The 70,647-nt window shown below is 52.4% G+C and overlaps 1 protein-coding gene across 1 annotated transcript; it reads right to left on the bottom strand.

Annotated features, from left to right (window-relative positions):
- Positions 1-18,388: 18,388 nt before the first annotated feature.
- On the bottom strand, positions 18,389-58,466 carry SLC6A1 (solute carrier family 6 member 1). Its single transcript, XM_070359305.1, has 16 exons — positions 58,288-58,466; positions 35,365-35,427; positions 34,323-34,652; positions 33,569-33,700; positions 32,943-33,043; positions 32,090-32,199; positions 31,289-31,421; positions 30,195-30,329; positions 29,649-29,752; positions 29,220-29,344; positions 28,242-28,354; positions 27,758-27,889; positions 26,179-26,281; positions 24,357-24,457; positions 23,321-23,488; positions 18,389-20,735 (listed from the first exon to the last, which is right to left on the bottom strand). Exons 3-16 carry the CDS (start codon positions 34,558-34,560, stop codon positions 20,631-20,633), a joined length of 1,800 nt encoding a protein of 599 aa, XP_070215406.1. The 5' UTR covers positions 34,561-34,652; positions 35,365-35,427; positions 58,288-58,466; the 3' UTR covers positions 18,389-20,630.
- Between the last annotated feature and the right edge of the window lie 12,181 nt (positions 58,467-70,647).

The raw sequence follows: 70,647 nt of genomic DNA, 5'->3' as shown, positions 1-70,647 counted from the left end.
TGAATTCTCAGACTCCTGCCTATAGTTTTTCCTTGAGTGCTATACCCAATAGAGACACCAGGTGGCAGCCTCGTGCCATGAAGAGGCCTTTGGCCGCTGCCTTTAGAGGCAGATGATGTCTGGAGTTCATGCACTGGAGAAGGAAATGGCAACCCACTCCAGGGCTCTTGCCTGGAGAATCCCGGGGACAGGGGAGCCTGGTGGGCTGCCGTCTATGGGGTCGCACAGAGTCGGACACGACTGAAGCGACTTAGCAGCAGCAGCAGCAGCCGGTGGGGTACTGGGGCCCAAGTCCTCCAGGGTTTGAATCTGCCCCAACAAGGAGGAGGAGGAGGGGAAGAGAAGAAGGGGCAGCATGTTGTAGGGGAAGGTGCATGGGTTGGCAACGGACACACCTGTGTCCGGCTCAAGCCCTGCCACTTCTCTGCTGTGTGGTATTGGGTGAGTCCCTTCGCCTCTCTGAGCCTCTGCTTCAGCATCTGCAAAATGTGCTGTGCTTAGTCACTCAGTCGCGTCCAACTCTCTGCGACCCTATTGACTTTAGCCCGCCAGGTTCCTCTGTCCTTGGGGATTCTCCAGGCAAGAATACTGGAGTGGGTTGCCATGCCCTCCTGCAGGGCATCTTCCTGACCCAGGGGTTGAACCTATGTCTCCTGCATTGCAGGTAGATTCTTTACCATCTGAGCCAGCAGGGGAGCCTGTCTGTAAAATAGGTCTTCTGATAGAACCTCTGCAGGGTGGTCAGGAAAAGGGAAAACACAGCAAGCGCTACTTGGTTACTGGCATTTATTGGTGTTTATTGAAATGAAGAAAGAGTCTCTGTGACCTCTGCAAAGTCAGGAGGTGAGGGGAATCTTTATTCCTCTTCTGCCATTCATGAAAGGTCACGCTGATTCCCACTTCCCAAGTTCTTACAGCCACCCTGAGCCCAGTGCCTGGGCACCCTGAGCAGTCAGCAGTTTTCCAAATCACTTTACAGCCTACTCCTCCAGAGCCCTCCTGCCTGCTTCTCGGCCAAGCTGCTTCCATGAGCTTCTTCCTTCCAAGCAGGAGCAGCCCAGCAGGGTTTTGCATATCCCTGCTTTACAGATTCCTTGCTGGTTTCAGAAACTAGGTTTTATCGCCCATAAGAATTCTGATTTAAGAAGCAGACACAAAGGCTCAGATTTGGAATGATTCCCATTTATATGAAATGTCCAGAGAAGGTCCTTCCATAGAGACAGAAAGTAGGTTAGTGGTTAGCAGGGCTTGGGAGAGGGGAGGATGAGGAGAAACCATTTAATGGGGTTTTATTGTGGAGTGATGACATAGTTTGAAGTCAGATAGAGGTGGTGGTTGTATAATATTGTGAATGGACTAAACATCACTGACTTATTCATTTTAAAAATGGCAAACTTTATGGTAATTTCATCTCAGTTCAGTTCGGTTGCTCAGTCATATTTGACTCTTTGCAACCCCATGGACTGCAGCATGCCAGGCTTCCCTGTCCGTCACCAACTCCTGGAGCTTGCTCAAACTCATGTCCATCGCATCGGTGATCCCATCCAAACTTCTCATCCTCTGTCGTCCCTTTCTCCTTCAATCTTTCCCAGCATCAGGGTCTTTTCCAAAGAGTCAGTTCTTTGTATCAGGTGGCCAAAGTATTGGAGTTTCAGCTTCAGCATCAGTCCTTCCAATGAACACCCAGGACTGATCTCCTTTAGGATGGACTGGTTGGATCTCCTTGCAGTCCAAGGGACTCTCAAGAGTCTTCTCCAACACCACAGTTCAAAAGCATCAATTCTTCAGTGCTCAGCTTTCTTTATAGTTCACCTCTCATATCCATACATGACTACTGGGAAAACCATAGCTTTGACTAGACGGACCTTTGTTGGCAAAGTAATGTCTCTACTTTTTAATATGCTGTCTAGGCTGGTCATAGTTGTTCTTCCAAGGAGCAAGTGTCTTTTAATTTCATGGCTGCAGCCACCACCTTCAATGATTTTGGAGCCCCCCAAAATAAAGTTTCTCACTGTTTCCCCATCTATTTGCCATGAAGTGATGGGACCATATGCCATGATCTTAGTTTTCTGAATGTTGAGTTTTAAGCCAGTTTTTTGGCTTTCCTCTTTCACTTTCATCAAGAGGCTCTTTAGTTCATTTTCACTTTCTGCCATAAGGGTGGTGTCATCTGCGTATCTGAGATTATTGATATTTCTTCCTGCAATCTTGATTCCAGCTCGTGCTTCTTCCGGCCCAGCGTTTCTCATGATGTACTCTGCATATAAGTTAAATAAGCAGGGTGACAGTATACAGCCTTGACGTACTCCTTTCCCAATTTGGAACCAGTCTGTTGTTCCATGTCCAGTTCTAACTTCTGTTTCTTGACCTGCATACAGATTTCTCAGGAGGCAGGTCAGATGGTCTGGTATTCCCATCTCTTTCAGAATTTTCCACAGTGTTGTGATCCACACAGTCACAGGCTTTGGTGTAGTCAATACAGCACAAGTAGATGTTTTTCTGGAACTCTCTTGCTTTTTCTATGATCCAGCGGATGTTGGCAATTTGATCTCTGGTTCCTCTGCCTTTTCTAAATCCAGCTTGATCATCTGGAAGTTCATGGTTCACGTACTGTTGAAGCCTGGCTTGGAGAATTTCACCTCAGTTACCAGAAGAAAGAAAGAAATAAAGAAATCTGATTTAAGAATACGTTATTGTTGGGATTTCCTTGGTAGTCCAGTGGCTAAGACTCTGAGCTCTCAATGCAGGGGGCCCAGGTCAGGGAATAAGATCCCACATGCTGCAACTAAGACCCGGCACAGCCAAATAAATAATACACGAAGAATATGTTACTGTCACCATTAAAGGTTGGGGAACAGGTACAGTGGCCCTCCAAACCTTGAAATTTAAGACTAGTGTTTTTCTCCCTCTGATCATCGAGGAAGGAGCAGAATGGATTCATCTATGCATCCACTCACATACTTCTCCACTATTTATGATTAACCTGTCACACTCTTATTCATCCACAAGTATATCATGCCCTCTTGCCACTCAGGTACTTGTCCATTCATCCACCTACCCATCCATCCTTCCACTCATTCACCCACTCAGCAACCCCTCTACCCACCCATCTACAGACTACCCATTCATCCATCCATCCGTCCGTCCACCCACTCATTCACCAGTCCATCTGACCTTAGCACCTTCTCAGTCCAAGGCACTGGTATTTTAATAATAAGCAACCCTGACTTGGTCCCTATCCTCAAAGAGTTCCCTAAGTCCAAATGATGAGACATATTTTTAAGCAATTACAACAGAGTGTAATGAATGCTTCAAGGAGGAAGATTAGGAAGCTGTGGAAACCCTTAGTAGGAGTCGCTGACTCAGCTTGCAGTCAGGGGAGTGCCGGGGAGGGTCTCCCCAAGGAAGGAATGTGTAAGTGCCACAGTTTGGGTGCGGTGAGGGGGAAGAGGGGCTTGGAGAGAACTGCATGGTCAAGAGTGGACAGGAGAGCACAGCAAAGCGACGTTCAGCATGGTCAGCACCGAGCAGGTAACGTGGGGGAGGGAAGTGGCCAGATAACCCGGGGGACAGGGGCTTTGTGGTCATGGCAGAGTCTGAGCTTCATACGGTGGGAGCAGGGCAGAGAGCCACGTGTGTTCGTCCTGTAGTCGTGTCTGACTCTTTGTGGCCCCACAAAGACTGTAGCCCACCAGATTCCTCTGTCCACGGAACTCTCCAGGCAGGAATACTGGGGTGGGCTGCCATGCCCTCCTCCAGGGAATCTTCCCGACCCAGGGATCTAACCCAGGTCTCCCACATTGCAGACAGATGCTCTACCATCTGAGCCACCATGGGCTGTTGGGCTCAGATTTGCATCCCGGGTAGACCCCTGGGAGCAGGACTGGAGGAAGGAGGCAGGCAGGAGCCTGCCGACGGGGTCTCAGGCTGCCCGGTGTCGGTGGGGGTGACAGGACTGCAATGGCTGGCCAGGGCGGGGGTGGTGGTGACTCTCACTCACTGCCTTGCAGCCCTCGTTGTGCTTAGCAGGCCTGCCCGCCCTCCTCTAAGCCCAGCTGGCTGGACCCCGGCTGGGATCTGATGGGGGCTGCGGAGCTCACGCTTCGTCACTTTGCTCATATTAGGTGGTGGTTGTGGGTCCAGGGGTTTGAAGGACTGAGCCTCTGCAAGGAGCAGGGAGCGGAGGGGGAGGAGGATCCCCGTCCAGGGAAGGGTCCAGGACCCACAGGGGACAGTCCTTCTCCCAGGGGCCGTCCCCTCCCCACCCCTTCACATCACCCTGCACATCACCCTGCACATCACCCTGCACATCAATCACCCAATAGGCAGGGATCCTATCTCACCGACGAGGAAATGGAGGCACAGTGAAGCCAAGTGACTTGCCCCAAGGTACACATGGAGAAAGCAGCCTCTCTGGGGCTTGAACACACCTCGCTGAGTCCCCACCCTTTCAACTTAAAAGTGTGTGTCAGTCGTTCAGTCGTGTCCGACTCTGTGTGACCCCATGGACTGTATAGCCCACCAGGCTCCTCTGTCCATGCAATTCTCCAGGCAAGAATACTGGAGTGGGTAGCCGTTCCCTTCTCTAGGGGATCTTCCCCACCCAGGGACTGAACCTGGGTCTCTGGCATTGGAGGCAGATTCTTTACCGCCTGAGCCAACGGGGAAGCCCATCTTTGATAGCACTTCCTTGATATCCATCCTCTTAAAAAAAAAACAACGCTACAAAGAACAATGCATGCCTACATTTCCGCATCTACATCCACACTGAGCAGCAGAAAAAACAGAACCAATCACACAGCCTACGAAGCCCTAGGGCCTCAGCGTGAATCCTGCTCCTCTCCTTACTAGGAAAGCTGTGTGACCTTGGGAAGGTTACCCAGCGTCTCTGTGGCTCTGTATTTCCTTCTGCCAGATGAGCTAATGAAAGTGACTACCAGGTGAGATGTTGCGATGGACCAATGGGTTGACTTGTATAAACGTAAAGTGTTTAATAACGGTAAACATTCATCGAGTGCAGGGCATGTACCAGGCACTGTCCTTACACTTTACACATATTTACTAATTTAAATCTCACAAGAGCCTTGTGAGAGGGGCCTTCACTATTGTGCCTATTTTACAGATGAGGAAACTGAGGCCCAGAGAGGTAGATCCCACTGCCCTTGGGCACACAGACAGGGAGTACAGAGGCTGAGCCCTGAAGTCATGCTCTGGTTGGTGCTCCTCCAGGGACAGTCATGTTCTGTAATTATTGGACGCAGTGGTTATAGCCACCACCGCCGTCACCCAGCATAGACTCAACCTCCAGCCTGCTGCCGGGCCCCGGGGAAGCTGGCTCAAGAGAAGGGACAAACGTGAGTCGGGAAGGTCCTTCCTCCCCTTCATCTCGTCTGAGTGGACAACCTGAGACTGAGAAGGCAGGCTGGCGGGCACGTGGGGCGAGAGGGAGCAGGAGAAGGAGCACGGACGACGGCCTGCTCCCCGGCGCGGCCCACACCACCTCCTCCTGCACCACATTCTCCCTGCACTTCTGATGCCTACCATTCACGGCAATTCCGTCTCAAGATGGGGAGAGCCCTCTCCGGGGTGTGTGGGCTCTGGGATCACCCACACTTCTTCACTGCAGTTAGAAGATGCCAGTCCCGCTGGGACCTCAGGAGACAGCTGCCTTCTGGAACTTCCTGGACACTGTGCATAAACAAATGGTTTTATTGCTTTCCCCCACTTGATTATAGAAGTGATAGATGTCCATTGTAAATAGCTCAGAAAAGAAGTTTTATTTTATTTTATTTTATTTTTTTTTTTTTTTAGAAAAGAAGTTTTTTAAACCATACAAAAAGTTTTAACCGTCTACCCATAACACCACACTGAGAGAGACTGTGTATAGAAAAGAAGGTAGAGGCCGTGGGCTCTGGAGTTGGGCAGTCTTGACCTTGATGAGAAAATTAATTTCTTCTGCCTCAGTGGTCCCATCTGCAGAATGGGAATCATAAACGTGGCCACCTCAGGGGTTGTTATGAGGAAGAATGAGATCAATGTAGGTCCTCCACTGCCCTGCTAAACAAATTTAGCCAGTATTGCTGTGTACACTGGGAACCTTTAGGGAGATTTTCTTCCAGGAAGAAAATACAGTTCAAAACAACCCAACCCAGTCCAATCCAATTCGAATGACACCAGGTACATGTAATTTTGCATCCTGTCTATTTTTACTCATCATTCAATTTTGGACACTTACAGAAAAACGACATTGACCTTTCGTTTACCACGTTGCTTGTAACGGCTGGGTCACGTTTCATGACTGGGCATGCCATCACTTGTCACACCCACCCGACTGCTGGACTTAGAGGTGAAGTCTTTTCTTTTGTTGTTATTATACATAATAATGTAGTGGGAAAACTTTAAAACAAACTCTGTCCAGAATTTCTGAGTATTTTCTAAGAGATTCCTAGAAATGGAATTGCTGAGTCAAAAGGAATAAGTATTCTGGCTATGTTAGCAAATCATGTCCAGACAGTTTTTAAAAATCAGTTTGGGTATCTGCACTGCATCTACAAATGTCTTTATTTCCCTGCATCCTTACTGGTACTGCCATTTACGATTTTTTTTTAAGTTTTGTAGATTTAATGGGTGAGGAAGAGTCCCTCCAGTTGCGTTCTTAGTTACTAGGTGAAAAGATGAGTATCTTGGTGTTTAATGTTGGGTGTTTGGTAGCTGACAGAGCAAGTGTCTCATCTCTCTTCACTCTGGTCCCTTACCTGTAAATTGGGGACAATGTCCACTTCATAGGGTTGTTGTGAAGATAAGATAAGTTAATGCATATCAACCTGCTAGAGCTCATCCTGATAAATGTCAAATCGACCTCATAAATCATCACTATCTTTGGTTGCTATTCTGTCAAATTGCACAGGCATGCTCCAGGGCCTGTCTGCTAAAGGAAAGAGCCCTGTGCAGATCCATGTGCTGTCTGTTCCTCGGTTTCTGAATCTGTCAGGTGCGGCTGAGAACACCTTGCCTTGAAGAAATCAGTGAGGGTTTCCTTCTCAGAGGCCTGGGCACATGTAAGGGTTTACTGCCTCTCTTCCAGTTTGATGAGACGTAGATTCCAAAAAGAGGTGCTAACACTCCAGGCAGTGTGCCTAGAAGGGCACCAAAGCCAACACTTGAAAGGGGAGTTAGAGTTAGCCAGTTGGACACGAGGGGGAGGGGGCCCCAGGCAGAGCAAGCAGCAGGTACAAAAGCAGAAGTTTAGAAGAGTCTCAGGGGTGGGGGGCGGAGAAGGAGATGGCGCCCCGCTCCAGTACTCTTGCCTGGAAAATCCCATGGACGGAGGAGCCTGGTGGGCTGCAGTCCATGGGGTCGCGAAGCGTTGGACACGACTGAGCGACTTCACTTTCACTTTTCACTTTCATGCATTGGAGAAGGAAATGGCAACCCACCCCAGTGTTCTTGCCTGGAGAATCCCAGGGACGGGGAGCCTGGTGGCTGCCGTCTATGGGGTCGCACAGAGTCGGACACGACTGAAGTGAGTTAGCAGCAGCAGCAGCAGGGGTGGGGACATGAAGGTGAGAGAGAGGGTGGGAGCCTGCAAGTCCTTTGTGACTAGACATTTGATCGTTTCGGACTTGGGCTGTTACAAATAGCACGTCTATAAAAGTTATTCTGTAAACACTTGGTGTCCACGAGCAAGCATTTCTACTCTACCTAGGATAAAACTGGTTGGGTCATAGAGTATGCGTAACATTCAGTTTTAGCTGATACTTAGGCTTCATTTTTTTTCAAACATTACTATGGAAAATTTCAAACATACAGAAAAGTTGAAAGAACAGTACAGTGAGCACCTTTATACCATCATGACTCTATCATTAACGTTTTATTACACTTGTTCTGGCATCACAGCCCCTCCACTAGCTGGCACACTAGGCTTGATGCACACAGGCAAAGTCACGCTCAAAATTCTCCAAGCCAGGAGCGACAGTGCGTGAACCGAGAACTGCCAGGTGTTCAAGCTGGATTTAGAAAAGGCTGAGGAACCAGAGATCAAATTGCCAACATCCGCTGGATCATAGAAAAAGCAAGAGAGTTCTAGAAAAGCAGCTACTTCTGCTTCATTGACTATGCTAAAGCCTTTGACTGCATGGATCACAACAAACTGTGGGAAATTCCTCAAGAGATGGGAACACCAGACCAACTTACCTATCTCCTGAGAAATTTGTATGCCGGTCAAGAAACAGCAGTTAGAACCAGACATGGAACAACAGACTGGTTCCAAATTGGGAAAGGAGTACGTCAAGGCTGTATATTGTCACCCTGCTTATTTAACTTATATGCAGAGTACATCATGCAAAATACCAGGCTGGAAGAAGCACAAGCTGGAATCCAGATTGCTGGGAGAAATATCAATAACCTCAGACACGCAGATGACACCATCCTTATAGCAGAAAGTGAAAAGGAATTAAAGAGCCTCTTGATGAAAGTGAAAGAGGAAAGTAAAAAAACTGGCTTAAAACTCAACATTCAAAAAACGAAGATCATTGCATCCGGTCCCATCACTTCATGGCAAATGGATGGGGAAACAATGGAAATAGTGACTGACTTTATTTTGGGGGGCTCCAAAAGCACTGCAGATGGTGACTGCAGCCATGAAATTAGAAGAATTTCATGGAAGAAATTCTTGGAAGAAAAGCTCCTTGGAAGAAAAGCTATGGCCGACCTAGACAGCATATTAAAAAGCAGAGGCATGACTTTGCTGACAAAGGTCCATCTAGTCAAAGCTATGGTTTTTCCAGTGGTCATATATGGATGTGAGAGTTGGACTATAAAAGAAACCTGAGCGCTGAAAAATTGATGCTTTTTGAACTGTGGTGTTTGAGAAGACTCTTGAGAGTCCTTGAACAGCAAGGAGATCAAACTCGTCAATTCTAAAGGAAATTTGTCTTGGATATTCATTGGAAGGACTGATGCTAAAGCTGAAACTCCAATACTTTGGCCACCTGATGCGAAGAGCTGACTCACTGGAGAAGACTCTGATGATGGGAAAGATTGAAGGCAGGAGGAGAAGGGGATGACAGAGGATGAGATAGTTGGATGGCATCACCGACGCAATGGACATGAGTTTGAGCAAGTTCCGGGAGTTGGTGATGGACAGGGAAGCCTGGTGTGCTGCAGTCCACGGGGTGGCAAAGAGCTGGACACGACTGAGCGACTTAACTGAACACTTGTTTTATCATGTCTCCATCAATCCATCCATCTCCCACCCATTCACCCATCCTTTTTTTCCCCTCTGTGTCTATTTTCAAGTACCAAAAAACTCCCCCCACCCCTCCCACTGCCCGGCTCCTCACCCCTCACTGGCCATAACTGCTTTCCCGCCCATGAGTCTCCCAATCACTTCCCAGGAGAATAGAATCACATGATTGACACAGACCAATCAACATTTCCCATCTGGAGCTGGGGCAGAGCCCCACTTCTGTATGCTGAGGCTGCCTGCTGACACCTGAGTAGGATCAGGGTTCGGTTCTGAGGAAGAACCGGGGAGATGGCTGTTGGCTCCCTATCTCCAGACGCCACCTTGGTAGACAGAAAAACAGGCTGTGTGAAGGCCGAGCATCCTCTGAGGCCAGGAGCGTCCCATAGGGACGAGAGCCAGGCGCCTCCTGTTGGCGTCTTGCCTCACGGGCTCCTGGTTGTGACCCCCTTGGGTCCTGCCGGGCCTTGGGGGCCCAGAAAGAAGGGGATAGGTCTGGGGGAAGCAGGGAGACTTGGCCTAGCTGAGCTGGTGCTGAGCACCCATCAGGGACCTCCCACCCCTAGGTTCTGTTGACTTAAAAAAAACACACAACCTGAAAGTTGAGAATTCTGTTTCATTTGCAACATTCCTAAGGACTTAGACCCAAGATACATACAGTCTCTCAGACACCTCTCAGGGACTCTTTCAAAGAGCCAAGTGAGAAGTCAGGCTTTACAGAAGTTGAAAAGCAGGTAGTTAAATATCAAAAGATTAGTGCTAATTAAAGAAAACCAGACATCTCAAGTTAATGGATTCAGTGTTTTTCTATGCCTGCCAATGCAGGAGACCTAAGAGACATAAAGGTTCGATTCCTGGATTGGAAAGATCCCCTGGAGAAGAATATGGCAACCCACTCCAGTATTCTTACCTGGAGAATCCCATGGACAGAGGAGCCTGCCGGGCTACAGTCCATAGGGTTGCACAGAATCGGACACGACTGAAGCGACTGAGCTCGCACGCGTGCATGCGTGGGAGAATGCACTTCCGGGCTTACTGGGATTTGATGTGCGCCTTAACTACCTAGACCCAGCATCCTGTTTTCTCAACCCTGAATCTCAGGGTGCAACATCAGGGGGCTGCAGTGGCTCAAAGTCTGATGGCGGCAGCACCCTCTGTTTATTGAAATGGCAGGCTGACATTCCTTGTTCACAGTTCCAGCCCTGGCGTGCTTGTGCCAACTTCAAAGAGGCAGGTCTAAGTTTAGAAGCCTGCCCCCGCCAGCTCAGAACTATGCCTGGCACGTAGAAAGTGCTCAGTAAATATTGGCATTACATCTGGCTTTGGGCAGATTACTCATCTTCCCCAGGTCTCAGGTTCCTCATCACAGAAATGGAAAGGTAAAGAAAAAAGATTGGAGGATAGTTGCTTTATGGCGTGTGTGCTTTATGGTCTTTATGGTGAACAGCGAGATGAATCAGCTCTCTGTTTACACGTATCCCTTCCTTCTCGGATTTCCTTTCCATTTACATCACCACAGGGCAGTGAGCCGGGTTCCCTGTGCTCTGCAGTGGGTTCTCGCTGGTTATCTAGTTCATAGATGGTATCAATGGTGTGTATATGTCAGCCCCTATCTCCAGATTCAGTCCACTTCACTTTCCCAAACCCAATCCAGGGAATGAGCACCCCTGATTTCAGGACATTAAGTTCGTTGTTAGTGCTGTAGAAGTATTTCTTGTTCATTGGCTCAGTCGTGTCCAGCTCTTTGCCATCCCATGGACTGAAGCCCTCCAGGCTTCCCTGTCCTTCACTATCTCTTTGAGTTTTCTCAGACTCATGTCCATTGAGTCAATGATGCCATCCAACCAGCTCATCCTCTGTCTCCCCCTTCTCCCCCTGCCCTCAATCTTTCCCACCATCAGGGCCTTTCCAATGAGTCAGCTCTTCGTATCAGGTGGTCAGATTATTGGAGCTTCAGCTTCAGCATCAGTCCTTTCAAAGAACATTCAGGGTTGATTTTCTAGGATTGAATGGGTTGATCTCCTTGCTGTCCAAGGGACTCTCAAGTGTCTCCTCCAGCACCACAGTTCAAAAGCATCAATTCTTTGGCAGTCAGCCTTCTTTAGGGTCCAACTCTCACATCCATACAGGACCACGGGAAAAACCATAGCTTTGTATCTATATGGACCTTTGTTGGCAAAGTGATGTCTCAGCTTTTTAATGTGCTGTCTAGGTTTGTCATAGCTCTTCTTCCAAGGAACAAGCGTCTCTTAATTTCATGGCTTCAGTCACCACCCACAGTGATCTTGGAGCCCAAGAAAACAGTCTGTCACTGTTTCCATTTGTCTCCCACCTATTTGCCAGGAAGTGAACAGCAAGCCATTGGGGGAGTATTATTCTTGAAGTGAGGGTTGGAGGGAAGAGGAAAGAAAGTAAGTGCTTATTTTCAGGTCTCTGGTATCCCAAGTCCCTTCTTCCCACTGGACCTGCTTAGAAACCATCTGCTGCCAGGAGAATCAACCCCCCATCCCACCTGGGTGTGCACCCAACTCTGTCAAAGTGGCATTCTCTGCTTGCATACCCCCTAGGGATGGGGAGCTCACTCACTACCAAGAAAGCTTGTTCTACTGTTGGAGAGCCCTGACCAGGAGAATGTGCTTCCCCAGCTGGAGTCCATCTCCCATCCACCCCTGGTGCACATACCTTTGACCCCTCTGGGGTCACAGAACACTCTGACCTTCTACTTTATTTGCTTATTCATTTATCCAATAAAATTTTTTTACGGAAAATCTCTTCATTTTTCTAAGCATTATTTTTTCATCCATCACGTGGAAGTAATCAGGCCTGTTGTCACCAGCAAAACCCATAAACAATTCTTAGGGAATATAAATGGAATGTGGGTGATAAAAATGTCTGTTCTCTTTTATAGTTTTCCTTTGCCCTTGGTCTGGTTTCATTCTCTCACAGGTGCCACAGGCAGAGGTTTTACATCCAGTTCTTCAGACCAGAGTTCCTGGGGTAGCAGGAACTCTGCACCCAACAATTCTGCCCATGACACCACAATTCAAGACAGGATGGCAGGCCGTGTGCAGAGATGCTGTGCTCAGCACTCAGATCTGAATCCTTGAGCGGCATAGCTGTGTCCCACCAGTAAGAACTCTGCCTTCTCCCTGCCGAGGAGAACAAGGAATTCTTGCGTTTGAGTGGCAGGACCCAAACACACAACAAAAAAACAATACTGCTGGAGAGTCCTGCCCCAAGGGTTCCAAAAGCCCCCTACCATCTTTGGGGAAACTTAAGCTAAAGACCTAAAAGATACACTTTGAGGAAATACTACAACCATTCTGAAATACCTAGCCAATAAAGGATATAAGGTGTCCAGGAAAAATGGCTCAAATGTCACAAACGAGGGTGATCTACCCAGGCTTCATTCTCACAGAAGGTCAGAGAAGCCGTCTCAGGAAAGGCAAGAAACCATTTACAGCCTCACCCCCTCTAAGAGTGGAATACAGCTCAAGGCTTTCCTGGGGATGGCTGGGTTTTGTAGCATCTGGATCCCTGAGTGAGTGAGTGAGTGAAATCGCTCAGTCATGTCTGACTCTTTGCGACCCCATGGACTGTAGCCCACCAGGCTCCTCAGTCCATGGCATTTTCCAGGCAAGAGTACTGGAGTGGGTTGCCATTTCCTTCTCCAGGGGATCTTCCCCACCCAGGGATTGAACTCGGGTCTCCTGCACTGCAGGCAGACGCTTTACCATCTGAGCCACGAGGGAAGCCCACATCTGGATCCCTACTATGGTCTAATAGCTAGGCCTCTATGTGAAAAGTTGAAAGGAAAGGCTAATGACCCTTCCGAATGGAATTTAGGATACAAAGCGGCCTTTTAAGAATTGTTAAAGCAATTATGTTTGAGTTTGGCTCTGTCCCTCTCAGATTAACTAAACCCTTTGACCTCTGGGGGCTTCCCCGGTGGTTCAGACAGTAAAGAATTTGCCTGCAGTGTGGGAGACCTGGGTTTGATCCCTGGGTTGGTAAGGTCTCCTGGAGAAGGGAATGGCAACCCACTCCAGTATTCTTGCCTGGGGATCCATGGGCTTGCGAAGAGTCGGACACGACTGTCTGACTAACACTAGAACCTTTACTTTCATGAGAGAAGGGGGATTGCCCCCTCAAACATTAACTCAAAACCTGGGACCCCTTGCTCAGCTGATTGCTTATTTCTCTAAACAATCAGATCAAACCACCAAGGGGTGGCCACTTCACCTGTGGACTGTACAAGTTACCACAACCCTGGAAAAGGAGGCTTTAGTTAAAAGTTAACATCTGGTCAGTCAGTCACTAAATAGACCCCACACCAAGTTCAGGCTTAGTTAGTTCTAAGGAAACAGAATGGCTATCCCCCAGAAGGTCAAGTCAAGTTCAGGCTATATTTTTAGACAACCCAGAGGCTACCTCAAAACCCTGACACACCCTGAATCCTGCCACCCTGCTCCCCACAGAAACGGGGCCCCTGGAGCATGTCTGTACAGAAACCATAGACAAACTATGCTAAACTTTATGACTGACTGCTCTGATCTCCTTGCTGTCCAAGGGACTTCCAAGCAGGATAAATCTCAGCCTTAGAGTGGTTTCACACCTTATTGAGAGATATTGGGAATCTTGACTTTTAAAGCTAGCATCATGGGGTTAATTGGATTGATGCTTTTTTTTTTTTTCCTGATTGAGATATAAATCACATACCATAAAATTTACTCATTTAAAGTATACAATTCAAATTTTGGGGGTATACTTACATGGTAAGTATGCAACCCCAAATCTAAGAAGTCAGCCTCTCCCAAACCCCAAAGAGTAATGGTTCACAGATGGGAGCAGTTTTATGAGAGAGGGGAAAAGGTGAAAAGGTGGGTGTGGTATGCAGTGACCGCCCAGACCGAAGTCACAGAAGCAAGAAGCCTACCCCAGAGATTGTGCTCAAAAGGCCATGCTGACAGCTCTCATCTGAGCCTCAGAAGCTTGGGGAAGGGAAGGTCTTAAATCTCTACAGATTTCCAGTATGTATATACCATCCTGTACACACACACACACACACACACACAGAGCTATTTGTAAGGAAAGAGGTATGCTTACTGCAGAATATAAACAGTAAAACCTCGCTTACGCCTATTGAAGCTCTCAAACTAGTTCAGCTTCCAAAAATCAGGTGGCAGCGATCCATTGAGGGAGTCACCACCAGGGAGACGCAGAATTAATAAAACAAAACGGCAAGGTGGACGCAACTGCCAAAGGGACGCCCTGGAGCCAGAAGCCTGGCAACCACCCCTCACACCTCAAAGGCCAGATCCATCCAATTCCTCCCCAGTGACACAAAGGAAGAACTAGACAAAGCCCCAAAGCGGGCTTCAACAGAGATCTGGGGTGTCTAGTGAGTGAACACAGGCAATACTTCTTTCCCCAAACTGTGGCTCATTAAGCCACGAAGGAGGGTCAGCAAGGAGCTCACCGTGTGAGGCAAACCCCACATCACTGGTTTGTTGTCTGTGTGTGTGTGTGCTACGTCGCTCAGACGTGTCCAGCTCCTTGCGACCCCACGGACTGCAGCCTGCCAGGCTCCTCTGGTTATGGGATTTTCCAGGCAAGGATACTGGTGTAGGTTGCCTCCAGTAAGTACATACTTACATGGTAAGTATGTAGCCCCAAATCTAAGACGTCAGCCTCTCCCAAACCCCAAAGAGTAATGGTTCACAGATGGGAGCAGTTTTATGAGAGAGGGGAAAAGGTGAAAAGGATGAACTTTCCGTCCCACTGGAACAAACCCACTGGAGTGGGTTCATCCTCCAGGGGATCTTCCTGACCCAGAGATGGAACCTAAGTCTCCTGCACTGTGGGCGGATTCTTTCTTTACCACTGCTCCACAGGGGCTGAATTGATTAGCTGAGGATGTGGTAACTTTCGTCATGAAAAGTAATAACCCTAACACAAAACCCACCAGAGGCCCACAGATAAGGCCCATTCAAACCTGAGGGATTTATCCTAGGGATAAGTGCGTCTAAAATCCTGGCAAACCCGTGGCTGCCAAGTCCGGCTCACCCCTAAGGGGACGGGCCCCCCTGGGCGACCCTAACCATCCACCCGACCGGAAGTCACAGGGACCCCTCCATGCATGCCTCACACTCAAGGGAAGAGAACCCCAAGCCCTCACCTCCGCAGGGACAAGCTGGGGCAGCGACTCCTTGACTACCTGTGGGAACCTCTCTCTTACCTGAAGCTTCTCTTCCGTAAAACCACCACCAAAGCATGACCGGGGAGATTCAGCCCCAGCAGGGCCTGGACGCCAGGGCCCTCTCGTCCGGACCCACAGGCCGAGGACCCAGAGACCTGCGTTCACGGCAAACACTTAACGGGTGACCACTATTCTCCTGCTAATATTCGGGCCTTTTGGAACTTTACACTGTCTGGTGTTGTCTCCAAAAGGTTAGACAAACGGGGGTGGCTCAGGGAGGCGAACAATCAGGGCCTAGGCCCGGGGGACAACCAGATATACATAAAGGCGGCCGGGGAGCATTCCGCCCCTCCAGGGGCTCTGACGACACCCCACACCCACAAGGAGCAGTCACAGAAGGCGGTCTAGCGCCCCTCAATGCCCCTCGACAGTGAGGGGCAGGATATGGAGCAGGGATGCGTCACCAGCAAAGCCCGTTAACAACCGCCAGGAAATGCAAGTAGAATCTGGGTAATAAAATCAAGTCTAACCTTTAGTTTTCCTGTGTGTGCAGTCTAGCTTCACTGGCTCAGAGGATGCCGCGCCCGGAGGCTCTGTACCGTGTGGCTTCACACCCGGGGCTCTGCATTCTTAGAACCACACAACTTTAGAACCAAATTCCTGCTTCAAAATGCCATGGGGCCAATGCCTCAGCTGGCTTTGCCAGCCGTGTGCAGAAGCGAGCCAAGATCACTATAAGACAACTGCGCCCATGGCCTGTCTGCACAAGCAAGCGTGTGCTCTAGAGCACCTTCACATCTCTCCATTCTTTGCTGGAAGCAATCAGCGTTCTCCTAATTCTGAACCAAACTCACCCTTGTTTTATTAACTTGAACAGCACCAGGCAGGAGAAACTTTTTAGGGAACCCAAGCGAAATGGTCAGGTTGGTACCACCACCTTACAGGTTTGTGGGTACTGAGAGAGGTTAGGCATGTGTGCATGCTCAATTGCTTCAATCGTGTCAGACCCTGCGTGACCCCATGCACTGTAGCCCACCAGGCTCCTCTGTCCATGGGATTCTCCAGGCAAGAACAGTGGAGTGGGCTGCCATGCCCTCCTCCAGGGGATCAAACTCACATCTCTTATGTCTCCTGCATCAGTAGGCAGGCTCTTTACCTCTACCACCGCCTGGGAAGCCCCAGGGGTTAAGCAGGATTTGGTTATTAATAGCTAGGGTGTATCATGAAATGCTGAAATTAAACGCGCAACTCTTTCGAGCACCGGCCTGTGATAAGTTTTGTGCCAGTCCTGGCTGCCTAAAGACCCATGAGACATAGCCACTCCTTTCCAGCTACAGTGGGAGAGCCTGAGTGAGCAGAAAGGGGCCGACTTCGCTCAGCAGCTCTGACAGCAAGGGCTGTCACACACACATGCAGCCTGGACGTGTGAGCCTGTTAGCAACCAAGGAAGTGACTTCCGGGCTGAGACTTGAAGGAGGGGCTTTCCAGAAGAAAAGGGACAGTGACGGGGGTAGGAGCGTGAGAGTGAGGAGTGGTCCTGGTACAAACCAAAGTCTGTGTGCATCTCTCCACCCCTCCCCACTGCAGGAACTCCCATCCCCACAGCTGCATACAGCTCTCATCAAATGAAGGTGACACCCAGGTCTTCCTCGATTGTTTAAATAACTTCACTTAGAAGTTGCAAAACTAGTATAATTTCTGTACAACCTTCCCCCAGACTTCTCAGGGGGTCTTTCTCCACGTGTGCCTGTTTCCTCACCTCTTTCCCACTTGACACACACACAACACACATATGCACATACCACATACGTGTAAGTTATTCTTTTTCCTCAATCATTGGAGAATAAATCGTAGACAAAGTATTCCTTCACTCCTGAGTATTTCAGCATGTTTCCTAAAAGCAAGGATATTCTTGTATGTATCCACAAAGCAAATCAAAATCAGGAAATTAAGATTGACACAATATTATTATCTAACCGTATTAAAATTTTTAATTATGAAAATTTCACCTAGTGTCCCACTAATGCCCTTTATAACAAAAGGATAAAATTTTTTTTCCTCTGGCCCAGTGTCTAATTCGGGAGGAGGCATTGCGTTCAGTAGTCATGTTTCCTTAATCTGAAAAATTCCTCCACTTTGCCTTCTATGACCTTGACATTTTTGAAGAGAACAGGCCAGTTGGCTTATAAAACGCCCCTGAATTTGCGTTCTTGGGTTCTTCTACACAGTGTTTCTCAGTGTGGCTGGCAGCCAACTTTCTCCACGAGAAAGGCTGAGCATTAATGTACTAGGCCCGCTCCTGCTGCTGCTGCTGCCTCTTCTCATTAGTGACTATCCCATCTCGCTAGCGACTATCCTCTGAGCTCCCAACTCTCCTAGATCCTTACTCCCTTAGTTCTCCCACAACTGTAAAAGGCTTGTTCCTATAATAAATCCCTTATCCCCTTACCACTCGGAGCGCTTCTGCTTCCCAGACGAACCCTGACGGACAGACAGACTTAAAAGCGGCAGCAGGACAAAAGCTGGTGAATCTGGGTGATCGTTGGATCATCCTAACACTTCTCTGTAGAATTCAAATTTTCAATACAATTTTAAAATGGAATATTTTGAGGAATGAGTCACAAGAGAATGAGTGCTGCTAACCAAGTGTGCTCCTTTTATCCTAGCTTCAGACCTTGATTTAGTTGACCACCTTATAGTTTTATAACAGTGAAAGCACCTCCCTTATGTGGCTTAGAAGCATTCCAAGAGTCTGGGGGAAGTCCAGCTCCATGCCCCTCGATTTTGAGCCCAAATCTCTCTCTGTTGGGGAAAAATATTTTAATGTTTTTTGTGTGTGTCTATCATTGTTCTGATGAAAGAGGTTATTGTGTCCCCATCCCCAAGAATTGAAGGTCTAACGTTGTATATCATAGAACCTTTATTATTTTTTCCTCTATATTCTTAGAAACGTACATAACGCCCGTGCTCTAGTTATAACACCGTTTATAGACATTTAAAATGCATCTTCATTTATAAATATTTTACATTTGGTCCATAGAACAGATCATTTTACTAAATACTGTAATTTTTTTTTAAAACAGGCTCTGTATATAGTTTGAATATGTATATATTACATATATTTTTTAATATAGAGATAGATTTACTTGGTGTTCTGAGAATAAACCCTTATTGCAAAAAAAAAAGCATATATGATAATACAGTATCTTTCCCTCCCTGGGGTAAACACTAAAAAAAGTTACACGTATTCACAGCTCTCACAGTAATTGTACGACATGTAATATTGTGCTATATACGTAGGTTTGGATGGAAATCAGTTAAGGGATTTCTTGCCAAACATCTCACTTAGATTTGCTTACAAACATTATTAAATACGCTGCATTTGTCTTTGAAAGACTTGTTCTTAGTTTCAGAATGAAGAACAAAGAGAAAGTTAGAAGTCTTCCTGCCCTTATTTTAAAGGAATTCACGCCAAGGCTGAGGGGGTGGGACCATGAGACACAGAGAAGGGTTCCTTTTGTTCTAAACCCTATAATTCAACAATACATATGCATTTTGATCCTGGATTCACCAGGTGGCATCTGGGACACCTTAGTGATGAGACTATTTTACAGATGACTTCAGGAAAAGCTTGTGGATTTCCTACACAATATCAAATGAGACCCTAGGTACCACACGTGAGGATGAATATACGTATGTGAGCATTTCTATGCATACACGAACTTTTTTTCTACAAGAATGTGCTTAATATTCTGAGGGTAATAGCTTATTGCAAGAACTGGTATGCTGGTCACTTCTGGATGAGGATGACAGATTTTAAAAAACCCACAGTCACAGTTAATTACCATAGTTATTAAGGATTAGTTGTAAAACACAGCTCGTGAGTTTAACTAGCTAAGGAGAACAGGGCACGACGTACGACTTGCTACATGGGAACCCATGTTCCCAGCAGATGAGAAACTGTTGAGTTGCTGGAGCTTGCAAGAAACTGTCTTCACTGGGTCTGCTACCACCACCTCCACCATCACCACTGTGGAGCCCAGTTCTGGAAAAGAACATACACTACCTCCCGATGAAGCGGTTTTAATCTCGGAAGCACTTGGGGAGGGGGTCTGGATTAACACCAGCCCCTTGGTTACTGGGCTGGTGGATTTTAGTGGCAGCGAGGAGATGCCCACTGGGGAATTTCAGAGGAGGGGAGAGGGCCGCAGGCGTGACTGGGGTGGCTGTAAAGGGGTAAGACGGTTCAAGAAGGAGACAGTTCAGACCACTGGATCCACTTTGCAGTCAAGCACAGGGCCTCACCTTCATTTCCCATGGACGGTTCTGTGCTCTGCAAAGCAGGCTGGCCTAAGAAAAGGGCTCCTGGTTAGGGAACTTCCCCGGCAGGATCAGAGCCCCTCCACCACCAATGGTGGTTAAAAAAATCAATTGTGCTTTGAAGCAGTTTTCCGAGGAGCAAGGGGTTTGTTGGGCCAGGCGCCCTCAGAATGGCCTGGCGAAGAGTGTGGAAGGGGGTGGGTTGGGGGTGAGTGGTAAAGTAAGAAATTTAGTGCAGAGATGCCCGTTCAGTTGGGTGGAAGGGGAACAGGTTACTGGATTGACTGCTTGAGAAGGCAGCTCTGGGAATACTGACGGACCTGCGGGGGTGGGCGGGGGGTATCAAGCTGCCTCGGGAAGGAGAAAAACAACACGCCAAGTGCTGGCTCCCTGCTCTTATTAAAGGTGAGCTCGCCCTGGAAATGCCCATTATACAGAAAATACCCTTCTCACGCGCACAGAGCAGCATTCCCGGCAGAACCCAACTCCTGCCAAGCCGGAGATAACAGTCATGGGTTTCGGCAGTAAGAGAACAGTCGGGAATTTAAAAGCCAGGAGCGCACGGCCTCGCCGCGTCTCCCTGGCCTGCGGGGTAGTAAAAAAAATCTATTACAGCGGCCGTGTGGCCGATGCTGACGGGGGAGCGGGGAGGCCGGGTTATAAAGGTCACCAGCCCGCGAGCATCTACTCCTCCCACGGCGGGAGCCCCTCACCCCCGAGGGTGTGACTGTCCCCACCTCCCTCTCTTTGCCTGGTGATGGTGTCTGGACTCGCCACTCGAGGTAGGTTGAGATAGACGGTATCTTCAGACTTCAAGTGGTGGTCACGTGCAGCCGGGGCGGGGGGTGAGAGCGTGGGTGGGCGACCCTAGATGTAGGCCTCCTTGCTGGCTGAGCCGCTGGCCTGGGACTGCTCCGGACCGTTCTCTGGGCGCACAATGTCTTCACTCGGCTGGATCATAACCTGGATCCGCTGTGGGCGGCAGAGGGATTCGCGCTAGGATGGCGGGAGGCTGGCTTCTCGTTGGCCCACCCACTTTCCAGGTCCCTCCCATCTGCTGGCCTGCAAGGCTGGGGCTCCCAGCCCCCTCCTGCGCCTCTGCTGAGGCTCCCGGGACCACGCCCACCTCTTTTCACGTGGGTCATTGTAGCAACTCGCCCGCCGCTGCCCGACCCCCTCTATTTCCCCTCTACTTCCGTTTTTACCCCCGCACCCTTTTCATTCTATTCTAGACACCTCAGTCGGAGGGATTAGTGAAAAGAGAAGTCAGATCACGTCCCTCCGGACCCAACAGTGGCTCCCATTTCACCAAAGTCCTGCAAGGCCCCACAGGACCCGGCTCCCCCATCCCCGCCCCGGCCCCTTCACTGCAGACCTCACTGTTCTCCTTCACCCCCTGGCTTCCTCCACTCTAGCCAGGCAAGCCTCCTCACAGGCACCAGGCAAGGGCCCCTGCTGTCCCCGCTGACTGGTACATCCTTCCTTTCAGCCGGTGACACAGCTTGACCTCTGTCTCCTGAGGTCTCAGCTCACTGTTATTTCCCCAGGGAGCCCTTGCCCAGCACCCTCTAAACCCCCTTTCTCCATACTGCTCATCCCCATCAAGCGTGACTTTATTTGTGGGTCTTTTCTTAGAATCCATCGCCCATGGTGGTGGTGGTGTAGTTTAAGTTGTGTCTGACTCTGCAACCACATGGACTTGCAAAGCCAGACTCCTCTGTCCATGGGATTCTCCAGGCAAGAAGTCCGGAGTGGGCAGCCATGTCCTCCTCCAGAGGATTTTCCCGACCCAGGGACTGGACCCACGTCTCCTGCATTGAAGGTGGATTCTTTACTGCTGAGCCACCAAGGGCACCAGTGAGGATGGGACTTGGGCTCAGGGCTGAGTCCCGGGCACTGACAGTGGTGTCTGGCACATAGCAAGTGCTCAGTGCATGTCTGCTGACGGGGTAACCCGCATTCACCTTCTCTGCACGCCCTGCCCCCATCCGACCCCATCAGCATCTGTCCTCAGACGAGCCTTCCCGTTTCCCACCGAGGGGCCTTTGTATGGGCTGTACTCTCTGCCACTCAGATACCTGACTACCTTTTGAGACAGTAGAGAATCGTGGGAAATAAAAGCCTTGGACGTGGAGTTGGAAGAGAAGGCCGTAAGGGCCCTGCTCTGCTAATACCTGACTGCAAGGGGTGGAAAGAGGCTTCCTGCCGAGTCTTCCCTGTGCTGCAGACCTGCAGCCCCTCCTGCCGGCTCTGAGTGGGTCTGGCAGGTACCTCCTGGTGGGAACTGAGGCTAAGAAGCATGGATCCAGGTCCTCCCCAGCTGTGGCCCTGCGTCCGTCCTCAGTGAATCCCCCAGCCCACACTTATCCATCAACGCCTCAGCCCCTGGACCTCCAGCACAGCCTTGTTCACTCAAAGTTTCAATATAATTTAACAAAGAGCTGCTGTGGACCCAGCATGTGCTAGGGGGTCCCCGCTGCGGGTAGCATGCCTTTCATGAGGTCTAAAGTTAAGCTCGGAGAAGGCAACGGCAACCCACTCCAGTACCCTTGCATGGAAAATCCCATGGACTGCAGCCTACCAGGCTCCTCAGCCCATGGGATCGCTAAGAGTCGGACATGACTGAGCGACTTCACTTTCACTTTCACGCATTGGAGAAGGAAATGACAACCCACTCCAGTGTTCTTGCCTGGAGAATCCCAGGGACGGGGAGCCTGGTGGGCTGCCGTCTCTGGGGTCGCACAGAGTTGGACACGACTGAAGCGACTTAGCAGCAGCAGCAGAGTTAAGCTCTTAACACATCTGATTCCACCCTTCACCTGCTCCTCAATGGCTCCGCACAACCCTCAGGATACAGTCCAAAGTTCTTATCCTGGTTTTCCAAGCCCTTCATCATCTGGTCCAACCTTCTTACATTCCCAGCCTCATCTCTCATCACCTCCCTGCATGCCTCCCCACTCTACCTGCCAGCTTCACTGATCAGTTTATACCCCTGGGCCTTTGCACATGCTTCCTATCCTCTTCCAGGGACATTCTCTGCTTCTAACGTTTATTTTATATATCTATTCTTTTCAGATTTGTTTCTCTTATAGGTTATTACAAACTACTGAGTAGTATTCCCTGTGCTATACAGCAGGTCTTTGCTTGCCTGCTTTATGTATATTACTGTATGTATGTTAACCCCAGCTTCCTAATTTATTCCTCCCCTATTTCCTTTCCCTTTGGTAACCGTAAGTTTGTTTTGTATGTCTGTAGATCTGTTTGTTTTGTAAAGAAGTTCGTTTGTATCTTTCCTTCCTGCTTCTACTTGTAAGTGTGGTTTGTCCTTAGGCCTTTTCTTTGTTGTCCCCTCTTTCAGAAAGCCTCTCTAATGCTCCTCAATGCGGGCGGGGCTAACCGGTCTCCCTGGTTCACCCCAGTCATGACCTCTGACACTCTACTGTCATTGGCCATCGACCTGTCCTCTCCCCAGCTAGACTGTGCTCACAAGGGCAGGGGTGGTGCTCAGCACAGTGGAGAAGGCGCCCAGCGACAGGAAGGACAAGGAACGGGCTTACCTGCTTCAGGGAGCCCTTTAAGGTGAGGAACATGTAGGCCATGTATCCAGGGATGAGGACCATGGAAGACAGGGCCATGAGCCAGCCCACGCCCTGGCCCCACTTGGGGAAGACGTAGCTCCCCATGGTGAGAGGCGTCATCTGCACAGCACTGAAGATGAACACACCCTGGGGAGGGGGAGACAGGGAGGGGCAGGCGGTCACCCAGACTGGACTGCCAAGGCCCTTCCTTAGGCCCTGTAGATGGTAGGGCCACTGCGCTCCACCCCTGCCCTGGAGCTCACAAGGGCCCTCACAAGGGCTCAGCATCTTGGGAATCCTGCACCCAGGGCCACTGCTAGGACATAAGGTAACTTTGTGTAGAACAGAAGAAGCCACCATCTCTGAGAGGGCCAATAATAAAAGGTGCCTTCTCTGTGACAGCCAATAGAAAAGCGCCTCCCTTCTGGGAGAGCCAATAAGAAAAAGGTGCCCTCTCTGGAAGAACCAAGAGCAAAAGGTGGTTCCTCCAGGAGGACCAATTGCAAAAGGCATCCCTTTGTTCCAGGTAACCAGTCTGTCAAACAGAACAAGGGTGGGAGGTCGCCCCCAGCCTGCCGTTGGCTGGGTGCCCTTGTGCAGGACACAACACACGCAGCGGCCCAGCCCCACTCCAAGGACCTGGGTGGTCCCTCCCAGGCCAGTTCCTGACTTAGCTTCCCCTTGCAGGAGGGAATGAAGGGCGCTGAAAATGCGGGGCCTCCCCACGTGGATGGTTTGGCTTCAGAATCAGGCCAACATGGTTTGAGGACAGCACCTGCCCACTGGGTGAGGCTGGCTGGTGAGCCCCGGGCCCCGCAGCAGTGAAGCGAGGCAAAGACAGCTACTGTCCTGAGGTTCGTGAAGACTCCAGGGAACAGAGGAAGTGCTCAGCACAGATGGGAGAGAGCAGTATTCCTAGGGAACAGAGGTCTGGGGCTCTTCCACCTGCCTTTGGCTCCGGAAGTTTCTCTCTGGCCCCGAGTCACCCCAGCGTCCGGCCTGGCCCTGCCCTTACCGCCACAATGATGGGGGTGAAGAAGGACCAGCAGAGCTTCCACCAGATGCAGGGCCTGGAGCCGACCATCTCTTGGATGTTGTCGTAGAACCGGTTGACGCCTGTGACAGTTGGGACGAGAGCAGGAGGGATGAGAGAGCAGTGGGCTCAAGGCCCCAACCTGCTGCTTCCTCACACTGCGACCACGGCCAAGTCACCTAACCTCTCTGAGCCTCAGTTTCCTCTTTCGTAACACAGGGCGAATGCTCCAGAGTAGGGAGTCCTCGTTAGCTAAGTGCTCAATAACCAAAGCCTCCCCCGCCCCTGCCCCCCAGCAAGTGGGGCAGTCACCTGAAGGTGAGACCATCTACCACCACAACGATATACCTACAGGAAGCAGCCCCACCAGCGTCAGGTCCCTCCCACTCAACATCTCTCCCAGCAACGCCTCTGAAGCTTTGCTGGGCAAAGGAGCTTTTCGCTGCTGATCTAGTGCATGAGCGGCTGCTGCTAAGACTGCATGGAGGAACCGCCAGTTGTGCAGAAAGAGCCTGCAGAGGTCCTGAAGTTCACAAGAGGGACACTGGGTGCTGCTCAGACTAAAAGCAAAGTCGTTGAGAATGAGGACCTGGGAGGGTCAGACCAGGTGGAGAGCAAGAAGGGAAAATGATGAGGAGGGCGAGGGGGCAGGACCACAGGGACCCCGAGGGACCCTGGAGAACACTTCTTCCAAAACCACCAGCTTGCTGTGACAACCAAAGTGTCCGAAAGGACAGCTTTTTCACTGTCAGGCAGTTGAGTCTAGAAACTCAGGCCACAGAATCAACAAACAAAAGTCACCATGTCCTGCATTCTTTGTTCTATGATTATTGCTGTTGTTCAGTCACTAAGTCACGTCTGACTCTTTGCATCCCCATAGACTGTAGCACGCCAGGCTCCTCTGTCCTTCACTATCTCCCGGAGTTTGTTCAAATTCACATCCATTGAGTTGGTGATGCTATCTAACCATCTAATACTCTGCCACCCTCTTCTCCTCCTGCCCTCGATCTTTCCCAACATCAAGGTCTTCCAATGAGTAGTTGGCTCTTTGCATCAGGTGGCCAAGGTATTGGGGCTTCAACTTCAGTGTCAATCCTTCCAATGAATACTCAGGGTTGATTTCCTTTAGGATTGACTGGTTTGATCTCTTTGCAGTGAAGGCACTCTCAAGAGTCTTTTCCGGTACCGCAGCTTGAAAAGCAACTTGAAAGGTGCTCAGCCTTCTTTATGGTCCAGCTCTCATAACCATGCATGACTACTGTTCTAAAACAGTGCACACTTTTAATTATAGCTTAGTTTTTAAAAAATATTTAACTTAGAACTTTTTTTGTATTTTTGGTATTCTTCTAGATAAAATTTCAAATAAATCTTTGATCCCAAAATTTATGAAGAAATGTTGGCTCCCATTTTAAGGGAGTTTAACTCAGAGTTCAGTTCGGTGGCTCAGTCGTGTCCGACTCTCCCAGAGTTTACCCAAACTCATGTCCATTGAGTCGGTGATGCCATCCAACCATTTCATCCTCTGTCATCCCCTTCTCCTCCTGCCTTCAATTTTTCCCAGCATCAGGGTCTTTTCCAATGAGTCAGCTCTTCACATCATGTGGCCAAAGTATTGGAGTTTCGGCTAGGGTTATCTTCTAATCATGGGACGTCCTATGCTAACTTCACTGAATTGCTGTGAGGACCAAATAAATTAATGTATGGAAAAGGCCTGGTGTTCAAACTGTATTTGCTGAATGATGAGTGGAGAAAGGATGACGGAACGGATGAACGAACGAATGAAGGAGGAGGGGTTGGTGCTTACCATAAAACCAGGAAATGGAGACACATTCAAAGAACACTAGGAACAGTAGGCTCATGCCGCTGGCGGAGTAGTAATCGAAGAGTTTGAAGACATAAATGCCCCCCTGCAAGAGGAGAAGAGGGGAGAAAGAGTCCACTTACCCTGGGGTCCAGTGCATTCAATTCAGAGTCAATACAGGCTGTGCAGGTTGGGGTTAGGCTACCCTGCAGCAAGAAGGCCTGGCAGTAGATTAGAGGAAGGGCAGGGGGCCTTGGGGCCCTGCAAGGATGTAGGTGTGGACTCTGGGGACCAGGAATAAAATGTCTTAGGGGCGGATGGAAACACCCCATTTCTGGGAAGGCTGGAGGGCAGAAAGAGGAGCTAGTCACCCGAGCCACATGTTCACAATGTCAAACGAGTCATGTCCCCCCCATAAGCTCTTCCATAACTTAAATAAGACCGTAATGTAACACATAAAAAGATAGATAAAATAAAATCCGAAACGTATTTGGAACATCCTGCGCAATCTGGCTCTGCACCCACTACCTACCCCTCGACTCCGTCACCTCCACACTGGCCTTCCTTCTGTCCCCTACATTTGCCAAGTCCATTCCCACCCCGAGGCCTCTGCACCTGCTGTGCCGTCCTCCCCTGGTGAGACCTCTCCCCTGGCTGGCTCTCCCTCACCAGTGAGTTTCCGCTCAGCTGTCACTCCCTGACTACTCTGTCCCAGGCGGCGTCCCTCCCTCCCCGCTGCTCATTCTCTGTCCACTCTCCTTTCTTGTTCTGCCACGTTAACTGCAGAATCTGCAGGGTCACGCCAGACCCACAGCAGCTGGTGAGCAACGATGAAGAATGGAGTAACAGAAGAACAATAAACCTGGGGCCGAACGGCATCTGGATCCAGGGATGGCTTTGTGGATCATAAATCAGACCCACAGGGCTGGGTTCACAGCTTTAGGCTCATTTGTGTTTATTGTGTAATTCCTCAATTGTGTGTCTGTCTTCCAACTAGACCAGGAAGCTCTTTCTTTAAAAAAAACAAGTTTTATTTATGTGTTTGGCTGTGCTAGGTCTTAGTTAAACTGAGGCACGTGGGGCCCTCAGTTGTAGCACTCAGGATCTAGTTCCCTGACCAGGGATGGAACCCTGGGCCCCCTGCACTGGGAGCTCGGAGTCCTAGTCAGCGGACCATCAGGGAAGTCCCTTGGAAGCCTCTGAATGCAGCGAGGCCTGCTCACTCTCCGGATACAAACAGAAAGGTGGAAGTGAAAGGAAGGACAGCATCAACCTCCAAGGCCCAGCTCCACCTGACTCCCCGGGTCAACTCCGGGAGTCTTTCAGGCTCAGCCCTGCTTTTCCTCCTCCAGGAAGCAGTCGCTGGGGCCCCACGTCAGGTTGGGGAGGCTGTGCTCTCATTTCCCCCTCAGCGTCTGCATCTCCCACCAGCCTGGGAGCCCCTTGAAGGCAGGAACCCTGTCTGAGTCATGGCTTGGGGCCTGGCACAGAGATGGTGCTCAGCGGACACACGAGAGGTGGCACAGCAGGCCTGCCGGGGGCCCCAGGCAGCAGCGGCGGCAGAGGTGTGCCACGCGCCCACCTGGGTGATGTTGGACAGGCCGATCAGGTAGGAGACGAGGCAGACGGCGGCGATGAACAGCTCCCGGCGGTTGCGGAGCAGCCTGGGGTACTCGTCCACCAGTGCGGTGATGAAGCCCTCCACTGTACAGAACTGCGGGGGTCGGAGGTCAGCCACTGGGGCAGCGCCAGCCCCCAGCCCCCAACCCCAACCAAAGCCTGACCCTCGGGCCCAGCAGGGCCAGGAGAGCCTGGGATCCAGGCCTGACTCTCCCGCCACCTCCCTCCGTGACCTCCGAAGAGGGCCTTCCCTCTGGGCATCAGTTTCCCCATCTGGACACTGGGCAAGGTGGCTGACCTGTCCCTAACATCTCACATGCTGGAATATTCTAGGGGGTCTGAAACTTGTGGCCATGTTCCTGGGGATCTAAGACAGTGGGCTGCTCTCCTGGCTTGTCCCTGGACCTGGGAGAGGCTCCTCAAGGTGCCAGGGACGGCATCCTCACCTGGCTGTCAATGCCCAGCATGAGCAGCATGGAGAAGAAGAGGATGGCCCAGAGGGGAGAGATGGGCAGCTGGGTGACGGCCTCCGGGTATGCCAGGAATGCCAGGCCGGGGCCTGTGCAGGGAGAGGCAGAAGAGGAGAAAACACGAGGCCTTGAGTGCCTGCAGCTGCCCCAGCACACCTGCTGCCTAAGCTTCAGCTCATCTCTTGTTTAGAATCATCTTTTCAGAGAGTGTTGTCAGCCTCCCTTTCCAGACAAAGAAACAGCATGGGATGGGGCTGGGAGGGAGGCAGGGGGTTACTGGGTTGGGTTTGGAGGCAAGGGGACCAGTGAGATGAGATGAGCGACGGCAGGGCCTGGCCAGCGGTGTGGGGAGTTCCAGGTGCAGAGAGGGGGCCAGCTGCAGAGACACTCAGAAGGCAGAGTGGGCAGCTCCTGGTTTTGGCTGGTTTGTGAGGGAAGATGAGGAAAGTACCAGGATGCTGCTGGGGTCTGGCCTGGGTACTGGACACTAGAACCCTTTGCTGTGATGGGAGCATAGGGTATAAGGCTCAAAATGTTTAGAGGAGTTTGTGTCTGAGGGTCTGGCGGTGGGGTGGGGTGGGGCCACTATTCAGGAGATCAGGGAAAACCTTGGAACAAGGACACTGTAATCTCCCTGGGGTCTGGCTCTGGAAAGGGGGCAGTTAGGAAGCTCCTCCCATGGGCAGGGGAGATGAGGACCTCAGTGAATAAAGCTCTTTCCACATGACCTGCCCAGCTCTCCACAAGGGGAATGGACAAGTCACAGCGCCTCTCTGAGCCTCTGCTGTATGCCCAGGGGGTTCCTGTCCTTGCACCGCAGCATGGAGGGCTGCGGGGTAGGGACACTCGATGCCAGTGAGCCCAGGGGGGCGGCTGTGGTGGTGATGGCAAGGAAGACGGCAAAGCCTGTGCAGTTATTCCCTCCCTGCAACCCTCGCCGGTGCAGGGGCTGACCTGAGGCCGCCACGTCAGCAATGGACCTCTTGGTGACGTGGGCCATGAAGCCCACGATGGAGAAGATCACGAATCCAGCGAACATGCTGGTGCAAGAGTTGATGCAGCAAACGATGATGGAGTCCCTGCAGAGAGGGCGGGGTGGGGTCAGGAAGGGTGGGGCTGGTGGAGGGGGGGGCCAGTGGTTATGGAGTGACCCGGTGGACGAGGGTAGCTGGGAACAGAGCTACTGGTGTGCCCATTCCCAACCACCAGGCCAGGGGCAGAACTAGGAGGAGTGGCCAGAAGGTGCTGGTTCAGAAATGGGTGGAGGGTCAGGGGAGGGGCGTGGCCACGGAGGGGGTGTGGCTGTGAATGGGGGCGTGGCTGGGGACCGGAGGGTGTGGCCACGGATGGGCGTGGCATGGAGGGCGTGGCCATGGGGTTCACCTGTAGACGTTGTTGTGGAAAGAGTTGTAGCTCCCGAGAGCGATCAGGGATCCCAGGCCCAGTCCGTAGGAGAAGAAGATCTGGGTGGCCGCATCCAGCCACACCTGCAGGCAGAATGATTTAAAAAACAGAATCACAGCCATAGCACCCCAAGACCTTTTACGCTAATCGCCTCTACCAGGCAGCACCCGAGTTTACAAAAGACAGTCGGAGACATGCGATGTTATTGTTCAGTCGCTAAGTCACGTCCGACTCTTTGCGACCCCAAAGTGGACTACAGCACGCCAGGCTCCTCTGTCCTCCACTATCTCCCAGAGTTGGCTCAAATTCACGTCCATTGGGTCGGTGATGCTATCTAACCATCTCACCCGCTGCCGCCCCCTTCTCCTGTCGCCTTCAGTCTTTCCCAGCATCAGGGTCTTTTCCTGGAGATGTGCGATAACTTACCCTAAAGCTGGTATGGGGACTCGGGACTCAGGTGTGTGCTCTTAACTCAGTGCAGGCCCTCCAGGAAGGCCAGGAGGTGAGGCCAGGAGAATCGCTCACCTCAGAGTCCGACAGCTTGCGGAAGTTGGGCGTGATGTAAAAGAGGATGCCCTCCTTGGCTCCGGGCAGCGTCACTCCACGGAAGAACAGGATGATCAGCATGATGTAGGGATAGGTGGCAGAGAAGTAGACCACCTGGGAGGAAAGGGGGCGAAGGGTCACACCCCTCCAGCACACTCAGACTCTCCCCCTCCCCACTTTACCTACATCCATACCTGCTGTGGCTCTGGGCTTGGTTCCGATCTGAATGGCCACTTTTCTGAAGCCCTTCCTTGGTATCCGAATCAAATAGGTCGGCACCCATGTCTTCCCTTTCCCTACCCCTCCAGTTTTTAAATTTTCATTTAAAGTATTCAAGTAATACATGTTTGACGAGGAAATTTTAAAATTACACATGAACACACACACCCAATTAAAGTTCCTTTCAACAGGCCATAGAATACAAGTTACATGAGGCACAGGGCTTGTGTTCACATCTCTGCTTTCCCAGTGCCTAGAATGTCCATGGTATATAGTAGACACTCAATAAGTGCCCAACAAATACCTAAGTGCATCGATGTTAATATTTTAATGTCTTCCTTTGAGGCTTTGCATATATGATTCCATTTTCCTACAAATGAGGCTAAATTCTATACCTGCCTTTTCAATTAACATGTTTAAAGTTAAAAAACACACAGTACACACCGCTTTATTTCTCGTGTTGTTTACTGAATGCTCTTCGATTGTCTCCTAACACTGTGATTTCTAATCGTACAAAACAGTCCCTCAGGAGGTCCCACCACCCGATGGTCCAGGAGCCACACCTACCCTCTGTTTTGCGATGGCTCTGCCCAGCCCAGGGGAACCTCGAGACCCTGGCACTGTGCTAAGAGCATGACACGCACTGTCTCCTTGAATCCTGACAACTTCCCAGAAGGTAGGTAATGTTATTATTCCCATTCTACAGGAGAGGAAACCAAGGTGGCACAGAGCCATGAAGGCACCTGGCTTAACTCAGAGCTGGATGAGGTTCCCCGGAGCTGACTCGTCACCCTATGCAGAGATCCCCTCTGAAAACCCATCCCCCACAGGGCCCCACTGTGCAGACCCCTTACCTTTCCAGTCCAGCCAACACCCTTCCAGATACAGAAATACACCAGGATCCAGGCGATGGCCAGGGTGATAGCCAGGGGCCAGCGGATCTGACCTGGCTTATCCAGCCCATCTGTCATCTGATGCATGTTGCGCCTGGTGGAACACAGGAGGGAAGACTAAGTCACGTGGGGCTGGCGGGAGCTGGAGTGGCCTGGGGGTACCCAGGGCGTGGACACGGGTGATAGCTTTCTCCGTGATGCTGCTGACAACTCTGATCACTGGGCTCCACGAGCTGGGCAGAGACTGCATGCCAGTTAAACTAATGGGCACACAGTGCTGTGTGCTCCAGGGTCCTGCCAGCGCCTTCATTCAGCCACTAGGATGGCTCACCTGGGTGTCTGCAGTGGCCTTCCAGCAAGACCCCATCCCCTCTCGTGCTCTGTCCCCACTCCAGCCCCAGGGAGCCTTCTGATGTCTGATCACGTCAATTTCCTGCTTGCAGCGAATAGCTCACGGTTGTTCTCAGTGTTGTTCTTCCCGAGTGACACACCCCCCCGACCTCGTGGACAGCCCCGCACTCACTCCCAGAACTCCACCACGGCGCTGGCACCCCCCCAACCTCGTGGACAGCCCCGCACTCACTCCCAGAACTCCACCACGGCGCTGGCACCCCCCCAACCTCGTGGACAGCCCCGCACTCACTCCCAGAACTCCACCACGGCGCTGGCACCCCCCCAGCCTCGTGGACAGCCCGCACTCACTCCCAGAACTCCACCACGGCGCTGGCACCCCCCCAACCTCGTGGACAGCCCCGCACTCACTCCCAGAACTCCACCACGGCGCTGGTCATGTTGGTGGTGTTGACGGCACTGTAGTTGGAGAAGCAGCGGTCTGTGTTCCAGGAGTTGCCACACTGTTTCCACGGCAGCGTCTGCAAAGACAGAGCCGCACAGACAAGCCCCATGAGCCCCAGGAGCTAACAGCAGCGGCCCCAGGACATCCCGTGCACCCCCACGGTCCCCGAGCCTCCTCACACCAGCATGCCACCTCCCCTTCCCAGAAGCTGCAGGGTGCTGGTCATGCTGTGCACCCCATTTTAGAGATCAGAGAGGGGCAGCAACCTGCTCAAGATCACACAGCTCTGAAGCATCAGAGCTTTACACTTGAAAATCAGCTGTCCAAGCTATCCCATAAGGTCTTCCATGTCCACCCTGGGGCTACCTCCCAGCAACGTGACCCTGGGTAAGTGACCTCGCCCATCTGAGCCCTGCACATCGAAGTTAACAGCAAACACTTACTGTGCTTCTTTGCTGGGTACAGTTCTAAACACTTTACACACATGTGTTCCTTAAGCCTCGTACAACCACGTGAGGTAGGTTTTACTTTAAGCCCCATTTTGTAAACAAGTGCACTGTGGCTCAGAGAGGTTCAGTCTCTTTCCTGAAGCTACACAGCAGGTATACGCTAGGGGTCAGGATTTGAACCCAGGGTGTCCGGGGCCCTATAAGATGGGCTAACGATGCTATGACTTTTGGAGAGACAAGGGCAGCTGAAGACAAACCATGCCCCCAACCCAGAGGAATGGCCCTGTTGGCAGAATGGTGGTAAGTGGATGGGGGGGCCGGTCTGGGTCTGGTTTCTTCAGGGTCGGGGGCAGGCCAAGGGGCCACTGACCATGGTGAAGGAGTTGTACAGGTAGTAGATGGCCCAGGAGATGATGACGATGTAGTAGATGTTCAGCCAGAAGGACAGCACTGCAGCGGCAAGACCCACACCTGGGAGCAGACGAGCCAGCGCGACACTCAGCTAGTGAAGGGCTAAAGGGAACCATCCCAGCTCCTGCCACTGCCATCACTTTCCTCGACATCTTCAATCTCACTAGACCTCGGAGTGAGGCAGGGACTCGGCTGAGGTCACACCCACGTGGCGGCTGAGGGAGCCGGGACTTGCCGCTGGGGCCCAGCCCAGGCTGGAGGCAGGTAAGGGGAGAGGGGCTGAGGTCAGCCAGGCAAGGATGACCCTCCACACGTCCACCCGAGTGTCCGTCAGGCACCGAGCGAGAAAGTGAATGAAGTCATACCCAGCCCCTGCTGGGGCAACGAGCTCGTAGGACAGGGCGGGTGGACGTGGGCTGGGGCCGTTGGCTTGGGGCTTCTCCTGACCATCATCGCTGGTGGTCACCTGCCTCCAGCAAAGGCTCCTCTCTGTCCAGATGTGATCCAACAGCTCCCTCCATCTGGGGCCCGGATGTGGGGAACAGGAGCACGACCACACCCTGCAGCCCCACTCTGCACACTTACCCTTGAACATGGGGGCCAGCTTCCACACCCCCAGGCCCCCAATGGATGTGTACTGGCCCAGGGAGCACTCCAACAGGAAGAGGGGGACCCCCGCGAAGATGAGTGTCAGGAAGTAGGGGATCAGGAAGGCCCCTGTGGGGTTGAGAAGAGAGGTGCTCATGGCCTCAGAGCTTCAAGAAACCTGGTTGGTCAGAGGGAGCATCATGGAGTTGGGGGTGGTGGTGTCCTGGGGTCCCTGCCACAACTGCCTTATATTCTGCCACCACAGTGGCTCCCAAAGCCAAAGCAGGGCCTGAGCACGTCCTGTGCTCCAAACCCAGGCCCTGCACTTTGCAAAATGTAGAGGTGAACTCTGGTATCACTGACAGAGGACTACCGCCCTTTGGAATTCTTAGGAAAAGGGTAAGGAACAGGAAGTGGGGCCTGGCCCTTCCTGTGGAGTCTTGGTTGTCGTTTAGTTGCTCAGTTGTGTCCCACTCTTTGCGACCCCTTGGACTGTAGCCCCCCCCAGGGTCCTCTGTCCATGGGATTCTCCAGGCAAGAATCCTGGAGTGGCTTGCCATTTCCTCCTCCAGGGGATCTTCCCGACCCAGGGATCGAAACTATGTCTTCTGCATTGGCAGCCGGATTCTTTACCACTAGCGCCACCTGGGAAGCCCTCAGAGTCTTTAGGGGACCCATTTCGCCCAGGTCACCCCATAACACGCCTCCACGGGGTTTGCCCCCACCAGGAGGTTGCCAGGCCAGCACCTACCACCGCCGTTTTTCCCGCAGAGGTAAGGGAACCTCCAGACGTTGCCCAGGCCGATGGCGTAGCCCACGCAGGACATGAGGAAGTCGAAGCGGCCCTTCCACGTGTCCCGGTCCGGAAGGTCTGCCGCCTTTTTCTGCACCTTGACCACCAGGGTTTTGGGCTTGTCATTGGCCACGGGGACCTCGCTGACCTCCGTGGAGATCTGCCCGTCGGCCACCTTGCTGCCGTCGGTCGCCATGTCTCGGAGTTTGGATGCAGGGGTCCTGGCAGACGGACGTGCAATGTCAGCCCCGGTCCACGTGGACAGCAGTTTTGCAGCTCAAGGTCACCCTAGGAGAGCAGAGAGTTGGGGCGATAGGCACTGAAGGTATCAAGATCCTAGAGCGTCCCCAATATAACAGAAGGAAATAACCCACAAGCCCAGGGCTGTAGAGGGCTCTCCCCTCTTCCTTCCACCAGCTCCTGCTCCAGGAGGAAGGTGCCTTTTGTTTCTAAGGCCAGCAAGCGAGGGTATGGCCTGACGTCTCCTGGGCCTGCAGCAACGCTGGCCATCTGTGACACATGCCCTCTGCCATGTATGTGTCCTGCTCAGAGAATACTGTCCACGCTAAGTTGCTTCAGTCGTGCCCCACTCTTTGTGACCCCCATGGACTGTAGCCCACCAGGCTCCTCTGTCCATGGGGATTCTCCAGGCAAGAATACTAGAGTGGCTTGCCATTTACTTCTCCAGGGGATCTTCCTGACCCAGGGATTGAACCTGCATCTCTTATGTCTCCTACATCAGCAGGTGGGTTCTTTACCACTACCACCACCTGTGAAGCCAGCTCGGAGAGTAGCCCAATGCAACCAAAATTCCAAACCACTCTTGACTGCTCTGGCCTCAGTTTCCCCACCTATAAAATGGGGGGGGGGCATTAATCTTCTCTGGCTTATAGAATTATGGCTAAAAGGAACTTTTAATGGCTATGAAGATGCTTTTCACCCAAATGGTTCAGAAAGGAACTCCACTGATGATTGTTTGGAGTCTGGTTGTTGACGTTACCTGATGGTTTTCTGTGCTGAGTCAGCTCCACGGTGGTTCCCTCTGCAATCGTGGGGTGGGAGCCTGCAAAGGGGATAGACAGGGTGGTGAGCTGGCAGACAGGCTGCGGGCAGCCCTGGGTGCAGGCAGTGGGGGTGCAGGCAGCCTGCCAGCATCTGAGCTGTGGACGGGCACCAGGGAGCCACCCAGCCAGGTGACCGCAGCGGGTACATGCAACCAGGTGCTGGCCCCCTGGGTGCTGGGAACATGCAGGAGCGGGCTTGCTGCCCCTGGGACCACGGTGGGGGGTGGGCACACAGGCGAGGCGAGGAAGACGTTCCATAATTTTATCAGGGAAAAGAAACCCATAGAGGGGCCCCAGCTCCTCTGGGTCCCTTAGGGAACCAAACGAAGTGGCTATTTTTCTGTGTCCTCCATCCACATGTGTAGAGATGTCATCACAGGTCACGTTAAGAACATGGCAGAGCGAGGAAAGTAGGTTTCCAGATAGTTCATTTAGTGTGACCCTATGTTTGCCACGCCCCCCCCCACCCCGCCAAACTGTTCATTAAAGAAAAAAAAAACAAAACTAAAATACCAGAAGGATATACCCTAAGATATTCACATTGTGTAGTTTCTGAGCTCTGGTTTCTTCTTCATGCCTTCCTAGGTTTCTATAACGTTCCACGTTTGAAAAAATAAAACACCAGAATAAACTTATGGAACCCTCAGAGCAGAAGGAGCACACGGGCGCTGGTCAGTGGGCTCTGGGTGCAGGAGCGGGGCCAAAGCAACGTGCAGTGTGGGCCTGGCCCTATCCCAGCGGCCCCTCCCCTCAGCTCGCTGCCTCCCCGCCGGCCCATGAGGGCCCCCCTCCCACCCTCACATGCCATCCCCAGTTACCAAACACCAGTGTCTCTTCCCAGAGTTCACGGAGTGCCAGACCACCTTCCAGTAAGCCACACTTGACCGCCAGCCCTGCTTCTCGTTCTCAAGGCCAGTTTCTGGTGCCCGTCTAAGACCCCGGCCTGAGCACAGCAATGTCAAGGGAAGCTTTAGTCTCAGGCCGGGGTGACTGCCCCCTAAACATCAGGACTGGCCAGAGGCAGCTGCTTCTGGGGTCTACCAGCAAGTCCAGGGGACAGAGAAGCCTCAGGCAAGTGGGGAGAGGCTGAAGCCAACCCTCTTTGGGGGAGGAAGCATCAACCATTAACTGTTAAAAGACAACGATGCCCTTAACTGTCTCCACAATTTGACCTTGTAGGTACCAGCCTCCATATTTGTTCAAAAAGGATCCAACCATTTTGCACCAGGGCTAGTCACCTGATCCTACCAATCAATCAAGGCTCCCTCCCTGGCAATTGGAGGAAAAAGGTAGTCTCCCCCTCCACTTGGGAACTCTGAGGCAGCCGTCTTTGCCCACCTTGTCCTCGGAGCAGCAGAGAGAGATGGTTTGCTGAGCCGGGAGGAAATCAGAGATCAAAAGACAAATGGTCTTTAAGGCATTCTATTCTGCAGTTTCAGGCGTCCTTAAGATGGGCTACTGCTCTTAGAGTTTATAAAGCATCTCCACGGTTGTAATGGGGCTTCCCTGGTGGCTCAGATGGTACAGAATCTGCCTGTAATACAGGAGACCCGGGTTCAATCCCTGGGTCGAGAAGATCTGGAGAAGGGAATGGCAACCCACTGCAGTATTCTTGCCTGGAGAATCCCGTGGATGGAAAAGTCTAGCGGGCTATAGTCCATGGGGGTGGCAGAGTCAGACAGGAGGCTGAGCAACTAACACTTTCACGGTTGTAGAATAAATCCCCCGCTTCGCTTACCTTGGCTTCTGCTCTAATCCTGAAATTTCTGCACACACCCTCTGTGTCCCATGGGAACACCAGCTTCAGGCCTCCACTCTGTGTTTACTTGTTGGTTATCAGAGACTCAACTCCAACCAAACTCCAAAATCTACCAGGCTTTGGGCACTGATGCGTGCACTGGGCCACAGGATCGTCTGACTCCATCTGGGGAGACAGACGGAAAGATGGCAGGACGTGATGAACAGAGTGGGTGGGTGTGTACATCCTCCGAGAGAACCACTCAGGGCTGGGCGAGGCACGCTCCGGTTCTCCAGGTTTAGTCCGTCGTCTCCTCCACGAGTATATTGAAGACCTTCTCATGCCAAGCCTGGGAGGATCAAAGATAGCAGCTGCTCCCAAGACCTCTTCATGAGGAAGACGTCCATGCAACTTCCAGAACTGGGGAGAGTACTGAGATTCAGCCCAATGTCTGTAACTTTCCTGTGAGAAGCCACATCACCAAATGTGGAGTCTTCCAGGATCAAGCACATAATAAAGCAGGAATTAATACAACTGATGCTTTTTTTTTTTTTTTTGCAGAGTCACACTGAGAAGGCCCTCCTTGCAAGGACCAGCCTGGGGCTAACTCAGACAGACCATAGGGATCCCTGCAACACGTACCTTGGGCAAACTATGTCACCTCTTTTGTCCTCTTTGGTAAACCGAGGGGAAAATCTTCTCTGCCAGGGTTGTGGGGAAGATCAAATGAGACGTGCCTGCAAAGCATGGGAAAGTGCGCCCAGCTCACAGTGAGGGTAAAGGGAATCTCGGCCATTAGCATTGTGATTGCTCCCATCCGTGTACAGATCGTGGCTCTTAATCTCGTGTTCTCTGCTTCCCAGAAGGCCACAAAGATGATGATCATGATATAACAATAATAGCAGTAATAAGAATAGCAGCTAACATTTATTGAGAGCTTATTATTCAGGCCCTGGAGCGACTTGAAGCATTTTCAGAAGCTGGATAGACATCAACCTTTAGTTGCCGTGGGAATACTAGTTAATAAAAATGTCAAGCCCTTTGCTTTGGGCTGTTTTTATACCAGCTCAGAGTGGTCTAGCTGATCACCTTGGGCCAATCAGAAGCCAGCAATGGTAGCTTTGAATGTTTGGTTAATAAAAATAAATCTTATTCTGTAGTAAATAAAATCTGGTAAGAAAAAAAAAGAATCCAGAACATCTTACAGATGGGAAGAAAACGATAAAAGGTCCCCACTGGTGAAAAAAGGACTCCCAGGTGGCCCAGTGGTAAAGGATCAGCCTGCAATGCAGGAAGACATGGGTTCAATCCCCGGGTTGGGAAGATCCCCTGGAGAAGGGAGTGGCGACTCACTCCAGTATTCTTGCCTTTGGAAATACCATGGACAGAGGAGCCCGGCGGGCTACAGTCCACGGGGTCGCAAGACAACTGAGCACACACACTCATGAGAAAGCCTGGGACCCTGCGCTAATAACCCAGAGCTGTTCTAGGAAACCCCCTCAGTATTCATGCCCTGCTGCTCGGGGAACTTTAATTCCTGACCCAGCTGGTTCACCTGTCACCTCCCCATTGCAAAGAACAGCACGTAGAAAGCACAGGCACGTGCCTGTTTACTGTAAGGGAACCCGTGTTTCAACAAGATGAACGCTCTCTGAAGCAGAAGCAACCTTCCCGCTGCTGTCACCTCATCTTTCCTGAAAGGAGCGCCCGTGCTCTGCAGCTCCAGGGTTTCTGGAGGATGGCTCCGCAGGTCTCTTCCCTCCTCCTCTTTTATCTGCTGGTGGAGCCGGTGGAAGGACAGGCCTCACCGTGTCTGGATCTGAGGCATGTTGCCAAGACATGTGTCTCCCAGTTCTTCCTCACCAGGTGGCAATGTTCTACGGACCAAGAATCCAGCTACATATTCCTCCAGCTCTGTCATTAACTGGACTCCAGCAAAGCAGCATTCAAAAGGGTACAGTTAATGTGAGACCACAAGCAATGAGTCCTCTGTATTCATCACCTACTCCTGCACGCCTTCATCCATTCATTCAAGCATTTACTGAGCACGTGCCAAGAACTGGTGATGGAACTGGAGAACTGTTGTTCCAAGCGTTTTGCATTCTGAGCTACACACGGCCACCAGAGTGTTAATCAGTGAACTGACAGGTACCAGCAGATAAGATTCTCTTGTGTAAGTATTTACTGAGGGCCTAATGTGTGCATGGAGCTGGGTTGGACACTCGGATGGCAAGGATTAACAAGACAAGATCCATGACCTTCACAAGGTCACGGCGTCTAAAGAGAAACAGCTCTGCTACAGCTCTTCCTAATACTCTGTGTCAGTGCAGCAAGAGTATATGAAGCAGACAGGCCTAAAAGGAATGACTTAATTCAGCCAGCGAAGGTGTCCCAGGTGAAGGGATATTTGAACTGGGCTTTGAAGGCTGTATATGCGGTCGTTAGGCTCAAAAAGAGGGAAATGGTATCCGCAGTAGAGGGAAATCCATAAACAAAGGTTGGGAGGTTTGAAGCTAGGAAGGTCAGCTTGTGAACGGCCTCAAAACTCAGGCTAGGGAACTTAGGGGGACCGACTTCAGGGGTGGGATGGGGTGACAGTGGGATCCAGTTCATATTACAGAAGAGGACTCCCTCCGGGAGGCTCTGTGAGGGATGGTGTTAGAGAAAGAGATTCGAGACAGAAAGATGCTCAAGATGTTCCCATGATGTTCCATGCTTCCTTGACATGCTCTTTGACAAGGTCTTAAAGCCATTGATAAAAATGAGGCCAAACCAAGCAGGAAGCATGCTTTGTAAGGAAAAGACAACATGTTGCATTTGGAAGCTCTAGATCAGGCAAACTGGGTCACAACTGGCCCTGGGGCTTGTTTTATTATTTAGCCTGAAGAAAAAAAAATTTTTTTTTCCAGTTTGAATCAGGAGCCAGAAATGTGATTGTCCTGGATCCAGCATTTCAAGCAGAGGAAAGAGTAAGTGCAAAGGTCCCGAGGCAGGTGTAAGTTTGGCATGATTGAGAGCCAGCATGGAGGCCAGGGGGGCGGGAGTCCAGGGAAGGATGGGACAGTTCTAGTTAGAGGCAGGCAGGGGCAAGATCATGCAAGGTCTCAGCGACCATGGTTAAGAAACTCAGATTCCATTATAAAGGGGAAGGGAGAAAGTGGAGGACACAGCGGCAGGGCTGGCCTGACTTACATTTAGGAGTCCTCTCTGGCTGCCCAGGAGAGGCTGCAGAGCAGCAAGGGTGGATGTGGGAAGGCTCCTTAAGAGCTGAGAGTCTAGGCAAGGGATAATGGTGACTTGAACCCTGGCTGCAAGGCGAGGCCAGAGCTGGTGAGGAGTGGTGGGGGATCCACTTTGGAGGCGTGGCCCCCGGGCCTTGCTGGAGGCTTGGTGGTAAGCAGTCCAACGCCAGGGCCAGATGGCAGGCTGGGGGGAGGGGAGGGCATGGCAGCTGCCTGGGACAATCCCCCTCTGTCCCGCTGCTGCATCAGAGGGATGGGCAGAGCGGCTGCGTGGGGTGGGGACCTAGGCAGAGGCAGAAAGGCCAAGACGGAGTCTCAGGCTGCCATTGTCTAGGGCCGGGGCTGGGCCCAGAACCCACTGGGAGCCGGAGAGGGGGGGCACTCTGCAGGGGCGCGGAGGGGGAGCAACGGGCCAGGGAGGGGCCACTTCCTCCCATGATGCTGCGAGCACTTGCACCCCTGCTTTGTTTTGCTTCCCGTTCTGTGATTACAGAAATTACAGAGGCTTGCTCCAGACCGCATTCGCTGCTCTACTCACTTTTCTTCCTTTCTGAAACTCTGCGGTTCAAGAAAAAAATTAACACTGGGTTTGGCTGCATGCCAACGGGAAACATAATGGTTTATTCTCTGCTTTTTAAGAAGAAACGCTAGGCTCGGCCCATTGCACAAGGCTTTATTGGGCATCTGTTGTGCACCCAGACCCATAACAGTTCCAGTGAAGGGAGAACAGCGGCATCTACTGAACACCTCTTTCGTGCCAGGCACTTATCTCACAGGTCTTAGGTCTGCCAGTCCTCACCTCACCTCAAGAAGCCGAGGCCTATGTCATCCATTTGACAGATGGGTAAACTGAGGCTTGCCACCCTGGGGTAGTTACTGTAGAGGCATCTCAACTCAAATGGCTCAGCTACTCAGAGACTTGCTACTCAAAGTGTGCTTCTCTGAGGGCAGACTGTTAGAAATGCAGAGTCCTGGACTCTGCTCCAGACCCATGGAATCAGAAGCTGCATTAAAGAAAAAAAAATTATTTATTTACTTCTGGCTGTGCTGACGCGATGGACGTGAGTTTGAGCAAGCTCCGGGAGTTGGTGATTGACAGGTAAGCCTGGCATGCGGCAATCCACGAGGTCGCAAAGAGTCAGACAGGACCGAGCGACTGAACTGAACTGAACCATGCTGCGCTTGGGCCTTCTCTAGCTGCAGTGAACAGGCTTGGTTGCTCTGAGACACGTGGGATCCTCCCAGACCAGGGATTGAACTCATGTCCCTTGCATTCCAAGGTGAATTCTTAACCACTGGACCACCAGGGAATCCCAGAAGCTGCATTTTAACAAGTGTCCCCGGGATTCAGGTGCCCACGGCAGCTTCCAAGGGTGTAGGTTATGGGTGACCCTGATTATCTCACGGAGTTTGAGTCAAATCCCTGGGTGACCAGGAGCTAGATGTTTACCTTGCTTGAGCCTCAGTTTCCTTATTGCAAACCTGGACCCCTGTATTTCACAGGATCACTGTGTCGACTCTGAAGTGATATGATGACTCTAAGGGAAGCAGAGGGCCTGGCGCACAGGAAGTACTCGATACAGAGCAGCTTAGATTGCCATTCAGAGAGATGAATAGCCACGCAAGTGCTTGCTTTGTAATTGAAAACCATCATATAAAAGTGGCCCAATTAATAGCTGATGCTCAGTGCAGAAAGGGTAGAGGGAGGCTGGACTGTGCAGTGAAAGGCAGGTGCTGTGGGCAGCCCTTGCTATGAATCACCCTGCAAGTCAGGGAAGGCTCCCTGGAGAAGCTTCTGTGATGGAAAAGCTGGAGAGGGTCTCCCAAGCCTCAGGACTTTGGCCCCAGAGACCAGAGCCCAGTCTGGGGGTGAGAAGTCAACCTTTTGCCTGGCAAAACGGATGCCTGCGAGTCCAGATATTAGGCCCTCATCCTTGGACTCAGTCCAAGCGGGGCTTGGGGCTGGGACCAAGGCAGCCAGCCTCCTTCCTGATCCTGACTTGATCTACAGCAGCAGTCTACAGATGAAGACAAAGGCCCAGAGAGGGCTGGGGGCTGGTCCAAGGTCACACAGAACAGGAGTCATACGGCCTTACAGACCCCCACAGCCCCCAGGTCTCAGCCCCCTGCACACTCTCACTTCGGAGATGAAGCAAGGGAGGTCCGCATCTTGGTGCAAACCCCTCGGCTGCCTCGACAACCCCGAGCGGCCATCTGCAGTTCCAGGCGCGCTTCTCCACAGTATTTAATGCCGCTCCTCCACAACATCCCAGGCTGACTTTCAAGTAAGCCACGTAATTCCTCAAACTGTCTGTTTCTTCGTCAGGAAATGGGGCCAATGGTAACTACTTTATACATGATGACCACTGGGTTGAGATTTTCCAGTCCTGGGCCCGGCCTAGCAAACCGTAATACAGTGACGCTAAAATGATTATTAGTTCCATTTTGCAGATGATGGTTCTGAGGCTCAGAGAGGTCAAATAACCTGCCCAAGGTCACAGAGGGTTTAACCCAGGCCCTCTGCTCACTTGGCAGGTGCCTCCTGGACACTGGTCTGTGTGAAATGCTCTGAAGCGCATGGACGTGGCCCTTGACCTTCCGAGCCTGCCTGTGGGCTCTCTGGAGGAAGAGAGGTATTGGCATGAAGAAGTGTTTGCCTGGCCTCTCAGTGTGCTACAGGGAAGAAAACTGAGGTGCAAGCCCTCCTGCCTGCAGCCTCAGAAAGCCTGGAAGTCTAGGTTTTCTGATTTGCCTCTCAAATCAGAAATTATGAGGTTAGAGGACATCCCACCCCAGCAACCAGAGCGAGAAAAAGATCAGCTTTCACTGCTGCAGGCTTCTTAAATCCATCAGTTAGTTCAGATGCTCAGTCATGTCTGACTCCTTGTGACCCCGTGGACTGCAGCATGCCCGGCTTCCCTGTCCATCACCAACTCCTGGAGCTTGCTCAAATGCATGCTCATTGAGTCAGTGATGCCATCCACGCAAAGGAGAAATAAGTCATGCTGCTCTTCTGTCTGTGAATACACACAGGAACCGTCCCCAACTTTTCATTAACAAAGGAAGGAGAAAGAAGAGCTTGAAGTACGAGAAGAAAGTGAGCTGGGGACTTAACACATCAGGGCGTGCTCTAAACGCTTTATGGAGAGCACTGGGTTGGTCAAAAAGTTTGTCCAAGTTTTCCCATAAGATGCTAGCCAGCTCAATAACTTGCCACTCTCACCCCTCCCCCACATTTTACTGATGGGTAAACCAAGGCAGAGAGAGAGAAAGGGACTTGCCAAAGGTCTCCCAGCTAGAAACTAGGGGGGCCAGGGCTGGAACCCAGGCAGCTGGTCTCCTGTGTCCATATCCTTAACCAGCCCACTCCGCTCTCTCTAGTTGGATGCCTGCAGAACTCCCCCTGCAAGGCCCACCTTTAGGGTGGGAGAGAATGTAATTCCCTCCAGAGCAAACCCCCAAGGACAAGGAGCCCAGAGTGGCTGAGGACTCTACCTCCCCAAGGTCTGGCTCCGTGAAGGCTAACTGGTCCCCATGGTCAGACCGGGCAAACCCTGATGGTGTCCTGGGAGCCAACAAGGGGTCATGTGGGATCCCAGCTGAGCAGCTGTCAGCAGGCCCCCGAGCTGGGCTCTAAAGAGAGCCCCCTGGGAGGCAGCTGGCCCAGCGGTGGCAATCCCCGTAGGAGTCCCCAGCTCTCCTCTGCCTGCAGACACAGCCTGTGCTCGCAGAAAAGCAGGCCTTTCTAGGGGCCGGGAGAGGAGGACGCGAAGTCAGCTTGAGGCTCTGGAGTCTGCAGACCCGGGTCTGAATCCTCACTCTGCACGCTACGGGCTGTGATATCGAGCCAGGCCCTTTACCACTCTGTGCTTTGGTCTCCTTCCATGCACGAGGAGAGGACTCAGGCTCTGGCCCGGAGCACCCTTCTGACTTCATCCTGCTTCTCATCTCAGCCCGCCTGCCTCGCTCACATGGTCCACAGTCTGCTAACATCTGTTCGAGTCCCTAATTGTCTGCAATGTCTGACTGTGCACCTCGCTTTGTCGAGGCAATTTTCAATCCAATCCAACCAGGATCGACGGTGCACCTCCAGGGAGCTGGGTCCCATGCTGGGTGCAGAGCGATCCAGACGCCAGCTGGAGTCTGGGTCCTGCCACCACCAAGCGCTGGTGACAGGTGGGTGTGCAGATAAGCGACATCCACTCGGGGAAGTTCTCCCACAGCCCAAAGAAGGGGGGGATGGCGCCCGGCTGCGGCCGGGGGCTGGATTCAGGCAAGAAACCGGGAGACGATGGCATCAGGGCTGGCTGGGACATTCTTTCTATAATCACAGCGAGAGAAGCCAGACTGGAACCTTTGCTCCTCTCCCCAAGCCTAACACTTCTAGTGCACCCCAGGCGGAGCGGATGGGGACACGGCAAAATGTGCTTACAGACAATGAGGGACCTGGTCTGGCTGGCAAGAATCTGGGGTCCCTTAGGGAGCCTGGCTGGGGAGGTGGCAGCTACGGTCAAGGGCTCTGAAGCAGGAGAAGGGGGTGCGCCACATCCTGGAGCAAGAACAGCGATCATGCCAAAGGTTTATCTGGTGGTTTAGTTCAGTGGGCTTCCCTGAGAGCTCAGTTGGTAAAGGATCTGCCTGCAATGCAGAAGACCCCAGTTCAATTCCTGGGTCAGGAAGATCCACTGGAGACAGCATAGGTTACCCACTCCAGTATTCTTGGGCTTCCCTTGTGGCTCAGCTGGTAAAGAATCTGCCTGCAAGGTGGGAGACCTGGGTTCGATCCCCAGGTTGGGAAGTTGCCTGGAGAAGGGAAAGGCTACCCACTCCAGTATTCTGGCCTGGAGAATTCCATGGACTGTATCATCCATGGGGTCGCAAAGAGGCAGACACGACTGAGCAAGCTTCATGCATCTCACGGATGCTCGTCTTTAATTCTCGCAGAGACAGAGACTGACGGCGATAGGACTTGCCCAAGTCCACGATCTGGAGCCATCTGCTCAATTCCCATGCTTTTAACCTCTCCCCCAAGCCCCCCATCCCACAGTAAGGAGACAAGGATGAGATAGTTGGATGGCATCACCAACTCAATGGACATGAGTCTGAGCAAACTCCAGGAGATAGTGGAGGACAGGGAAGCCCGCAGCCCATGGGGTGGCAGAGTTGGACACGACTGAGTGACTGAACAGCAACCCCACGGCAAGCACTGAGCGGGGGGGACTTGGGGACCTTTGAAAGAAGGGAGATTTGATCTGATGGTGACATGGCAAGAACCCATCTGCTGAGTATGTGGTGGGGCGGAGGGACAGTGCCTGAGCTGGGACTGGGGGTGGGGGCGATGGGGAAGGCCCAGTCCCTCTACACAACCTGCCTTCTGTCCTGACGAGTTAACTGATCCTTCTACCCTGTCTCTCCAGCTCCACTGGTCCTCTCTGCACCAATGGGACCTGGGTCTTCACGTTGCTCTGCTCCCTGCCACGGCAGCTCACAAAGTGCCCGACACACACACACGCTCTCCTGAGTCCCACCGTGCGGACATTGCTATCACAAGTCCTCGAGAAACATCGGCTGCGGAGAAGGTGGCGCCCCTCCCGTTGCCAAAGCAGGGGTGTGCTGGTGAGCTTGAACAACGGGCTCTCCAGAAAGCAAGGGACCGGCCCAGCTGGGAGTTTCTGCTGATTTCTGCAGGGTCTGTGTTCCCGCCCCGGCGGGGTCAGGGTCCACCGTGAGGTCACAGGATCAGAAGAGATGCGCTCACTCAGTGAGCCTTGCAGGTTCTTGATTGCTTCCTGTAAGGAAAGCCTCAGACACCAAAGATGAGGTTTAGAAGGAGAGAGAGAGAGACTGGAGAAGAGCAGCAGAAGGACAGGGAGAAGGCGCCAGAAGGAAGAGAAGGGAGGAGAGGGAAGGAAGGAAGGAAGGGAGCAGGGAGACCCGGGGCACTGCTGGTTTCCTCTTTGCCCTGCTCTGGTGACCTCCTGGGACCTGCCTGAGACACCAGGGAGGGAAGGGGCTTGTGTGTGCATGTCCACTCGCTCACTCGTGTCTGACCCTTTGCAGGCCCCATGAAGTGCAGCCCACCAGGCTCCTCTGTTTATGGGATTCTCCAGGCAAGAATACTGAAGTGGGTTGCCATTTCCTTCTGCAGGGGATCTTCCTGCCCAGGGACTGAACTCGCAGTCTCTTCCATCTCCTGCCATCAGCAGGCGGGCAGGCAGATTCTTTACCACTAGCGCCACCTGCGAAGCCCAAGACACTGAAGAGGGAGAGGAGGGAGGAAGCCAAAGTTTCAGAGACCCAGGCAGAATCCAAGGAGGCAAGTGGCTGAAAAGCTGAGACTGCAACCAGGTCGCGGGGCTTCCCCCCCACAGCTTCCTCCAGCTGTCCTAACTGGCTGAGCCAGGGTGGGCTCCAGGCACCCCTGAGAACCACCGGATCTCTCATTGCCCCACCGCCCTACGCCTCCCGCCCCACTTCCTCCACCCGGTGTGGGGAATGCTGGAGGCTCTGCTCCAGGGGACACCCCTGAAAAGCACCCCCTGCTCCCCCGGCCAGAAAGGATGAATTCGGATCAGGAAATAGAGAGTGACAAGACACCCGCCTGGCATTCTTTTCACACTCTCTTTGCCTTGGAAGGCATGCTGAGAAAACCAAGGGTTAAAGGAGCCTTCCCTCCTGTTCAAGACGTGCTTGAAGGACTCTGAAGGGCATAAGGATGAGGGCCCTTTAAGAACTCAGACTCGGGAAGAAGCAAAGCACAGTACTGTGGGGACTGGTGGAACTAAACGGTTTTTAGTCCCCCGCAGATGCACAGCTGGCGTGGAATGCTAACCCCGTGCCACAGGACGGGACTTTGGTGACAGTGGGCAACTCCGTGGTTCCCTTACCAAGTGTCCACAACATGCGACCCTGCTTCCTCCTCTGGACACCTCTGCAGGCTTTCTCAGCCCCGCTCTAGAGATGCACGCGCCGAAGTCCCGAAGACAAACTAGATTAAGATCACACAAAGTCATCGTAAGAACTACCAGGGATCTCCGATCGCCTGCCCGTGGGCCAGAACGGGCCCACACGTGTGTCTGGCTGAGCACTTTGGGGACGGGGAGAAGGTGCGTATGTACCCGTTTATGACAAGGTCCCCCACAACGGTCACTTGCTCCTGACCTCTTAACTCAGTTCTTTGACCCACCCAGCCCTCCATGGCCTTCGAGTTTGCAATTCTAATATATAGGGCACAGTCTAGTCATGCCAGACAGCTCCTTCTCAAAGTGGTCGGAGGAGGGGTCATTGTTGCCCCTTTCCTAAGAAATATGAAGAATTTGGGGGAGGCTGGTTAAAAAAGCGAGGTCAGCATTACGAGTTTATATTTGGGAAACAACAAATCCTATTGTTCTTTTAATACAGCTCAGATGGATTTTAAAAAATCTGGAGAGACACTGCTTTAGGATATTTTTCAAGAATGAGAAGGCTGTGTATTTTCAGTTGATTAAGGGTCAGATTCCTGGGTCTCAAGTATTTCCTACAAGAGAAAGCCAATTTTGTTTTTGAAAGACTCCCAACGAGTGCTCACTTTAGCCAAGGCATCTATTCTTGATTCATTCACCAAGCTTTCTAAAGAAATCTTCCTCATATGAATACCCAAACCCCATTTCTGTCAGGAAAAAAAATCCCATGTAGGGAGAAGAAACCATCCATTTGGGGAAATGAGATTTTTATTGAGAAAATGGTCTTAAGTCCCAGGAACAATGAAGAAATTCATGAGTAACTTCCGCTCAGGAGGTCAAGGGTATTCAGAAGTTTATTTGTCAAGAGCCAGGATGGAATAGGACAGTGTTTAAGGGCACTGGCCCTGAGGGTGAGAAAACCTGGTTTTCAGTCTGAGTTCAGAAGCTGCATGAAAGCGAAACCTCTCAAATACGGAGGTGACAATGTCTACTTTTACGGCCAGTATGAGGATTACCTGGGGAGACTATGAAAAGTGGTCCACACAGAGCCTGGTACGTACTAAATACTTGTTACCTGGCAGAAATTATAATATATCAACTGATTAGGGCTACTATTCTTGTTTTTCCAAGATATGGGAAAGAAGTCCCAGGCAGGACCCACAGTTATCTTAACCCACAGGCAGTTGATAAAAGGGCACGGTGAAACCACTGTCAATGCCGACCACACCAAATTCTCAGAGCAAACTGCTCACTAAACACGGTCCCCAAGTGGACACGGGGACCTATCCCTGCAATTAGCACATCTGCTCAAACCTCCTTAAGTGTCAACTGTCTTCATCCGTCCACGGAATGATCTCCCAATCCCAACCCTCTCCCGCCTACCGAGGGTGGAACAGTCAGAGTCTGGGGGTGGGGGGGTGGGGGGCTTGGGCTCACTGCTTTGCACACACCCCGGCATCCAGCCTTAGGAGCAGCAGCGAGCAGACGACCCACCCTCTCCAGGGAATCTAGGACCAGGTTGCTTCTCTGGGGGTGGACGTGCTCAGACAGGTTAGCTGGAACAAACAAAATGGTCGCTTGCCTCTAAGTCATTAGGATCCTAGCTCTCCCCCGTGCTTTTCAAACAGCCAAACCCCAAGGCCAGCACCCTCTTTCTGCTTCCTAAATGGAGTGGGGCTGTCTGCCAGCTCGCCTCCCCTCTTTGCCAGCATGCAAATGATGTACTTTGGGGTTCCTCGGGGCGTTAACCCCATGCTCCCCGACCCCCAAGTAGGGAAGGGAGTATACTGCCCCAGCTGTTCGGGATGGAAAGATGAAGAGCGTGGGTGAGTGTTTATTTTCCACGGGCTCACCTGGAGAGCGGCACACAACAGACACGACTCCCCCAGCCTGGTGTATGCCCAGGTTTTCAGGCTCGGTACGTTTACAGCAAGGTATACACCGATGATGCCCTCCAAACACAGAGTACTTATGCGTGTTTTTAATGATGGAAGCTGTGGGTTTGTCCTGGTGACATTCACTAAGCCTGCAATGAAGATCCCCGTTATTTACTGCTTTTCTACTCGTTTTGGCCAATTTCACTCTTCCTACCATCTACACGTACTCTTTCTACACCGTATCTTACAAGCCCATATATGGTTGGGAACATACCTGTCTAGCCTCTTCCCTTTGGCTGATGCTCAGCAGTGGGGCCTAGTGCTCTGCCTACCCACCCTATTTGGTCTCATAACAATCGTGTGAGGTTGATCTGTTCGTATCCCCATTTTGCAGGTGAGGACACTGAGGCTCAGAGAGGTAAGGTGACTTGCTCAGGGTCACGCAGCTAGGAAGCGTGAGGGGGGGCTTTGGACTTACTGTTTCCCATTCCTCTCAGGCTAGAATTGTTGCTCCCAGCCCATCAGAAAGCTCCGTGTTTCAGAGTCTCCTCAACAGTCTCTAGAGAGGTCTGGGTACTCCGAGTACAGTGTCCCCAGCTCACCCACTGCCCTCCCCTTGGCTGTACCTCTCCCAGGGCTTCCGTAGCCCAGACTCCCTGCAGGCTCCGGAGTTTTGAAGCCCAGCTCCATCTCATGCACAGGTGTGTGACCTGGTGAAGTCATTTCACCCCTCTGCACCTCACTCTGCACCTCCACAAATGAAGGAAATTACCCCATCCTGCAAGGCTGCCTCAAGGATGCTTCCAGACAAAGCCAGTTTCCCTGCAGCTATCCCCACCCCCCACCCCCAGCCTCTTTTCTGGGGAAGCTCGAGCCCTAGACACGGTCCCCTCCACTCACTCCATCACTCGCTCGAGCGGCTCCCGAATCAGCATTCAACACACATCATTCTGCCTTGTGCAACGCCATTATCTCCCGAGGACACAGGCTGCGTTGTCATGGCAACCAGAGTCCTTCCACCAACTCATTTAATAATTTTTCAACAGCGGCGCTGGGCTTGGGGCAGGGGAAGGAGCTCCGGGTCCTAGCACCTGTGGGCCTCGGACCCCGCCACTTTAGGCCTCAGTTTACCCACCTATAACAGAGGTATCTGAAATTGGTGGCTTTTATGACTTTCCCTGGCCTAGAATAACCTCAGAGACTGATTTCAAGGTCCAAGAAGCAGGAGGCAGGGAACCAGAGTGACTGGGGAGGTCTGAAGGTTCGAGTGACACTTTCAATCCACAGGAAGAATCAGAAGCGGCCTTTGGTGATCAGACCCTCTCCTACTGCCCCTACAATGCCACTTTTCAGACATTTCTGCAATCTCTTGACCTGCCACAGTCAAGGCTAGGGTTCATTCAGAGACAGGCTTGCCTGCAGTCATCACAGCCCTCACTGTGCCCGATGTGTTGCTGTTTAGTCTCTAAGTCATGTCCAACTCTTCTGGGACTCCATGGACTGTAGCTCACCAGGCTCCTGTATCCATGGGGTTTTCCAGGCAAGAATATTGGAGTGGGTTGCCATGCCCTCCTCCAGAGGACTTTTCCAAGCCAGGGATTGAACCCACGTCTCCTGAATTGGCAGGTGGGTTCTACACCACTGAGCCACGTGGGAAGAAACCTCAAACCCAATTTGCAGATGTACAAACTGAGGCAAAGGAGCCCATGAGCACCAGCAAGAAAGAAGCTCAGCTCCTGGAAAGGCTAGGCTGGCGGTGCCCAGGAAGCAAGCCAGTCCCCCTGCCTTGCCCTTCTACCCCATTCAGCCCACGACGGGCCAGCTCCGGCCCCCACCTGTGCAGCCTCTGGCTCCCCCTCAAGCAGTCACAGAAACAAGCAAAAGCAAGAACTAAGTACTTGCTCTGCGTCCCCGACTACGTGGGGCACCGCAGACCTCAGAAGACGGCGTTTCTGCTCTTGGCTTATCTGCATGACCCACAGTAGGGCCTAGCACACAGTACGTGCTCAAAGCTTTATTTGGTCCCGTTATTGGCCCACATCGGCCTCTGACCACCCTCCTCCCCAAAGGTCTCTAAAGAAAATCTCCCAGAGCAGCCACCAACGTCTCAGCTCCAAGGAGCTGCTGCGGACCCCATGCTGGGGAGGGGGGCTTTGTGACTCCCGGCTGGCTCCAGGGCTGGGGAGGCGGTGGCTCTGCCTTGGCACAGGCTGATGGCACTGCTTTCGGGCACAGCCGCGGCCAGCCCAGCGGCGCTATTTAACTCCTCTGGGGCTGGCGTTTCCATTTAATGCCCGCGGCATAATTAACAGTGCTGCATCTGCTCTGTCGTTACTGGCACTCTCTGCCGTTTGGAGAAAGGGCCCTTATATTCCGTCATTAGTCTCGGGGAGGCTGTCATGGGGGAAATGGAGGAGGAAGTGGGGCATGCAGCCTGCCTTTCCCCGCTCGGAGAGCTGGCACCGGGCGCACGGAGCGGCCGATCGACGCGTCCAGTCCAAAGCCCTTGGCTTTATGGACAGAGAAAGGGGAAGGACCTGATTGGGTAAGGACCCAGCCCACCATTCCTCAGGCTCCCAGGCAGCCCACATGGGAGGTGGCGCTCCCCACCACTTCCTGGGGTCTACAAGCCCAGGCCTCGGGTCTCCATCAGCAGGATGGAACAACCTGGGCAACCAGGAGAGCGCCCTGGGCTCGGTCACCTACTGAAGACCCCAGGACATGGTTTATAAAATACTGGGCTTGGTGCCTGCGTCAAAAGGCAGAGCTCAGAACTGGGGGTCCGATGCATCTGATGAATTGGTGACACGGTGCAGAGCCAATCTGTTAAAAGAGTGTCCGTGCAATACAGTAAGTGCATTCAGATTCCTTCAGGAAGACTACTTCTTCCCCATCCCCAAGCCCACGTACAAAAACCATAGGTGGGTCCCTGACCACAAGCTCTGGAGACAGCCAACAGGAGCGCTAAGAGGCACGAGGCTCAGGTGGCCACGAGGGCCGGACGCAGGATGGGGAGCACACAGCACGTGGGAAGCGGCTGCCTCTGGCCGCGGTCACTTTTGTGCTGGCTCCCCCCACGACGATCCCACCTGGGTGCTCCCCAGAGGCAGCAGATGGCATGGGAAGGCACAGTGGGCTGGCACCAGCAAGACCTGGGCTTGAACTCTGCAGTATAACTAGGGAGAAGCAACCCCACCTCCATCGACCTTGGGGTCGTCCTCCGGCCGATGGGGATGGCACCGTGGTCCCCTGGCACTGTTCTCACCACCTCGGGCGGGCCACAGTCGATGCCTGGGAGGTGCTCCAGCCTCACTGGTCAGGGTTGGGCTGGCCACGCGGCCAGGGGACATGTCAAACCCTCAAGTTCCCCCGGCCTCCCCCAGACCTCATCCTATTCCACAACCTTCAGCGTGGGCAGCAGTCCGAGGGAAGAAGGAAGTGGGTAGTGTCCAGGGCAAGTGGTTTCCATCCCCTACCCACCCCTTCCCTTCCCTCTTGGTCGGGCATAACTCTGAGCCACACGGCAGGTCCCAAACCACCCTGAGGCTCACATGCAAACACCTGCCCACAACTTTCCAGGCTACCAAGGCCCTCAGATCCTTCCGGATGATCTCACGGGGCCCCTGGAGCTCAAATCCGTGTAGATGAGCACTGGTGTGCTCGTGCACCTGAGAGCAAGCATCCTTCTTGTCCCCAGGCACTGCCACTGCTCAGGCGCCCCGGCCAAACAAGTCCACTTCAGACCCCAACTGGATACAATGGACGACATGTCAGCGGCGGGCCAGAGCTCAGGGCAGGCAAGAACAGGATCTGCGGCCCTTTCCTCCAAAACCTCAACCGTGCCTTTCCACGCTGTCTGGCAGGCTCGACGCCAGTGCTGTGACCTGCCTCCCACAAAGGTTCCTTCCAAGGGGCTCCCTGATGAACTGGGATTTGGGCTTAGGAAAGGTGACTCCCCTCAACTGGGAAACCAGAGGTCAGGCTGAGGCTGTGCAGGGCTTGCTGAGCCCCTGTTTCCCCAGCCCCTGTTTCCCCATCCAAAAAGTGGAGATAGATACCAATGGAAACGATAATAATATTACTTTCACCTGGAGCTCCCAGCTAGTGCAAACTTCAACAGAAAGCACATCATGCACGTCTGTGTAAGCATTAAGTGTGTGCGTATTTCACATGTGTGCAGAGAGGCTGCATTTGAGTCAAGGTCATTCCGATAAGGGCTTTCTGAGACGTCACTTACAGAAAATGACTCTTTTTGTTGGACAGAGGACTCTGTCAGGGACCATATTTTCTTCCCCTGGAATAGTTCAGACAGGAGCAAGAGAAAGAACAACTACAAGAGAGTTTTTTTTTTTCTTTTTGTACACTGTGAAGTGTTCTGATGACTGACTGATGAACTGCTCTCAGGACTAAGTTCCAGAAGACCGCAATACTGACACCAAATGTCACTGTTCACCCTCCTTGTGGCCGCTGCCTTCTCCCTGCACAGAACCTCCTCACCAAACAATAAGGCCATGAAAGCAACCTGCTGTCAGTGTCTTTCGGGGCATCTCTGACCTTGAATGTCCCTCTGGCCAGAACGCAGTTGTCTCCAGAGCTGGCAGGCGATACCGATCTTGCAGACACCATGCAGCTGACAGGTGGGCAGAGCTGCAGATCACTGTCCGAAGCAGCCACTAACTCGTGCACCCTCCAGCCCGGCCTGCCTGCCACGATGCCATCAGGCCCCAGAAGCTGGGGACCCCCTTCTGCAGCCAGGAGGGCCCCTGGCACCCTAATGTGGCTAGTTCCACCTAGCTGCACAACCCCCTGCCTGCACAGGGCTCCAGCCAATCGCTCCGCAAGACCTGGCCTCCTTGTAATTTCCAATTTGTAAGAAAGGTAAAAATAGAAGGCCATTCGCTGCAGGCAGCTCGCATCAAATCGCATGCTACTTTGGTGTCATGTCAGATCACGGTAAACAGAGCTGATGGCTTCCTCAGCTGCTCCTGGGGACTTCCAGAGCAGCAAGAAGGTGGTGACAAGTTGGGGTTGGGGGGAGCACCTGAGAGTCAGGGCAATGTGGCTGGGTGCACGATATCAACACCAGCTTTAAGTGAATCTAAAGCACAGTTCACAAATATGCTGTATATTACGGGGGCACCTGGGCATGAACCCCAGTTCTGCCACTTAGCAGCCAAGGGACCTTGGGTACAAATTCATCTCTCTGTACCTCAACCTCCCCAGCTAGCAAAGAGCAGCGATCACACTACCAGCTTCCTGAGCTGGGGCAAAGCTCAATTGATGGGATGAACTGCAAGGTGCTTCCTAACGGGCAGCTCCTTAAACAGGGTGTCATGGTCCTGGCCATGCAGTCAGGGTCAGGGCCTTCTCCGTGGCAGGGGCGTCAGTACCACGTGGCTGCACCTGGGCTCCCGGGCCAGCTCCTAGCCCAGTGGTCTTGCAGCTGGTGCCTTCACCTCTCTCCGTCTCAGTTTCCTCATCGGTCCAGGGACCATATTCCACTATGGAGCTCACGAGGTTTTGTGGAAACGAGACACAGTTCTATCAGGAAGGCACACAGCACAGCCCCCTGGCATATCACTGACTCTTAGCCGTGACTGTTTATTGATGAGATTATCACTGGAACCACATTTCGTGGAGTTTCTTTTTTTCTCCTGTTTATGACTGAATCCAAGTCTGTGCTGAAATATCACAGCTTGCATTCACACCTACGGTCCGTGCCAGGCAACCCTGTCTCCGCTATTAGCCGGCTCCCCGCTCATTCCATCTCTACCTCTGCTCTGGAGGCCCTCAGGTGAGCTCAGGGTAAAGATGTTGGATGTTCGTAAGGCTCACAAAGGCACATTTCCCGGGAAGCCCTATCTTGGGGTCCACATGGGGCTTCCCAGCATTTCCTCAAGTACCATGCCCTTTCCCACCACCTTCCAGAGAATGGGTGGCACCAAGTGCACCCCCCCAGCCCACCCCGGTCCTGGGCTCACTTGGGGAGCTGGCGCCAGGGATGCCACAGAGCAGCAGCTGAGCATCTGATGTTCTTGCTGGGGGCCTGGGGGGACTTGCAGGGGCTCTTTGCAGTTGCTTTCATCATGGCAGGCATGCTCTGCCTGCCGTTCAAGCAGCTTGGCCTGGCTGAATGAAGGGGCAGTCCTGACACAGGCAAAGGGCAGCACATACTTCTCTGTCCCCACCTGGGGCTCAGGTGATTAAGAGCCTCTGGCTGGGTTTGGTATTGGAGCCCTGGCTGGGCTTCTAGAGGGCTCAGGTGATCAAAGGGAAGAAGTGCTAGGCCGGCTTCAGGCCAGGTGACATGGAGGGGCTTGGGTACCACCCTCCCGCTCTCAAGACAAAGAGGGTGGACTTTGGGATGCTGGGGAGCTGGAGGCAGCAGGCGCAAGGATTGATCAACTGGGGTTGATGCTTGGCTTGTGATCCACACACCGCAAGGGACAAAAAGACATTTCTAAATTCCAAGTGACTTGGGACATCTCAGCTACTGAGCTCATAGCCAAGTGCGGGAACAGCGTCTTTATGTGCAGGCAAGAAGCCGCCTGATGCTGTGCTTTACTGAAAGCTGCTCTCAGCATATGCTGGAAAGGCAGGGGAGCAGCCACTGCTTGGATGGTGGCCCGGAGGGGCCTCACTGTCAGTCATCCTGACCATCGCCCCACCACCTTGCTTTGTGGAGGTGAAAGCAAGGCCCAGAGACCTATCAACAGGACAAAGCATTGGCCTGGAGGTGAGAAGAAGAGTGGGATTCAAACCTCTGCCCTGCCTCCTCCTGGCTGTGTGACCTTGGGCAAGTCACGTTCCCTTTCTGTCCCGCAGGTTCCTCACCTCTGAACTGGGGGGTTAGAACAGTACCTGCTGCACAAGGTCACTGCAGGAATCACAAGCTGGGGACCCGGCAGCTTTCAATACTCCGTCCCCACCTCCCCAAATAGACGAGAACTTACCCAAGGTCACCTGTGGAAAGAGGCCGCAGCCCTGCTCAAAGCCCATTCTTCCCGGGTTCGTTCCTGGCTGTGGTCTCAGAGGCTGTATTTCATGGCCTTCCTGCTCAGTGATACAGGGAGGCCCACGCTCACACTGTCCTCACCTTCCATCCGTGCTGGCTTTATTCTAAGATCCTTACTGAGCGCCTGCAACGTCCTGGGCAACTGCATTGGAGTCACAGCATTGGAGCTCCAGGTTGCCATGCACGTGAGAACCAGGGACAGACGGAGCAACTGTGCTTCTTTCAGCTTTGAGGGACCTGCTCCTTCCTTGTCTTGACCCTCTGCATTTCCTCCTCCTTGGCCTCTAGAAGCCCCCTGCCAGCCCCATCCTGAGATCCTAGGGGGCCCTGCTTCTCACCGAGCCTCCAGCCAGGACTGAACAGGCAGAGTGTCAGCAGAGACGGTTCCCGTTTCCCCCCTGCAGCTGCCGCCTCTCTCCTGTAATTCTCAAGGCTCGCGCCACGCTACAGATGCCCTGCCAGACAAGCTGGGTTTCCTCCCGCTGCCGGGGACTCACGGTTCGTCCTCTAAGGACTGGCCATTGAGCCAGTGCTTGGCTGGGTAGAGAGCGGTTTCTTTGTTTGCAGCCTGCCTAACAGTTTCTTCCTGAGGCTCAAGGGAGGCTCAGCCATTTTGCCCCATTGCCCTGGGAAAAGGTCCCTCTCACTTGTCCAGGGACCTGCAGCCTCCTCTGCCTTTGGGGTGGGGAGTCTGGGGCTGCTCTGCCAGGACAAGGGCAGGGGCTGGGTCAACTCTTCACTGAGACAGCCAAGAGGCAGAGGACACATGCCTGCGGTTCCCACTGACATCCTTTGTTCTGGAATTTCGGAGTTGGGGTACTGCATTTCACGCTATCTTATGAATGCATTTCCTCCAAAGTTCCCAATGAGAGAATCTAGGCCATATCCAACACCCAACACCCCCCTCTCTCACCGAACACCCATCAGGATTGACCCGAGTCGGCTCACTTAGCCTGACAGAGTCTCTGATTTGGGGGTGTCACCAAAGCTCAGGAGCCATTTTATTCAGTGCCCCCTCCCCAGTTCTTCATGAAGAGAAGGCTGAGCTTCCTGGGACAGGACAGAGAGCTCCAGCCCCATATCAGGCAGACACTGGGCATTATAACTGGGCTTTTAAAACCCTAATTTTCTCCCCGGGGATTCACGTCTGTTTGGAGAGGAGATCAGCTCAGAGCCTCCGTGTGGGGCTGCCGGATCTGGGTTCCTTAGCCGAAAAGCAAGCTAAGCTAGAGCACAGCATCTGTAGATGCCAGCCATGGGGACATGGGGGTACAAGAGGACCCCCCTATGGAGACCTGCTGATCATTGTCCCGGGGGGTGGCAGGGTCTCCTCTTTTTCCAGTGTCCAGAAAATAAATGTCAGAATGTAAGGCAAGAAGACAGACACAGTCTTCAAACCTCAGGGACGCCCCCCTTCCCCCAATCCTACACTGCTCGGAGAGCGCGGCTCGGACTTATGTGCGCTCAGCTCAAGCCCAAGCTGCGGTGTGCTTTCTAGCCAACGTTTCTTGAGAGCTTAAGCTGCCGAAGACAGAAAGGAAGTGTCCCATTCCCCAGTCGCCTGGTCCCCGGAGCCCGCAGGGAACAGAAGAGGGGCCCAGCTCGACCTCGGCGCAGCTGACCCCACAAGGAGAAGTGGCGCACGGCTCGCCAAACGCTATCATTCTTTCCCGGGTCTCCCGCCGTCCCCTGGGGGGTGAACCGGGCGCTTCGACGGCTCCAGCAGAATTCAGAGTCAGCTGGGGGTGGGGTGGGGGGCCAAGGGGCCCGCGACCTCTTGGAAAAAAGCCGGAGATTTTGGTGACCCTCGTGGGTGCTCCCCCGGCCCCCTCGCGCATCCCAGAGGGATAGCCCGGGTGCGCGTCGACTCGGAGCGGCGCCTCGGGCTCCTTCCTGTGGGCCCGAGGCCGGGCGAGGCGCGGGGGTGTGGAAACTCGGCGAGCCCGACCCCATCCCGCCCGGCCCGCAGCAGTAGCTCTGGGCGCCCGGCCTCGCCGTCCGGCTGTCCCGGACTCGGCGCCCCGACGCCGGCCGCCCCTCTCCTACCTGCGGCCGGGGCTGCGCTGCCCGCGGCGGGCGCTGCGCGGGCAGCTCGGCCGCTCCGGTGCGCTCCGGGCGCGGGGCCGCTCCGGGCTCGGGCCGCGCTGCGCTCCCGGGTTCCTCCGTTCCTCAGCTCCGCGCTTCTCGCCCGCAACCTCGCCGCGCGCTAGGTCTTCCGAGGGCGGGCGCGGGGACGCGGCGAGGAGAGGGGCGGGGAGCGCTGGGGGCGGGGCCGGGGCGCGGGAGCCCGCCCAGCCCGGGGAGGGGCGCCGCCTCGCCGGCCGCGCCGCCCCGCCCTCCGGCCCCTTCATCCCGCCCCCTTCCTTCCCCTCCTCGTCTCCCCTCTCCCTTTTCCCGCTTCCGTTCCTCTCTCCCCATCTCCCCTGTTTCCACCCCCACGCCCCGCGTCCTCTCCTTTTCTTCTCTCTTCTCTGCCCCGCCCCATCCGCCTCGCCCGCTCCCCTCTCCCCCCGCCCGCCTCACGCTCCTTCTTCCTTCCCCTTCAGTCTGGTGGTGTCTTGCCTGGTTCGGCCCGGCTGTCTGGGTCTCTGGGTCCCAGTCCTTTGCCACAAGGATTTCCCTCGGGGCTTTTCTCCTTCCAGCCCTGCCGATCTGCTTCTGTCTCTCTTCTCTATCACCTTCTTCTCTCCCCGTAGGTCGCCAGGCCCCCTTGCGGGGTGGATGGAGGGTGCGTCCCTGCCCCCTCTCTGCTCTCCTCCCAGGGGCAGCCCCCCCTGCCCCGCCCCGCCTCCATGCCTGCACACGCCTCCATGCCTGCTAACACCGGGAAGTTTTTGAGCTGGAGCGCCCAGGCTCTGGGTCCCAGGCTGGATGCGTGCACGTGGCAGGGAGGTGCGGCTTGGGGAGGACTCCCTGTCTGCTGCCGGGAGGTAGGGTGATGGTGGTGGTAGAGACACAACTGGCTCAGTGTGTGGATGGACAGATGGATACACAGATGATTAAGAATGGAAACACAGCCTGGAGCAACACCCGGGGATGGGAGCTGAGCGCGCCCCACCCCCACCCCCCAGATACCCACCCTCCTTCCGGGTCTTGGGGTTTGAGAGGTCCTCCACAGAGACACCTCTTTCCCAGTCAATGCTCACCCCGTGCCTGAGGCCTCCCTCCCTTCCCCTTGACCCCTGACCCCTTTCATAAAGACTCCTGGTATTGGGGCTGCGACTGTCCTTCCCTCCAGGTTCCCCAAGGACTCACAGAAAGGATCTCCTCTCTCTAGCCTACTCTTTGCCTCCTCTCTCTGGCCCCAGGGCTGGCATTTGCCAATAGACTTGCCATCCCCCACCCCACATTAACCCCCACCCCCATCAGCCATGGGCTCCCCAGGTGGCTCAGTGGCAAAGAATCCGCCTGCAATGCTGGAGCTGCAGAAGATGCAGGTTCCATCCCTGGGTGAGGCAGATCCCCTGGAGGAGGGCATAGCGACCCCACTCCAGTAATCTTGCCTGGAGAATCCCATGGACAGAGGAGCCTGGCAGGCTACAGTCCATGGGGTCACAAAGAGTTGGACACGACTTAGCAACAGCACGCACGCAAGCCTATCATCCATTGTGGGGTCTCCTAAAGGTGACCCTAACTGCTCCGGCCTCTTTCCCACATTCTCACCCACAAGCATGGAATCCTGATAACTTCCTTGACTGGTCCATCCTCCCCCATCACTGGTCCCAGCTCCCATGCCATGACCTCCACCTGTACTTCAGTGTTTATTGAACTCCTCCTACTTGCCAGGCACTGTCCTGAGTCCTGGAGACAGTATGGGGAACAAGACGGGTCACAGACCCCTAGGTCCTGGTGGAGGGTGGGAGACAGGCTTCTGTCAAATAACCACACAAGCCCAGGCGGATCCATCCCAGTCCAGCTTGGGATGGTTGGGAAAGGTTTCCTCAAGGAAATGCCATTTGAACCAATGGCCAAAGGATGGACAGATGCTGTCTGGATGGAAACTCGGGGCACAGATTTGAGCAAGGTTATGAGCCAATGGCACCCCACTCCAGTACTCTTGCCTGGAAAATCCCATGGGTGGAGGAGCCTGGTAGACTGCAGTCCATGGGGTCGCTAAGAGTTGGACACGACTGAGCAACTTCACTTTCACTTTTCACTTTCATGCATTGGAGAAGGAAATGGCCCACTCCAGTGTTCTTGCCTGGAGAATCCCAGGGACAGAGGAGCCTGGTGGGCTGCGGTCTCTGGGGTCGCACAGAGTCGGATACTACTGAAGCAACTTAGCAGCAGAAACAGCAGCATGAGGGTAACTAAACTATTGGGCTCCAAAATCACTGCAGATGGTGATTGCAGCCATGAAATTAAAAGATGCTTACTCCTGGGAAGGAAAGTTATGACCATCCTAGACAGCATGTTAAAAAGCAGAGACATTACTTTGCCAACAAAGGTCCGTCTAGTTAAGGCTATGGTTTTTCCAATAGTCATGTATGAGTGTGAAAGTTGGACTATAAAGAAAGCTGAGCACAGAAGAATTGATGCTTTTGAACTGTGGTGTTGGAGAAGACTCTTGAGAGTCCCTTGGACTGCAAGGAGCTCCAACCAGTCCATCCTAAAGGTGATCAATCCTGGGTGTTCATTGGAAGGACTGGCGTTGAAGCTGAAACTCCAATACTTTGGCCACCTGATGCAAAGAGCTGATTCATTTGAAAAGACCCTAATACTGGGAAAGATTGAGGGCGGGAGGACAAGGGGATGACAGAGGATGAGATGGTTGGATGGCATCACCAACTCAATGGACATAAGTTTGGGTAAACTCTGGGAGTTGGTGATGGACAGGGAGGCCTGGCGTGCTGCGGTTCATGGGGTCCCAAAGAGTCGGACATGACTGAGCGACTGAACTGAACTGATGAAGGTAGCAAAAACAGAAGCTGTTTTTTCCTTGCCTGACATTCATTTCAGTTTGGATAACAGCACCTTGGTTTTGATTTGGGGACTTCTCCTCCATTTGCATTCATCGGATTGAATGGGGTTTTCTCCTTTCAGAGATGGCATGTGACGTGGGCACAGCCATTGCACATCACCCCGACCTCGCTGGGAGGAATGTGTGACGGATCCTGAGTTGATGAGAATTCTTCCTGGGACTTTGGCTAAAAGGACTGTCAGACAGAAGTTTGATCTCCACCACAGAATCTGTGGATCTCCTCGAGGGGCCTCGAGGCCAGAGGAGAGCTGAGAGGCAGGGCTCTTGCCCCACAAACCGGCCCTGGGAGGAGGAAACCGACTGCCACGGCAGGAAAGAGGGCCCGTCTGGGGGTGACCGGGGCCTGGCAAGGGCCCTGGTGCTGAGTGGTGTCTAAGGGTCTGTGCAGCTTGTAGGCACAGCTTAAAACCAGTTGAGGGCTCCCCCAAATGCTCAAAGCACATGAGCGTGTCCACCCAGTGGCGGGTGGCGTGGGCTTCCTCATAGTATCTGACTGGAGAGCTGTCTGAGGTCTTGGCCTCCGGCAGTCTTCTTCAAACACTGATTTCTTCCAGGCCTGGGAAAGCAACCTTCCGGCAGACTGAGCTTAAGAAATGTGTGTGGCTGATCACTCACAGGGGGCCCACCCAGAGCAGCTGCCCAGGCCCATGGGCCACGTTCCCCTGGCCAAGGGGCCATGCCCACCCATAAGCCAGCCCCAGCCCACTGCTAGGACCTCAGGAGAAGGCTTTGTCGAGCCCCTGCTGAGCACCTCTGAGCTGCCAGGTGGGCACGAGAGGCTGTCGACCTAGGATTTGGAAAGAGCTTGGACATGGTGGGGGCTTCCCTGGTGGCTCAGTGGTAAATAGCCCGCCTGCCAATGCAGGAGATGCAGATTCAATCCCTGGGTTGGGAAGATTCCCTGAATTAGGAAATGGCAACCCGCTCCAGTGTTCTTGCCTGGAGAATTCCATAGACAGAGGAGCCTGGAGGGCTACAGTTCATGGGGTTGCAAAGAGTCGGACATGACTGAGTGACTAAACAACAGCAACAACCACAGTTCCTAAGCCTGGAGCTGCTGGCAGCCAGCTCTGTCATTCCTTAGCAGGTCATGAGAGCTGAAGAATTCATGCTTTTAAACTGTGGTGTTGGAGAAGACTCCTGAGAATCCCTTGGGACTGCAAGGAACTCTAACCAGTCCATCCTAAAGGAAATCAGTCTTGAATCTTCATTGGAAGGACTGATGCTGAAGCTGAAACTCCAATACTTTGGCCACCTGATGTGAAGAACTGAATCACTGGAAAAGACTCTGATGCTGGGAAAGATTGAAGGCGGGAGAAGACGGGGACGACAGAGGATGAGATGGTTGGATGGCATCACTGACTCGATGGACATGAGTTTGAGCAAGCTCTGGGAGTTGGTGATGGACAGGGAAGCTTGGTGTCCTGCAGTCTATGGGGTCACAGAGTTGGACACGACTGAGCAGTTTACTGAACTGAACTGAACTGAACTGGGCAGGTCATGTCTGAAAGTGGAGCCAACACAGAGGAAGGCAGAGCTGAGTGATGGGGAAGGAACAGGACTGATGAATATTGTCTGAGTCCCTGGACTCAGCCATGCCCGAAGGCAGTTTTATTATTTAAATCTCATTAAGTTCCTTTTTTTTTTTTTTTTTTTCATTTACACAGGTTTGAGTTCAGTTTATGTTACTTAAAACCAAAATAGTCCCAAAGAATCCAGTGCTGGATTGAAAAACAGGAAACATTACCAAGAGAAGCGAATTATAATAAGCATTTCCACTCCCGCTTCTTCCCTCAAGTCTCTCTTCCTCACAATCATCTCTCTTTGCTTCTGTATTTCTGTTCACAAGTTAACTCACCTCTATTTTCATTGCTCTAAATGTGTTTTGCCTACTTACGAAAGGAAAGCCTGTCTAGCTGTCAGGTCAGTTTCATAGACTGGCCATCTGATGCTTGAATTATCTCCATCACACCCCCTGCTCCCCACCTCCCCTCCCCACCCCACCTGCCCATAACTGTCTAGCATTTGTCTGCACCTCTCCAGTGATGGGGAACTCATTATTCCTCCAGGCAGATGGCTTCAGCCAACAAACTCTTATCTCAGTGGAGTTCTGAGGACTGTCTGTCTGCTGTGCAGGGGTGGCTTCAGATAAAGGACCCCATACTATAAAGTTGAAATGGCCAAGGCACCATCTCCATGTCCTTCCTAAAGGCCCAGTTGAAGTCTTCCAGAGAATTCACATGCATCCCTTGTGGGCTTAGAGGCATGGGTTCTGTTAGTAGAGTTCCCAAAATGTGGGCAGCAAGCACTGGCGGTAGTTAGGATAATTTTCAGTGGGGTGAAATAACTCGGCGTGGAAGAGCTCTTCCGTCTTCATCCCCTGTAGCATCCCTGTGATCGCTGTCCATGGGCAAGCCTCAAGATGGTGCTCCTTTGTCTCCACCGCCTCTCGCGGTTCTGAGCCATCCCATGTTAACTGAGGGAGAGAGATGCCCTAGGCCTGCAGCCCTGGTAGACAGCAATGTCTAGTTAGAACTGAACACAGTGCTCATCTGTCCTGTGTCTATTTTAGTGGAGACCTATTTCTGGCAAGTAATACTGATCCTCTAGTTACAGTATGATGTACGGTTTCCTTTTCAGATACATTTATTTAATCTAAAAAAGGAAAATACTTAAGTAAACAAAAATAGACACAATGCACAGTTTTTTGCAAAACTCTTGCGGCTGGTCTGCAAATGACTAAAGTTTGCGTAGCCTTAATTTAGAGAAATATTTCACCCATGTGTTCATTCAGTCAACAAATGTTCATTGAGCACCTCTGAGACGAGACACGGGGAGGACTGGACAAAGAGACAACACGGCTGGTATGCGATTCCATTAGAGAGGGCAGGGCCTGAGCATGGAAGGCTTCACCACCATATGTAGGAATTGGACCTCACCTTGGAGTGGGGGTGGCTCTGGGGAGCCATTGAATGTGCTAAAGCAGAGAGTAAAGTAGGGTTGAAGATGGCTGAGACAGGCCAGGTATGCATGGTGGATTAAAGAGGAGAGGACTGGAAGCCAGGAGGCCAGGAGGTGGCTGTTGTGATATTGTAGACCTGGCGCGAAGGGAGAACCAGCGCCTAACAGAGGGCATTCAACACACGGCTAAGACGATTATTGTTAATATTGTTGCGTAGTCCCCTCCCTTCCCTTGACTCGGGGTGGTTCTCTGAGTCATAGACTTACAAGGCATCAGACTGGAGATGGCCTTGAGATACTACCTAGTCAAATCATTTTATTTTAGAAATGGGTAAATTGAGGTTTGTATGGTCAAAGCTGTGCTTTTTCCAGTAGTCATGTATAGATGTGAGAGTTGAACCATAAAGGATGCTGAGCACCAAAAACCGATGCTTTTGAATTGTGTGCTGGAGAAGACTCCTGAGAGTCCCTTGGACTGCATGGAGATCAACCCTAAATGAAATCAACCCTGAATATTCAGGGACTGATGCTGAAGCTGAAGCTCCAATACTTTGGCCACCTGATGCAAAGAGCCAATTCATTGGAAAAGACCCTGATGCCGAGAAAGACTGAAGGGAGGAGGAGAAAGGAACAACAGAGGATGCAGTGGTTGGATGGCATCACTGGCTCAATGGGCATGAGTTTGAGCAAACTTCAGGAGATAGTGGAGGACAGGGAAGCCTGGCGTGCTGCAGTCCATGGGGTCGCAAAGAGCTGGACATGACTTAGCGACTAAACAACAACAACAAAATTGAGGTCCAGAGAGAAGAAGTACCTTGCCTGTGAGCATTTGGCTACTTGGTACCAGAGCCAGGAAGGTGATGACCACTAGCTGTGTTCTGGAGCACTGTTCCGGGCTCATCACTGGCAACTGGGGGAACAGGCCCAGAGAGTCAGTGGCCCAAAGTCACAGAGAAGAACAGAGCTGGAGTCCCCAGTCAAGCCTCCAAAGCTAGCACGCTGTGCCATTGAGTTCATCAGTCTTGCCGCCAGGGCTTTCCTGCCACCCCAGTCAACCCCTTGTCAGGCCACGGGTGATGCTGTGGGTAGGGACCTGATTTTGGGGGGTCAGGATACTCAGATCTATCACCAGCCCTCTGTGTGTGCTTTGGCAAGTCCCTTTCCCTCTCTGAGCCCCGTTTCCTCACCTGTAAATTAAAGAGATGGCACCTCCCTTCTGCCATTCCGTGGGCTTCCCTGGTGACTCAGGGGTAAAGAATCCACCTGCCAATGCAGGAGATGATGCAATTTTGATCCTTGGGTCAGGGATGATCCCCTGGAGAAGGAAATGGCTACCCACTCCAGTATTCTTGCCTGGGAAATCCCATGGATGGAGGATCTTGGTGGGCTGCAGTCCATGAGTGACCAAACAACAGTAGCAATCTGCCACTGCAAGGAGTGAGGGGCTCAGGAGGAAAGGCTATGCCTGAGTCTGTTCCCCACACCTCACCCGGGCCTCCGCCCTGATGCCTTCAGCTGCTCAGAACAGACTCTGTCTCCCTGGACAACAGAATTCCCTCCACCAGCTTCTCTGAAGCTCTAGTAAGACTGAGAAGCCTCTCTTTGACCTAAGAAAACATCTCCCGTAGAGAAACAAGGCTTTGTGTTTTGTTTTCAGAAATGGTGCTATTACCTTAACCACACCCCGCTCCATGCAAGGAATTCCCCCATTAGCAAAAGAGCCAGCACATTAATGCATGTAACCACTTGATAAACCACAATAAACCTCGCGGGAGATAATGGGAGGTAAGATGATTTTGTTATGGTCCTAAAGGAACCAAAGAGCCTCTTGATAAAAGTGAAGGAGGAGAGTGAAAAAGCTGGCTTAAAACTCAACATTCAAAAAAACTAAGATCACAGCATCCAGTCCCATCACTTCATGGAAAATAGATAGGGAAAAAAATGGAAACAGTGACAGAATTTATTTTCTTCAGCTCCAGTATCACTGTGGATGGTGACTGCAGCCATGAAATTAAAAGATGCTTGCTCCTTGGAAGAAAAGCAGTGACATGTCTAGACAGCATATTAAAAAGCAGAGACATTACTTTACCGACAAAGGTCCGTCTAGTAAACGCTATGGTTTTTCCAGTAGTCGTGTATGGATGAGAGAGTTGGACCATAAAGAAGACTGAGCACTGAAGAACTGATGCTTTTGAATTGTGGTGTTGGAAAAGACTCTTGAGAGTCCCTTGGACTGCAAGAAGATCATACCCGTCAATCTTAAAAGAAATCAATCCTGAATATTCATTGGAAAGACTGATGCTAAAGCTGCAACACTTCAGCCACCTGATTCGAAGAACTGACTTATTGGAAAAGACCCTGATGCTGGGAAAGGTTGAAAGCAGGAGGAGAAGGGGACGACAGAGGATGAGATGACTGGATGGCATCACCAACTTGATGGATAGGAGTTTGAGCAAGCTCCAGGAGTTGGTGATGGACAGGGAAGCCTGGTGTGCTGCAGTCCATGGGGTCACAGAGTCAGACACGACTGAGCAACTGAACTGAAGATCATTTTGTTACCCTGCCCTTGAATCATGCTGGGGTCCTCTTCGCTGAACGTTGAAATATTTGTTCATGTCTCACCATGCTGAACTCAACACAGAAACACTCTGACAGACTGCTGCTTCCAAACAGACATCCCTCAAAGGTAAAGAGCAGGCTGTGCTTGGTGTAGACAGAGCCTGTCCCAAGGACACGGCCCGATAACATTTCTTCACAGTGTCCAGTCTGTGGGTTATGTGCAGTCTGCAGAGCTAGACAGACCTTGGAAAATGACCTCACGATCCTGGGCTTCAGTTTCCTCATCTATAGAATGGGAATAATAACAATAGTTATAGGGACTTCCCCATTGGTTCGGTGAGTTAGACTCCACACTCCCAGTGCAGGGGGCCTGGGTTCCATCCCTGGTGTGGGAACTAAGAGCTGGTATGGGCGTGCTGAGTTGCTCAGTCGTGTCCAACTCTGTATGGCCCCGAGGACTGTAGCCCACCAGGCTCCTCTGTCCATGGGATTCTCCAGGCAAGAATACTGGAGTGGGTTGCCATTCTCCCCTCCAGGGGATCCTCCTGATTCAGGGATCAAACCACATCTCTTACGTCTACCTGCATTGGCAGATGGGCTCTTTACCACCAGCACCACCTGGGAAAGCCAAGACCTGGTGCAGCCAAATAAAGAAAGAAATATTAAAAAAAAATAACAATAGCTATAGCTTCTACCTGACAATATTGGTGGGAGAAAGCTAGCTCCTGTTCTGGTGTGTGGGGAATGCTCCAATTATTCAGGTACCATTTGCAAGCTCTTCGCCACCTGACTCAAAAGACTCTACTTGAGGGTTGAAGGCAGTCTCAAATGCCACCACCTCCAAGAATCTTGTCTGACTTTCACCCAACTGTGTAGGATTCCTTCTGCTCCAATTCCCACAGAGATCTTGTTCCTGCCTCCCTTCAGGTACTCACCACTCTCCCTTCGGTGGGAGTGGGGATTGCCCTCCAGGAGCCTTGCACACAATATCGGCTCAATACCCACTGAGACCTCGTTAATATCTGCTCCCAGGGCAGAGAACCGGGGCCTCTGGGTTCCTTCCACGCTCCTTGTCGACATCCAGCCTTGTGAGACTACCTTCAGCACTCATCAAGAGGTTCCCACCTCTAGGCCTTTACCCATGGCTGTTCCCTCTGCCAAGAACACTGTTCCCTCACCCTCTTCTCTCATGGACTCACCTGTACCATGCTCGTTTCTGCTCAGATGCCAGCAGCATGTGTCCTGCCCTCCTGGCCCGGTTGAGTTCCCTGGTTGGATCCACCCTGCATATTTCCCCATCATAGACATCCACGCACTGGGTTGCTTAACTACTGGTTTCATCCTCTCTCTCTCCAGCTCGACTGTAAGCTCTGCGAGGTCAGGGATGGGTACACAGCCCAGTGCTTGGCACACAGGAAGTGCTCGCCAAATATCTGTTGAAGAGAGAAGCGTATGCATGCTCAGTTGCTCAGTCGTGTCCGACTCTTTGTGGCTCCATGGACTGTAGCCTGCCAGGCTCCTCTGCCCGTGGAATTCTCTAGGCAAGAACATTGGAGTGGGTTGCCATGCCGTCCTCCACGGGATCTTTCCGGGGACCCAGGGATCGAACACACATCTCCTGCATTACAGGTGGATTCTTTCCCACTAGCGCCATCTGGGAAGCCCGAAGAGACAAATAGACACACGAAGACTACGGGCTCTTGTCTCACTCAAGTGGCAGATTCTTAAGGACCTGCCTGCTGGTCCCTGGGACAGACCGGGCGTGAGTAGGGCTCAGAGTTCTGAAAGTCCTGGCTTTTTCTCCCCTGAACACTCCTGGAAGTGAAAACCCTGCCTGTTGGCGAGCGTGAGAGTCAGTCACTCTCAGGACGGAGCTGAGTGTCAGTCTCACCTGTGGGCATCTGACAATCAACCCCGGCTCAGTGACATCCCCAGGCCACAGTTTCTTCCTCTGTTACAAGGCGCAGCCGCGATGACCCAGGAGAGTCTGTTGAGAGGGCCGGAGGAGTTCATGGCACTCAAACCCTGGCATGGAGTGGATGCCCCATGAAGGCACTGGCACCCATCCATCTGTCTCTATCTTCGGAAATCCAGAAGCAGCAAACGCCTGCTCTGCTTCCATTATCTGCCATCAGAATGGCAGCTAATCACACTATCGTTATTTATGAGAGCGATGGATTCAGCATTTTTATTCCGAACAGAAGCTGTTGACATTCCTAGAATAGTCCCTGGAGAGGGAAAGCCCATTGCAAAATGCTCCTTCAGAAACAGTTTGCAATCAGTGGGCCAGGCGTGGGTCCAGGGATGTGGTCCCCACTGGTTCTCACTGATAAGGGGAATAAAGAAGGCTTCCACTGGAGGCCGGGGCCAGGGGTGGGCAGGAGCCAGCAGAGAGCTGACATCTTAATGGGAGACAACACTGCAAGGCCCTGGGCTGCAGCTTGCCTGCCCCAGCTGGCACGGGCTGGGGGCATCTTGGCAGGTGGGAGAAGACGGGCTTGGGGAGTCCTGCCCCTTCTGCTCCCTCTGCCGTCCACCCCATCCCTTTCTCTCTGACCGTCTGTCTTCTCTTTTTATCTGCCTTTTCTCTCCTTCCTTGTCTTCTTTCCTTATTTTGTTTTCCTCTTTAAAAATTACCCTTAATTACCCAAGTATTTCTGGTATTTACTCCTTGTAAACTATCACAATATTAAAGACAGATGTTCCTTTTGATCTTCCAAAAGCAATCCTCACTTACAACCTCCTCCCCTTAGCAGACAGGAAGAGTTTGCTGTGTGTCCTTTCCGAGCTTTCTTTCTTTCCATTTGCATATATCTATATGCTATGCTATGCTATGCTACGCCACGTCAGTCGTGTCCAACTCTGTGCGACCCCATAGACGGCAGCCTACCAGGCTCCCCTGTCCCTGGGATTCTCCAGGCAAGAACACTGGAGTGGGTTGCCATTTCCTTCTCCAATGCATGAAAGTGAAAAGTGAAAGTGAAGTCGCTCAGTCATGTCTGACTCTTCGCGACCCCATGGACTGCAGCCTACCAGGCTCCTCCGTCCATGGGATTTTCCAGGCAAGAGTACTGGAGAGGGGTGCCATTGCCTTCTCCGATATATCTATAAACACCTAGTAAATATGTTTTTGGTGTGCATCGTTTACATTATAAAAACAGCCTTGTACTCTAGTTGTCATTCTGTCACTTGCTTATTTAAAAAAAAAAACAACAACAAACTTTTTTTAGAAGAGAAGTTTTGGGGGACTTCCTTGGTGGTCCAGTGGTTAAGAATCCACCTGCCAGTGCAGGGGACAGGAGTCGGGTCCCGGGTCTGGGAATATTCTACGTGCGGCGAGGCAACTAAGCTCGTGTGCCACAGCTACTGAGTCTGTGCTCTAGAGCCCCTGGGAGCTGCAGCTAGTGAGCTCACGTGCCTAGAGCTCGTGCTCTGCAGCAGGAGAAGCCACCCACTGACAGCCCTACACACTGCCATGAGGCCCCAGCACAGCCACAAATAAATACATACTTTTTAAAAAAAGAGAGATGTTTTGGCTCCTGCAAAATTAAGAGGAAGAGACAGAGGTTTCCCCCACACCTCCTGCCCCCATGCAAGCAAAGCTTCCCTCAGTATCAACACCCCCTGCAAACAGGTTCACTCGTTACGACTGATGAACTTGCACCGACACAAGGTTAGCACCCTAAGCCCACAATTTACCTTACGGTTCAGTCTTGGCTCTGTAAATTCTGTGGGTTTGTGCAAACATATATTACACTGGGTTGGCCAGAAAGTTCATTCAGGTTTTCTGTTATATCCAACAAACTTTTGGCCAACCCAATAGTATCCACTGTCCTAAACATCCTCAGTGCTCTACCTATTCATCTCCATTCCCCACCCATCATTCCCGAGCAACCACTGACCTT

This window comes from Bos mutus, chromosome 22, assembly GCF_027580195.1.
Source record: "Bos mutus isolate GX-2022 chromosome 22, NWIPB_WYAK_1.1, whole genome shotgun sequence".
Classification (NCBI taxonomy): domain Eukaryota; kingdom Metazoa; phylum Chordata; class Mammalia; order Artiodactyla; family Bovidae; genus Bos; species Bos mutus.
This window is presented reverse-complemented; position numbering and strand designations above follow the sequence as displayed.

What these genes read in the sequence shown, in the direction of transcription:
- SLC6A1 (XM_070359305.1), bottom strand. Translation starts at nt 34,560, where the DNA reads ATGGCGACCGACGGCAGCAAGGTGGCCGACGGGCAGATCTCCACGGAG. An exon ending in GCTGGCCCCCATGTTCAAGG is followed by an intron (nt 33,044 to 33,568) that starts GTAAGTGTGCAG and finishes GTCTGCTCCCAG; the next exon opens with GTGTGGGTCTTGCCGCTGCA. An exon ending in TTCCACAACAACGTCTACAG is followed by an intron (nt 29,345 to 29,648) that starts GTGAACCCCATG and finishes CCCTCTCTGCAG; the next exon opens with GGACTCCATCATCGTTTGCT.